Below are 71,461 nucleotides of genomic sequence, written 5' to 3' on the forward strand. Positions count from 1 at the left end.
AGCGGTGAAACTGTGATGTAGAGATGCAATAAACATCTGGACTGAAGGAGCAGGGAGCGAGAATTCCCGAGAAGTTCCCCCAAAAACCCCGAACATCCAGGTGTTTCTCCTGAACTGATGTCTTGTTGCTCTTGTTGATCTGTGACTGAACATGAATCCTGTGGTTCCTGAGTCCAGGACGGAGTTTGAAGGTTGAACTGAAGTTCGTCCAGAGAATCCTGAGCTCACAGCTGACCACTCATTTCTTAGACCTAAGCCCGAGTCTATCCTGATGACCTCCTTCCTCCTTCCTACTCGTCTGTTTGATTAAAATAAATCCTCTGTCCATTCGCTCGATTACTTCATTTTCTTACACATAAATCAAATGAGGAGGTTTCAGGGGCAGAGTAACTTCTTCTCTGAGCTTCAAGTCCCACGTCTTTGTCTCGTTGACACATTCTGAAACGTTAACAAACCTCATTACAGCGGAGAGGTCTCATTAGCATTTACAGCCTTCCCTCTAATTAAACTGTAGTCGTGGTGCTGTCGTTTAGCAGCTAAATATTCACAGCACAAACCTGGAAAATAAATCATCATTAGAGGGCAGAGAAAGTCTGTCCTACATGTTTTCTACTTCTTCCAATAGAAGAATCTCACAGAGCTTTAGTCGGCCAGACATGGACACAACACAGTGATGGATCTATGTAACTACAAAATCCCTGATCCACATCATCTCCCATGTACCAGCTTCACGACACAGATCAGACGAGACGAGCTCCCTCTGACCGTTAGTAGAGCTTTCAGTCAGCGGATCCCGGTTCATCCTGTGCAGGCGGGTCACACGCTGCACCAACGTCACATCAAGTCACTGATCTACAGTCGGTGGCAAACATGGATGAAAAGATGCATGATTTATTGTCCCTGCAGAGGTTTGATGAGGAAAGAAAATGAATCTATTAATCTATGAATCTTAACTATTTTCCAGAATGACCAACACTAATAAATCTGTACTGTGCACCTGTTGTCTTCTTCCCGGCAGAGTCACATTCGTAGCTGTTAATATGAGATTACTGATGAAAAACAACCTTTTTATTTTTACCTTGAAATAAAAGTTTACTGCTCAAAATTCAAAATCCAATATGCACTTTTTCTTTGGATCCTCCGTCTCACAACTCTCCAGGATTTCTGCAGTAAACATGTTCTTCCGATTTATTCTTTGAATAAACTTTATTGGAAATGTCACCAGACAAAACCAGCACAGAGCTTATGCTGGTTTGGGACAATTCAAACATGTAGCACGAGTTAACACGTCATCATCATACATGAGTTTATAAAGCTTCACAACTTCTAATCTAATGGGATCAAGAAGCTCTGGGGTTGAACTCACTGTGCAACAAGAAGAAGGAAGTTTTCTACATGTTTAAAACATTAACATATATTCAACTGATTATTTGTGAAGAGGAAGCAGAAGTTGTTCAGCAACGCTGAGAATTTCCAAGATTTGAATTTGAATTTGCATCATTAACATTGAATGGAATCTTCTTTAAACTGGAAACACCTGTAAAACCAAGATGGAGAAGTTCTGGAGAAGTTCTGGAGAAGTTCTGGAGAAGTTCTGGAGAACAGACAGAAGCTGCTGTCATTTAGTAGAAGTTGATGTGCTGCTGATTGTGTTCGTATTTTAACAGTGAATCTATTCAGGTTACACTAACCCTCCACCAACAAATGTTCAAATAATGCTGTGGAGACAGTCAGACAGGTGGCCTGTCTTCCTGCAGCTGTCTCACTCTCTGCAGCTCTTCCTCGTAGAACAGCAGCTGGTCCACCTGGAACCCGACATCAGGTTTATCTTGTGGGTGGCGTAAAGCTTCCTCTGTGACAGCGTGCTCAGCGTCCCGCACCTGCCTGGCCTCCTTCAGGCTCTCATACACCTGCTGGAAGTCGTCTGAACCCAGGTGAAGACAGATGGACCTGCAGGGAGGGGGGTACACGTAAGTACATCAAAAGGCACCATCAATAAGAAGATAGACCACCGGACACTGATCTGCCCCTAAATGTAAAGTTGAATGACGTAGTGAGGTTGAATGTAACGTCAGAATGTTAGAGCGGGACGGGGGCGGGGGGGGGGGGGGGGGGGGGGGGTCATCAGCGGAGCAGTGGAAACACAGGGGGATTTCAGAGAGGTGGAGGAAAGATAGTAAGAATATAGTCAGACAGAAGACACGAGGTGAGGGGACGGCTCTCATTGTCCCCTGGTGAGAGCGTGGACACATGGGAGAGGACAGCAGCACTATCATTTAAAAAGTGATTGTGTGGCTTAGTGGGGGTGATAAACAGCAGCAACAATGGAGGGAGGGGGTCCAGACAGTGGGATAACAATAGACAGAGCAGAGAGAGCAGACAGAGCAGACAGAGCTGACAGAGCAGACAGAGCTGACAGAGCAGACAGAGCAGACAGAGCTGACAGAGCAGACAGAGCTGACAGAGCAGACAGAGCTGACAGAGCAGACAGAGCTGACAGAGCAGACAGAGCAGACAGAGCTGACAGAGCAGACAGAGCAGACGCTGACAGAGCAGACAGAGCTGACAGAGCAGACAGAGCTACAGAGCTGACAGAGCAGACAGAGCTGACAGAGCTGACAGAGCAGACAGAGCAGAGCTACAGAGCAAAGAGCAGACAGAGCTGACAGAGCATGACAAGAGCTGACAGAGCAAAGAGCAGACAGAGCTGACAGAGCAGACAGAGCAAAGAGCAGACAGAGCTGACAGAGCTGACAGAGCAGACAGAGCTGACAGAGCAGAGCAGACAGAGCAGACAGAGCAGACAGAGCAGACAGAGCTGACAGAGCAGACAGAGCAGACAGAGCTGACAGAGCTGACAGAGCAAAGAGCAGACAGAGCAGACAGAGCTGACAGAGCAGACAGAGCTGACAGAGCAAAGAGCAGACAGAGCAGACAGAGCAGACAGAGCAGACAGAGCAGACAGAGCAGACAGAGCAGACAGAGCTGACAGAGCAGACAGAGCTGACAGAGCAAAGAGCAGACAGAGCTGACAGAGCAGACAGAGCTGACAGAGCAAAGAGCAGACAGAGCAGACAGAGCAGACAGAGCAGAGAGAGCTGACAGAGCTGACAGAGCAGACAGAGCAGACAGAGCAAAGAGCAGACAGAGCAGACAGAGCTGACAGAGCTGACAGAGCAGACAGAGCTGACAGAGCAAAGAGCAGACAGAGCTGACAGAGCTGACAGAGCTGACAGAGCAAAGAGCAGACAGAGCAGACAGAGCAGACAGAGCAGACAGAGCAGACAGAGCAAAGAGCAGACAGAGCAGACAGAGCTGACAGAGCAGACAGAGCAGACAGAGCTGACAGAGCAGACAGAGCTGACAGAGCAAAGAGCAGACAGAGCTGACAGAGCAGACAGAGCTGACAGAGCAAAGAGCAGACAGAGCAGACAGAGCAGACAGAGCAGAGAGAGCAAAGAGCAGACAGAGCTGACAGAGCAGACAGAGCTGACAGAGCAAAGAGCAGACAGAGCTGACAGAGCAGACAGAGCTGACAGAGCAGACAGAGCTGACAGAGCTGACAGAGCAGACAGAGCAGACAGAGCAGACAGAGCAGAGAGAGCAAAGAGCAGACAGAGCAGACAGAGCAGACAGAGCTGACAGAGCAAAGAGCAGACAGAGCTGACAGAGCAGACAGAGCAAAGAGCAGACAGAGCAGACAGAGCTGACAGAGCAGACAGAGCTGACAGAGCTGACAGAGCTGACAGAGCAAAGAGCAGACAGAGCTGACAGAGCAGACAGAGCAGACAGAGCTGACAGAGCAGACAGAGCAGACAGAGCAGACAGAGCTGACAGAGCAAAGAGCAGACAGAGCAGACAGAGCAAAGAGCAGACAGAGCAGACAGAGCTGACAGAGCTGACAGAGCAGACAGAGCAGACAGAGCAGACAGAGCTGACAGAGCAGACAGAGCAGACAGAGCTGACAGAGCTGACAGAGCTGACAGAGCAGACAGAGCAGACAGAGCAGACAGAGCTGACAGAGCTGACAGAGCTGACAGAGCAGACAGAGCAAAGAGCAGACAGAGCAAAGAGCAGACAGAGCAGACAGAGCAGACAGAGCAAAGAGCAGACAGAGCAGACAGAGCAGACAGAGCAGACAGAGCAGACAGAGCTGACAGAGCAGACAGAGCTGACAGAGCTGACAGAGCTGACAGAGCAGACAGAGCTGACAGAGCAAAGAGCAGACAGAGCAGACAGAGCAAAGAGCAGACAGAGCAGACAGAGCAAAGAGCAGACAGAGCAGACAGAGCTGACAGAGCTGACAGAGCAGACAGAGCTGACAGAGCAAAGAGCAGACAGAGCTGACAGAGCAGACAGAGCAGACAGAGCAGACAGAGCAGACAGAGCTGACAGAGCAGACAGAGCTGACAGAGCTGACAGAGCAGACAGAGCTGACAGAGCAGACAGAGCAGACAGAGCAGACAGAGCAGACAGAGCAGACAGAGCAGACAGAGCAAAGAGCAGACAGAGCAGACAGAGCAGACAGAGCAAAGAGCAGACAGAGCTGACAGAGCAGACAGAGCTGACAGAGCTGACAGAGCTGACAGAGCAGACAGAGCAAAGAGCAGACAGAGCTGACAGAGCTGACAGAGCTGACAGAGCTGACAGAGCAAAGAGCAGACAGAGCAGACAGAGCAGACAGAGCTGACAGAGCAGACAGAGCAGACAGAGCAGACAGAGCAGACAGAGCTGACAGAGCTGACAGAGCTGACAGAGCAGACAGAGCTGACAGAGCAAAGAGCAGACAGAGCAGACAGAGCAAAGAGCAGACAGAGCAGACAGAGCAAAGAGCAGACAGAGCAGACAGAGCTGACAGAGCTGACAGAGCAGACAGAGCTGACAGAGCAGACAGAGCAGACAGAGCAGACAGAGCTGACAGAGCAGACAGAGCTGACAGAGCTGACAGAGCAGACAGAGCTGACAGAGCAGACAGAGCAAAGAGCAGACAGAGCAGACAGAGCAGACAGAGCAGACAGAGCAGACAGAGCAGACAGAGCAAAGAGCTGACAGAGCAGACAGTCGTTAGTGTGATTCAGAGTCATCAAACATTTCACTACAGTCCACACTGAAATACTCCTCCTCCTCCCCCTGCCCTTCCTCCTCCTCCTCCCCCTGCCCTTCTCCTCCTCCTCCTCCTCCTCCCCTGCCCTTCCTCTCCTCCTCCTTCCTCCTCCCCCTGCCCTTCCCTCCTCCTCCTCCCCCTGCCCTTCCTCCTCCTCCTCCTCCCCCTGCCCTTCCTCCCTCCTCCTCCCCCTGCCCTTCCTCCTCCTCCTCCTCCTCCCCCTGCCCTTCCTCCTCCTCCTCCTCCTCCCCCTGCCCTTCCTCCTCCTCCTCCTCCTCCCCCTGCCCTATCTCCTCCTCCTCCCCCTGCCCTTCCTCCTCCTCCTCCCCTGCCCTTCCTCCTCCCTCCTCCTCTCCTCCCCTGCCCTTCCTCCTCCTCCTCCTCCCCCTGCCCTTCCTCTCCTCCTCCTCCTCCCCCTGCCCTTCCTCCTCCTCCTCCTCCTCCCCTGCCCTTCCTCCTCCTCCTCCTCCTCCCCCTGCCCTATCTCCTCCTCCTCCCCCTGCCCTTCCTCCTCCTCCTCCCCCTGCCCTTCCTCCTCCTCCTCCTCCTCCTCCCCCTGCCCTTCCTCCTCCTCCTCCTCCCCCTGCCCCTTCCTCCCTCCTCCTCCTCCCCTCTTCTCCTCCTCCTCCTCTCCCCCTGCCCTCCTCTCTCCTCCTCCTCCCTGACATCTCCTCACCACCTGCCCTATCTCCTCCTCCTCCTCCTCCTCCCCTATCTCCTCCTCCTCCTCCTCCTCCTCCTCCTCCTCCTCCTCCACCTGTAATTTACACTTGATGTCTCCTCAGGTCAATTCACCAAACTTTCTGGTAAAGTTAAACTTCAAAGGAGAGAAAATTAGCCATCGAGCATAAATCAAACTTTCTATATTCACACCATCGGAACAGAAACTGATGATTTATGGATTTCTGCACATTCTTCATTTCTTCTCACAAATGTTTCTGCTCTGATGGGATTTCATCCTCAGAACAAACTGAGCAGCAGCAGGAGGATTAATGTCAGAGCTGCAGCTCCAGGGAACAAACTGATAGCAAACACTCAGCTGAATATTAGATAATAAGAAAGAATACAAACTGATTCGAAGCTTAATGTTGATCATTTTTTTGTTGACAGGTGTCATGAGTTTAACAAGAATAATGTTGAGCTCCTTCAAATGAACCCGGCTAAAGGAAACCATGCTCACAGGTGTGCTGTGCAGGTAAAGTCAGTTTAAAAAATCTTCCCCCACCTTCACCTAATGCTAATCTAACATAGAAACAAGTGTCATTTTCCATCACACACAACCATATATATTTTCAACATGTTTCCAAATTAAGATTACGAATCTGCCCAAACAGGTCGTCAGAGCCACAGTCGACCTGCGGCACATTGAATGAACTGAACATAGCTGAGGAAGGCACACACCTGTTAATGTAAGGTCCTACAGGTCCCCCTCCCTGTGGACCTCCACCATGACGGTTTGTTCTGGTGAATCTGAGATTTGAGTTGGTTTTGAACGAATTTACCAGGATTTCTAAAACATGTTTCCATATTGTTAGAATGGGTCAATGTGTGTAGACTGAAGGGTTAAAGAACAGTTTAAATAACTAAGTACTGATCCAGGTGAAGCTCGGGGGGGTCAGTCGTTCAACATTTACATCTTCATGTCAAACGTCTTAGAGATAAAATGTATAAAATCAACCAACATCTCTATGTATGTGACCAAACCTCCAAAACCAGAATCAACAAGAACGTCTCAGAGTTATTATTCGTACAACGGTCGTGGGAGGTGAAATATATTATTTCAATATTAGTAGAATTTCTTTTTTCTGTCTTTCTTTTATTTGTTCCCTCTGCTCCTGTAAACACGGGAATTTCCCCATAAATGAATAAAAGTCTGCCTTATCTTATTTAATTTTATTCTGTGTTTAAATTCTGCAGCAACATGAGATAAAAGTTTTTAACTTAATATAAAATCATTTTTAATCTTGTGCCAACAAAATAACCAGAGCGCACAAGTAAAAAAAATAACTTCATGTTCAGGTGCTGTGTAACTTTCTTTATCAGGACACCAGAGAACGCTTTACCGCTCTCAGACCGTCGTCAGGAAGCAAACACGCAGCACTGACACCAACGGGTGTTTTAGGAGGAGCTCTGTGGAAGCTGACGCCTCTAATTCTCCACAAACAGCGGCTGTGTGAGCATTGGTGAGTCTCTGATGTTGTTGCCATAGTGATGGGCCGACCCTAATCGAAGTGGGACTGCTCTGCTATCTGACCAATAAAATGACCCCACCTGCCACCGTCGGCCAATCAGGCGAGACATTTAGACTCAGCAGTGAAACAAAGTGTGTCCAGGAGTGAGCTTTAGATTTTCATGTGTTCAATGGTGACGTAATGCATCTCCACAGATCAACAGGTGGCGCTAACGTGCCAAAATATTCTACAGTGTGACAATAGCAGAGAAGAAGAAAACTCCGTCAACAAAGACGGAGGACACTGAACACACCACCTGCTGGTGCTCTACCTGTGGGGATGAACCGATGTCACACCGTGAACCTTCTCTGTTGGGACATTTATTATTTCGATCTGATGGAGGCGAGTGGCAGCGTGTTTGCTGGGTTTAGTTTCTGTGTCGACTCCACACTTGTTCACTTTCACAGTTCCTACATTTGATTCCAATTTTCCAAATGTTTGCGGTGATGTTAAATTGTCTGGTTTCTGGAGCACAGACCTTTGTTCTGTATCATTGTCTCTGCTCCATGTTTGTTTGCTCTGCTTTCCTTCACTCTAATCTGCACAAACAAACTGAATCGGGTTCATATCACTGATCCACACAGCGACACGCTGCAGCTTCAGGCAGCGTGTTTGTCTGGAATAATTGGATTATTTTAAATTCAACTTTCACAGAGGCAACAGAGACGGAGCTGATACTAAAAACGCAGAGGGAGACGTAGCGTCATTTACAGAAGACTGTAGCTCTCCATACACGAACCCTGAAGTTAACATCTCCCATACATCAGATGTGCATTCAACTTAAAAAATGTAAAGAGAGAAATGTGTGACAGCAGCTTCTGCTCTGACAAACGGCTGTAAACAGCAAACTTTTCACAAAGGCTTCATTCATCTCAACATCAGACAAAGAGCAAAAATATCCGGAGGGCGACACTTTCAGTTAACTAAAAATAAACGGAGATCGGAGGGATGCCGTCTTTCTGGATGACAGGATTTGACAACATCAGTGTTATTTCAGGATGCTGCCTGATAAATTCCTCAGGTAATCTCTCAGTAAGTGTGTCTATTTTATTTTAACAAACCACAGTCTGTGCATGTATCTGCTGTGTCACAGCTTCAAGATCTTTGTTCACAGTGTGTTGAATGATTACTGTTCTATTACTTTAATAAACTTCGAACTAACAAACTGAACTTAAACACTGAACTTAGGACATTGGACAGATATGTACAACTACATCTACATATACTGAATATTAATATATACTCATTTAAGAAGTTATGGTGTGTTCAGGTCCCACTAACATCATCAGGTATATGGTTGCCTTAGCAAAACGTGAAGCTGCAGGCTGCATAATTAACTCATTAAACTCATTGCACATTAAGACCTGAGGCTGTTTTCATCCAGAGTGAATATTCTCAGAGTGCAGAGTAGGCAGCACGTCAGATAAACCAAAGATTGGGTCATTACGTCAGACTCACTCTCTCAGGTTTTGGATCCTGGTCTCCAGCAGGCTGCTGTTGATCGTTGAGGGACCCTGGGGGCTCTGAGGGGCCTCTGGTTCTGCTGGGTCTCCTGATTGAAGGACAGAAAAGACAAAGAATAGCAAGAAATACCTGGAGAATGGTGCAGACGCAATATGAAATATCAGCACGTGTGACATTTTATTGAAATCCTTGTTTTCTATTCACGTTGTCTCTGCAGGAGCAGCTCTGACTCCATTAAGAAAAGCAGTAAAGTCCACAGAGGTGATCTAATGGGATTATAAAAGCAGGATATCTGCTGCTGCCAGACTCTGAACACATTTCTCCATCTGCCTTGTGCCAAACTGCTAGAAAATAAAATCTGGCTCCAAGAGAACTGAAACATGAACAGACTGAAAAAACATTAAAGTAAAAATCTTCAGATGTGACATTGATAATTCAACAGGTTTAACAATCTTTGAATCTTAACGAGCTCAGAGCCTTAACGAGGCTCCTAATTGTAATGAACTCTGAGATTCATATCTAAATGAATAATTCAACGTACTGTCCCTGCTGAACCCAAAGCTGATGGACATCACATGGAGCTACAATTCTTCAGCACACTTCCTTTTTCACGACACTTGAACTCCTTTCATTTATTTCATCTCCTTGGACAATTAAAGCCACTTTTTTTTTTACAGTATGTGAAAAAGGCTCATGATGCAACTCAGCTAACTAACTAACGTACTAACGTCCAAGTTACCGTCTCCGTCTCCTGCTGTTATGTCCGGTTCACTGCTTCGGTCTGGGTTCTCTCCACCCTTCACTCTTTTCACATTTCTAACCCTTCCATTTTTTTCCAGATGATGTTTCTATTGCTTTCATCTTTTGAACTCATGTTTCGTCTGCTCCCCGACTGACAGTTCTAGATCTCTGACTTCATTCAGCTGACTTCTCACCTCTTCTTATCTCTTCACCTGACAGTTTCAGCACTTTGTCATTTTTTTAAAGCAGGTAAACTATGCTTCAAAGTCTAAAATGAACTGAATTGAATGAAGCAGTAATGCAGATACTGGAAACACCTGCTGTTTAACATCTAATGACTGGACAGTAAATCAGGGTAATAGTCTCTGCTTCGGGTCTTTTGTCCATTTACTAGAAGCTACATATCAGGATTTAGTGGCTGTTTGCTGAGGCTTCTGTGTCACCGTGGTTCCTCAGGGGACAGATGTGCTGTAGAGCTCTCAGCATGTTCTACATTTTACCCTGAAACAACCATTTTCATCAAACCAGAAGGAGGAAGTGGAGGTGTTTCCCTACGTATACTTTTAACCCTTTCTTAACTGAATTGTTTTTCCTCTCCACTGTCTCCTGGTGCCGCTCAGTGGGGTTGTTGGGTTTTCTATATAATTCTGGATACAGTTCTATTTTGTAAGACCTTTAGTGCTATAAAATATGATTGAATTGAACTGAATTGAATAGAAACCCTCTTCCACAAAAGAGTGGACAGGTATGTAAGGTATGCTCACCGGGGAAGTTCTGCTGACTTGTTTTAACACATAACTGTCGTATGTGTGAGGGTCTATTAAAGCTTCCAGGTAAAACATCTGGATTGTGCTGTGGAACAATGAACTCTGCAGACCAGAAAAGATGAAAACAGAGTAAACACGCTGAGTGACCGCTGAGGCATCTTCAGTGAATCCGGTCGTAACGATTGCAACCAGCAGCACACGTGACCACTACAGCTGGTGCACATACATGTAGAAACACACACAACACAAAACAAGAGTTTGAATAATTCTGAATCTCATGTCAGAATTTCTAAACCTGACACAGAATCGTAAAAATTGAACTAGAATAAAAAACCATGAGGTTTTCTAGTCACACAGATTTAACATGTGAACACATAATTAGTTTCCCTTCATTTAAAATCTTTCCGTTCTCAGTGAAGTCAGCTTCACCTGCAGCAGAGAACCAGACCTTCCAAATCATTTTGATGGTTCACTGACTCGTGATAAGGTGGGAAGCTGTTTCTAACACAAGAGCACTTCTCACCAGTTCACTGTCCTAGTGTGTTATTCACCTACATCAGCTGGCTGCAGAGGAAGGAGGCAAAGTGAGACGTGTATTAATAACAGTGGAGTACCAAACGCTGCCTCTAGGTCTGTAATCCTCTTCTAGTTAGAACCCTTCCAGTCTGAACCTGCTGTTGATATGAAGTTCCTACTCCTCTGTTCACCTGTTGTACTGATAAATTCAGTTTAATGTCCAACAGTCGCATCATACTCGCACTTTCTCCAGTTAACAGCTGAACTCTATTTTTAACCCCTTTAACTTTGCAGTTCTTTCAAATGTCCTTCCTACACATTAGTGACATTACAGCAGTGATTTTCACTGTACTCAGTAGATATACTGTCAGTATAACTATAGTACAGTATATTTTATTAGTGACTAGTCAGTCGATATCATCACACTCTGATATCGGCCTGGAAAAGATGAAATAAAGACAAAAATAGAATAAGTAGAAGTCCCCAAATGTCAGACTGTGTCTGCCAGTCGTTCATGAGAATTATATTATTTGGAAAATTCAGAGGATTAAGAAGCAGGAGGAGAAGTCAGTGCTTTGTCACACAAACTGTTTCCTCTGACAGGAGGTGAGAAGGAGCAGAGGCTCATCTTCAGGTGAACTGTTCAGGTGTTATTTTCTCCGAGGTCCGTGGAGCGAGACCAGCAGAGATTGTGACTGAACCAGGCCAACAGGAACCAAAGAGCCGAGAGGGGGGAGGGGAGTCACGATGGCGTGGAGAAGGTGAAAAGGAGAAAGACGAAGGAATGAAAGTGAAGGAGGGGAGACAGAGAGGCCTGCAGGGACAAACATCCAGTCGCTACCAGTTTAACACCACTGTGCTGCTGCTGCAGAGTCTGAGTCCAGCTGATTTAAGCTCTGTTAATGCTGATGCATCAAGTCAACATCCACCAACCATTTTCTATCCCGAGTCATTGTGTAGCAGCAAGAGGCACGAAGCAGCTGAAATGACGCTGATCGTCAGCTAACTTGGTGTTGCTTGGATGACCTACCCTCGGTGCTGTTCCTGAACACAGCACATCACACTCCTCTATAGACGGAGAGTTACCTTCTAAATGTAATGTGATGTAAAGCCTGCACACAGTGGTCTCTGATTCACAACCATTACACCTCAGAACCCATCGTCCCAGAGAGCTACACCCGCCCACTCCGACATCAAATGAGATTCATGTCATCAGATTTCATGATTTTAAAAGGAAAGAAATCAAGCTCAACATAATATTATCTGTGTTTGGATTCTAACCCTAATCTACAGTGTGGACCACACACGGTGTGGTACTGGAACAAACCTGGAGGATAGATCTGAGGTCTCCTACCAACTTTCTAAAAGGTTTCAAAGGTTTCAACCTTCACGTTCACACACTTGACTTACTGCAGAATTTAAATGAAACAGAAGCAAAATATATCTGGTGTAGAACAGCACCACTGATGAATAAAGCTCCCCTGTGACTGTACGGGGGCGGCACGGTGGTGTAGTAGACAGCACTGTCTCCTCACAAGAAGGACCCTGGTTTGAATCCATGGCTCGGCAGGGAGCCTTCCTGTGTCTGCGTGGGTTCTCCAGCTTCATCCAAACACATGCGTGTTAGGTTCATTGGTGACTCTAATTCCCCCGTAGGAGTGAATGTGAGTGTGAAAGGTCGTCTGTCTGCCCTTCGATGGACTGGTGACCTGTCCAGGTGTACCTGTCATCTCGCACAGTGATGGCTGGGATAGGTTCCAGCACTCCCGTGACCCTTGAGTGGACAAGCGGTAAAGAAATTGGATGAATATAACTCTACGTAGCCAAAGATTGTTTGCGAAGAAGAAGATGCTTCACTCTGACACTGCTTCACACCGTGTAACATTAGAGTAGTTCTAGAAAAGTGAAACATCCCATCATGCCCATTTCAGAATGACACACACATAAACTTCATATTTATGAACCAGAACCTCCAGAACTTGAAAAAACAAGCTGCGACAAACAAGATCTGTTAAATGCAGTGTGATCCAGCTGTCACATCAGTGTCTGGAGGTAAATACAGAAATATTATGACACTGAACCCTGAGACTTCAGAATTCAGCCACAGGACTGAACGTAAATGCTCGTGAACATGAGCCGAGTAGATTTTCCTTGTGATCACAAACCTGAGATATGTTCACAAGAACCGACAACCTGAAAACACGCTGCCTCCGGCTGCGGCGATCCGGTGCAGAGACATAAAAACATGCAGCAACACCTTGTTCTCCAAAGGTCAGTTCACAGAGAGATGACATTACAGGTTACACATTGTGACATCATTTCACAGGTTTTACTACGTTTCTTAAACTGGTCTCAACCTCAGTGAGGTTTTGTTGGCTGCTCTCCTCCAGATCCCACGTCAGTCTCACTACAAACATCACTGTTGTTACTGTGTGTGAGTTCCGTAGCAGAACATAAACGTTACTGAGGGTAAAAGGCTGCAGAGGCTGTGATAGAGCCGATCGACCCAATGGAAACACGCCGTCAGCCTGTTTCACACTAAACGTGTTGATTCCTGGTGATAAAAGGAGCTCATTTCTCACACAGAGCATCAGAAAGCTGCAGCATGATGTCAGTCAGAGGGTTCATTGGAAAGATGTTCTTGAATTCCTCATGTTCGCATCATGTCTGGAGTTGTGCTATAGGATGAACACTTTGAATTAAAGGTTCACTGCACATATAGAAATCATCTCTTCTACTTTGTTGCTTTGCATCAGTCCTGAACATCAGCTGTTCTAATTAAAGAGTTTGAGTATTGTGTACCTGAATATATTCTATGTACTGTAGACAAGCTGTACTGCACTATTCAGTATGTACTCACCACTCAGCTCCTCTTCCAGAACTTTCTGCATGTGCTTCATCATGGCCTCCAGCTCACTTATCTGTGGGCAGCAAGAACCAAAACATAAAAAAATAAAACATGGCTTTCCTCTTTGTAAAGAAGAAGAAGAGCAGAACCCTCCCCAGACCTCATCTGGGAGCGACTGAGACTGAGAGCAGGTCAAACATTGAACTAGCAGGGTGTCACCACGTGACACCATGAAGGAAGCTGCTGCTAACTACAAAGAACATGACTGCACACCTGAAGTTTGCCAAAGAGCACATTGACACTGCACAGCAGTACTGGCAAAATGTTTGTGGACTGATGAAACTATATTGAACTATTTGGAAAGAACACACAGAACTACATCTGGTGTAAAAAGGGCACTGCACATACGTAAAGTATCGTATTAACAATCATGATGCTTCGCTGCGTCGGGGCCTGACCAACATGTAGTGACTGAGGGGAAGATCAAAAACGTCTTCAGGATAATGAAGTGCGTCAAGGTTTTCTCGTGAAGACAGACACAGTTTAATGTTCTCTCATGCTGCTCACTCCACTTTCACTCTGCTGATATTTACTTTAGTGGATCAGCCCCCGTGCACATGATTCAGAAATGTGGCAGTTTTATTTCAGGCATGACTTTTTAAAAGCAACAGAGCATTGATGGTGGGAAGCTAAAGCAGTTTCACTTGATTCACAGCTCAATTAAAATGAAGTTAAACATTTAAACTGCAGCCAAACACTCATTAAGATGCTGCTTCAGAGTAAGTGATGAAGAAAAAGAAGTTTAGGGAATAAAGACGCGCTCAGCGTTCCTGTTTTATCTGAGACTTTATCCTCTCACACTCATCTTTACACAGTGTTTCTGCCTCCTGAGCATCAACAGAAACTAGGACACTAACCCTCTCTATATGTCAGGATTACAGTTTGTGGACATACGGATATGAGCCATTAAAAAAAAGCTGGGGGTGGTTCGGTAGACAGGTCCTTAGTCTATAGAAACCCAGCTCTACTGGTGTTCCACTGGTCCTCAATGCTTCTGCCTGTTGCATGGGCACTGACAACCAGTGAAGCTGCGGATTACGTCTGTGCAGACTCATTCCAAATTCCTGAATGAGTTCAAGTGGAGCCTTCTGCCTGATGTGATGAATCGGGACAAGGTCACTCCAAAAAACAGGGGGAGTGAAATTAAGCAAAATAACTCGACTGGTTAAACTGTGTCACCAAGAACCTGACCCCCTTCTTCTGCTGCCTTCATCCTAGTCCCAGAGGCACTTCAGGTCCTCTACACAGTGAAGCCCCCGTCTCTGACAGAGGAGGGTTACCCTGACCCTGACAGTGACCGGTTTATCAATTAACGGATATATCCTGATGCACACTGAACGCAGTGGAGACTCAGTGGAGACTCATATGGTCCCACATCATCAGCAGCAGTGTCGGTCTTCAGGGGTTTAGGGTGGAGGAGGAGTGATGGAGGTATTCACTCTGCTGCTGCTGCTCTGTTCACCTGATTACACTGAGAGATGCAGCTGCTCCCACTGAGACTCAACCGGATCTCTGTATCACTCTGCTGCTAATCAACCAGAAATATTATTTGTCATTACCTAGGACAATACGCCGTCGCCATTGTAACCACTGCTTCTCCAGACAGCAATAACTGAGAGCGAAGTGCTGCTGTTCCAGATTCAGGCACATTCATGGTTTTCATTTGGCCGGATATGAAAAACCGACACATCACAATAACTGAACCAACACAACATTAAAACATTAACAGCTCAACGAGCACAGAAAGATGCAAATGAAAAGAAAAAACCCTAAACCTTCACGAACAGACACATAAAAACGGGGAGGAGGAGGATTCATGATGCTTTTCTTTGAGCTGCAGTAAAGACACAGAAACTAGAGGAAGTAGTAGTAATATCACAGTGTAGAAATACTCTCATCTGTGAGGTCAAATGATGTCGACATTTGAAATCTTCACCATATGCTGGGAATCCATTAAAGAACGAGCCGAGCCTCTTGTGCTTCCTCATATCATGATAACATACGATGCTCAGTTTAAATCTGCAGAAATTAAACATTCTCTCATAACCGATTCATGCGTCACGCAGCACACGGTCCGAGCTAGTTCTGCAGAGCGTACCACAGCTTCATGGTCTTCAAGGCCGTTAGTAAATACACGGTAAATACTGTCATAAAGCAGCAGCAGCCTGAAGGACAACGTCAGGGAACAAATTCCCCTTCGCTTAATGGAGGTGGATGAAATAGATGAGTATAATTAAAACACTAATGGTTAACTAATCTGCCACTTAGCTACACACATGAAAACAATGCACCAAAGCCCATTATTAAACTAAACCGTACCCCCCGCTCAGGACAAACTTCCAGCCACTAATTTCTCCCAGTGATTATTCTTCACACTCTGAAGTAGAATTACTACTGACTACTGCAAGTACCACAGGTGTGGGTGACACAGTATGTGAGCCGCTTCACACTGACCAGCTCTGGGTGTCTGAGGACTCAGAGACAGGGGTGTTAGGGTTAGGCCTCATCTCTTACAGCTGACAATTAATTAGTTTGCCAGGATGATGAGAAAAGACTTTAAAGACGAAGACTCCTCTTGGATTGATGGAATCTCAATTTACTACAAACCAATTAGCCCCAGAGTCAGTGAGGTTCCTTAGAACCGTACTCCATTACTCTTTACACACATTAGTTACTGACATATTTCTGAATGAACTCTACAGTTTAATTAACTAAAAGCAGACGGTCCAGATGTTAAGAGAGCTGCAGTGCTCATCGAACTCCTCGAAAGCCTCGTGTTCACGTTCTAAACTAAATCGGTCTATTTAAAGTAGAACAGTTCTGCAGGAACTAAAGCAAAATCTTAATGTGTTACTAAGGTGGTTCGTTGTTGGGGGGATCTGGTCAAGAACGGCCTCAGCATCTCAAACCTCCTGCTGAGACCAAACAGGAAAGTGAAATTGGAGCCAGCAGAACAAACACAGCTACTCAGCCTGACAGCACATTAGGCAGCAGATCAGCAGAAGGTGAGCAGAACAGGTGTGTTCACTGTGTATTAAAACAGTGTGTTCTATTAAATTGGAAAATTGTGTCATTATCTGGTTTTGCATTGATCAGACTGGTGGTTGTGTCACCACCAGGCACAGATGTCAACAATTCTTCAATAAAATCCAGATCAGAGCAGTAAGAGCGTCCTCAGCTGGTTCAGCTCCTGCTCCGTCTCAGCTCCACTAATTATCCTGCTCCACAATCTCCAGTTTCGCTCCATTTCTTCTCTTCTCTCCTCTTTTTCTGCTGTCATCACTATCAGCAGTGACAAATAGGTTTAATCTCTCTCAGCCTCCTATTTTCTCTGAACCCCGACCACAAATTGGCTGCAGCCTTCAAAGCCCCCCCGCCCTCCTCTCTGTGGACAGTTCATTTGACTTGTCCTTCGAGTCCTGTGTTAGAAAGTGGCTGTAATGGTCCCGGGATGCAGAGCTGCTGTTTACTGAAAAATTGGATCTGACTCGTCCTTTAGCTACAGGCTTGTGTGTGTGCATGCTGGGGGGGTTATCCATCACTAATGGTTGGCTAAATTCGGGCCCACACAATCTTCTGCCTGACAAAGTCAAAAGCATTTCTTGTTTGGCGCCGTTCAAATGTGCAGATATAAAATAGTAAGAATATCACCCTCACATCTGTACAGGAAACATGACGCTGCAAGCAGCAGCTGATTAGCTTGACGGAGTGAGTCTGGCTCCACCAGCTCCTCTAAAGGCAGATTCACACTTTGTTCTTGGACGGACACGTACTCACATTATTTATACTGCGACCGTGGACACGTTACTTACACGTGCACAAAAAAAAAAAAAAAAACACCTCTGAATGAAGAAGAAGAAGCAGCTTCTTAGTTTGTGACTCACAGAACGTCATGAAAAGGTGAATATAAAACTGTGCATGTTTAAGTTTCAGGTGCACGTTGTCTGGTACTGTGGACATGAACAGGATTAAAGTTTGCTCAATGGGAGACCGTAGGACAGGGTTTATGTGGTAAACTAGTTCTCAGCTCAGTGTAGTGAGGAGCGTATGGTCAGAAGAAAACACTATATAGTGACACTGGAACTGTGGTGAAGAAAAAACACTGAAATTAATAAGGAAGAAAATGAAATGTATTTAATCTGTGTCTGCTAAGTCTGAATTAATGACACTGTTTTAAAACAAGACTTGGTGATGAAGACTGAATTAAACATACAGACTCACACAGAGCTCAGGTACATTTAAATGGATTTAGTTTATTTGTGTATAAAGTGTAGAGATGTAATTCTAAAGAGATTATCTCTAAACCTTTCCTGTTCTTATTGTGCTATAAGATGCTGCTGGGCTTTACTATCTGAGTCTTCGTTGTGTTTAATGTCTGAATAGTTCCTGAAAATATTCTGCGCTGACCTTCCTTTTTGTCACAAGTTAAATGTTTTTGCTAATGTTCGCTGCTCCAACATCTGCACATCTCACATTACTCACCGCGACTCAACAGACACAATTTGGACCGACCACTGGAGTCTGTCGGGCCAATGACTTTCAATTTAAACATGGAGCCCATTAAAGCCCAGAAGACTCTGAAGTGGTCCGATTGGTTTGTGCATCATTTTTGCATTTATCAAGTTATTTATCCGACGTAATGCTCGTGACCCGATATAAGAAGAGCTGAAATGAGGCAAAACTCAAACACAGAGGAGGTTCAGTGTGAAGCAGCCTGTCAGTGAAACTACACCAAACACAGGAAATAAGAGGAGGGTCTGTAGGAGTAAACTAATCAGGGAACACAGATCTGAATTCATGCAACACTGTTCTTCCAGCTTGTTCTCGCTCCAAGAATGTCACATACTGACACTTTATCATGTCCTTCGGCATCACGTAACACTCAAGGATACTGAAATGACAGTGTGGAACATCGTATGTTGTATTATGCTGTTTTATTTTTTAACTAAACTGTTTTTCCTTACAGTAAGTTGTAGACCTGCATTATTAGTTTGATCTGCTGAGAGGCCGAATGAGAAACTTTAGTTAGAAAAACACTCCAGGACTGTATAAATTAAATTCCTAATAGTCAGCTGAAGAAAATGCACAAACACACTTTTGGAATTATTTTTGTTCCCAGTAAATAAGCTGCTAATAACATGCATCTTAGTTCACTGCTGGTCAGGACGCCCCGTCCTTGTGTGTGTGTGTGTCTAATTAGAGGTTTTACTGGGCTCAGCTCAGTGTGAGAATCAGGATAATTTGAGCTGAAACACAAACGGAGCTCTCGACACATTAAACGAATTAAACCAGCAGCTGAATTCAAAGCTCCTCCACAGCCTCCACCTACAAACCCTCCTCATCTGCTCCATGTTAATCCATGCTAATACACACATTATACTCTGCTGTTCTAATTAGTGAGCTGAACATGATATTTTTATTCAACACTGAATAATGAAGATGAGCTGATGGCAAACAAACATCTTTCTCTGGTCAATCCACCTTACGCATCTTTTGTGTGTGTATTGATTTGAATAAGTGAAAAAGTGGAGGATGGACTAATAAAAGTGTTCTTACGACTGACGCTGTAAAACGTATGTATGTAAGTCAGGAGGAAAAAATGATTTCCACAAAAGAAAATGTGCATCCAGTAAATAGGAGGAAGAGGCGAGAAGGGGACGAGAAAAGACAGAGGGTGAAAAGAAGGAAGTGGTAAAAATACGGCGGATTTTATTTTGGAAGTCTTCAGCACTCGAGTCCTGCCTGTTCAGGGACCTCACTCATACCTAGGTGCTTTTATTTTGAAAATCTGCCTTTTTAAGAATGAGCATGATTAATAAAATCAGACCTGCTCAATTCCTCCAAACTGTAGATGAACACTAGTTTCCAGTTCAATGGTCCAACATCATCAGGCTGCTTTAATGAAGTCTCTGTGATGGACAAACACATTTGATAAATGCTGGAAACCATGGATTCAGCTAATCAAACACATGTTCCTATTAAAACTGATTGTTCTCTGCAAAACCGTTTGAGTAAAAATGTGATTTTTATTGTTTCTGATTCCCAATAAGAAAAGTTCCAGTTCACAGTTGAACAAAGACACGAATGTGTTTTAACACAGCTGCTGATACTGTGGCTAATGACGTGCGAGGCTGTGTCACGGCCTCATTTAGTCCACAGGTGAGAATTTATCAAACTGTGAGAGACACAGAGTCAGACTCACCTGTGGGTCAGACAGGTAAAGTGTCTCTGCAGGTGTTTCTGTGTCCTCGTCCTCTGAACACGAGTCAAATCCGTCCTGGTTGTAATAAACCTCGGCAGCCTGAGGGTCCTCTGGGATACCTGCACACAGGTGAACAGGTTAGTGACAGTTCTCTGCAGGTTCAACCGGCTGCTGCAGAGCGAATCACATCAGATTTAGAAAAGTAATCTCAGAGAAAAATAAATAATGTGATCAACGGAGGAAAATAGGACTGAAAAAGATTTTAAATTCCAACACCAGTAGGTTCATTGGTGCAATGGTACAAAAGTGAAAGTACAAACACGAAGAAGAACGACAAACTGCTGCAAATCTCTATACTGGTCCTGTTCCAGGTCGATGGTCTGTTGTAGCATTGAAGAAAATTAATATTTAGTTTAATAAACATAACTAGAAATACTTGTTGTATGTTGACAGTAGTGGTAATACTCTGTTTGTAGTAGTTTTAGTGGGCGATAGACCAGGAGATGTGAACTAGTCAAGTGTATTTCACACACAAAGGGAAATGAGTGACGTTCACGGAAAAATACCAAATATTTAGACTGACGTTGGTCTAATTTTGGTTTTTGTACATGCTTAATGTCATTCAGACACTGAACCCAGTAAAAAGTCGATAAACAGAAGCCCCGACTTTAATTTGTCACTTAACCACCGCTGTCTGGATAATTATTCCTGCTAACGAGCTCAGAGTTTTAAAGAGGAAGATGTTTAATTCATGTGCGTCTCTGAGGTCCGACTGTCTCCTTTTCTCCCATCAGCCAATCACACGAGCAGGATCAGACACAGGGCGGGACTCTGGGAGCGGACGTGACATGAATTCACACAAACAAAAAGACACTTTAAAATTTTTTCATCTCTCAATTAAAACACAGAAAAGGAAATTTAACATTTACAGGAAGGCCTGAAACTAAATGACAAACCAGAGACCACCCACACACCGACCTGTTATTACTCCACTAGTAAGAATGTTTGGGCTCATTGCTGTTAAGTGAAGTTCTCCTCGGTCAGGATGGCATGTCTCTTCATTGTGGAATGGTTTCCAGGCTGACTGAGGACACCTTACACCGGATCCAGATCATCACGTTTCCACCCCCACACTTCACTGATGGTGTTAAACAGACATCATCATCTTTTTATGAGTTTGTTCTCCACTGTCCTACTCAGTCTCAAGTGACGTCGTCGCACGTCCTGTTCTGTCAGATCAATGGGCCGAGAGTCTGAACCAAACTATTTCAACTTTTGTTCCAAACTGTAGTTTTTAAAACAATCCCTCATTGTTTAGACTGGATCGGTGTTGGAGAAGTGGAGGCTCCACTAACGCGTCGTACTTCACATTGAGACTCAGCTGTTTCAGCTGAAGCTGAAAATATTTAGTGAGACCACTGAGGCTTCTAAACCAGAGTAAACTCAGGTGTTTGTGTCTCTGAGGAGTTTCCCTTCTGTTTGTCGAGTGTCGACTCGGAGCTCTCCGACCCTTTAATGAGCTTTTGGGTGATGGAAACAGTTTGAGGAGCAGAAAGCTGGAAAGCTCCTGAGTGTCTGATAGCTGAGACCTAAAATAAGACGCTCACTGTTTGAGGAAGGTGATGACTCCTGTGATGAAAATAAATGATGTTTGTTCTGTTCGGAACAGACTGATTCTACGTCAGATGATGTTCAAAAAAGAAGAATTGAATTATCTCTAGTTGTTTCCATGATGAATATTTTGTCTGTATTGAAAACACAGTTTTTTTATTTCACGTGCATTCAAAGAAATGACCAGAAGTATTTTATTTTTGGATTCTCTGCAGAACAGGCTCAAATCTAATGTCTCACTCTCACAGAATCAAACTCACGATCAGGCTGGTTACGTCACAGTGGTTCTTACTCTGGGATCCAGGGACTTCAAGGGGCCTCCAGGGAACTCCAGGAGCCTCCACGGTTCCAGACGATTCCCTGTGAAACGTGAAGGGCTCATTTAATTTCCAGCTGTGCTGCAGACAGGAAAGAGTTTGGGCATCAAAGTGAAATCTTTTATCCATTGATTCTCTCAGGAAGAGGAGAGTTCAGGTCTGTGTGTTCACCTGTAACAGTGCAGAACACCTGTCCAACCCTGCAGCCAATCCCAGTGATGTCAAACCAGACTAGATTTATACAGTGTAGCTGTGGTCAGGATGTGATTACCTGTTATTACTGTCCATATAGGTGATCCAAAGGGGTCCAAAGGGGTCCCAATGTAATCCCAGCAGCTCATAATGTGACTCAGAAGTGGGTGTGGCCTCCATATGCCTGTTTGTACTGGTCCTGATGAGACGGCAGATGGTGTCCTGGGGATCTCCGCCCAGATTGGAAAGGGGGGTGGTTTGGATGCACAGAAAGATGTCCCACAGTCCCACGGTGCTCAGTCGGATTGTGAGGGTCAGTCAGTGGCATCAATGCCTTCATCATCCAGGAACTGGTTACACAGACTGGCCTTCCCGGACCAGGAGGAACCCGGGGCCCACTGCACCAGTCTAAGGTCTGACAGTTGATTTATTCCATCCTGGTACCTCACAGCAGTCAGAGTCCCAGTGGTTCATCTGTGATGAAACTGATCATCAGTGATGTTACAGGTGGAACAACGTTTGGCAGCGACTTCAGATCCTGTCACATGTGATCAGTGCGATAACAGGACACCAGGGGTGGACCTGCCAAGTCTGGTAAGCTGCACGGTGCTGGGTTGTGAGCACAGGTCATGACCCCCTCACGGGGTCTTTGACAGTCGGTTCTGAAACATGCACATCAGGAGCCTGCTGGAGGTCAGGTTGGGCTGCTGCAGTTCTCCTGTTCCTCTGTGCACAAACACCTGTTGTTTACTGACTTGGTGTTTTACTGTGATGCTTCAGCGTTCACTTAATTTTTCTAACAGTGCATTTACACGTTCACCACAGCTCTTCTTCTGCTCTGACCTTCGCTCATTTCAAATATAAAGTGAAAAAAAAAAACCCAGTGAGGATGGCAGATTAAATGAGAACAAACATTATTGGAGATCTCTCGGTGACCTGGACCATCTGTCAGAAGTGACACTAATTTTAATGAGATTTATAACACGTGGCCTTTTTCATACCCGGCGGTTCCTGAAGGATTTTCTAGATAAACACATGATTAAGTTGCTCGAACGTGGGAATCTCCTGAGAGCTTTTCTGCCTCACATCATCTGTAAATTTCATTAGTTTGGACTCGCTGACTGCTCCGTTTATTTCTGCACTGACAGAACATGGCAAACAGTATTAATCCAAAGACAAATGACCTGCAGACTGATATATACAGTAGAGAACATATTTAAATCTGGTCCATGACATACAGCTACTGTAATTTAGCTTCAGGAGCAGGAAGGATTTCATTCACAAACTTTACAACAGCTGATAAACCAAACCCTCCATTAGCACAGATCTGGACACTGATGAGAAGTTTTTGGATTTCACGGAGCAGCACCTCAAAGTTTTTACTGAATCATTTAAATATTCCTACATTTACTGATGAACTCAGGATAAACGTCACACCTCAGACGGAGGACGGAGATACGGTGAACTAGTAACTCTGTGTCTGACAGATGAAGTGAAGCTGATGTGATGAAGAGTTTTTGCTCACCCTGCAGCTCTGGTTCTGTCTCAACCTGCTTCCTGATTGGCTGCGGCCCTCCTGCGGAGTTGTGATTCTTGATGCTGATTGGAAGACTCTGACAGGCTCTGTCGTCTCTGGCCTCCTATTGGTTAATGGAAAGATTTAATTAACTCACTTTAAGGAGAACCCAGTGGAGTTCAGCCGATGTCAAACATCCACAGACTGAGTTAATTAACCTGTAAGAGGATTAAGTCAACATTAATCCATAGAGGAAACATTTTCTTACACTCAGAACGTCCACGCTGATGTTTTCAAAGTGACGGCTCCTCAGCTCTCTCCTGCGGGTGTGGACTTCTTCATATTTCTCTTCAGCCAGTTTTCTGTAGGGACACAAATTAAAATGTGCCCTTTGAGCAAGGCACCATGGGGGGAACCCTCACAGGGGTTTATACTGAAGTTCTACTGAGATGGGAACTACAGAGGTCCAGACTTTCAACCGTTCATCTAGGTGAACTTCCTACATTTGTCTGAATCTAGGATCTAGTCTACTTTTCACCACTGGTTGCTGATCTTGTTTCCTCTAATGTTTGGAACCAGATCGTTTTGTCCTCCACAATATACGTTTGCAGGAATAAAGAAAACTGTGAAAATCCAGTTTTATTTAAGGGTTATTTATCTTTAATGTAGTCAAACAGAGACGGAGCCAAAAGACCAGCATCCTGTGCAGGACGTCAGACCTAATGTATTTCCAGGCGTTAGAAGCTCTTCTCTGCTGCCTCATTTCGGCTCAGAGAACCAACGTTACAATGCAGCTGCTTGTCACATCCCCTGCTGCTCCGACAGCTCAGTAGAGCTGTGCTCAGTGTGGGAGCCTCAGTCCTGCAGCATCAGGTGTTTCCCTTTTTTTAACTAATTATTTCTACACACGATGGGACAGCTGAGATGCTGTGCGTCACAGAAACTGACGTAGCCAGTAATTCTCTCAAAATAGTGCTGACAGGCTGTTCTGTTTGATGAATTACCTGTCCCTGTTGGGAAGAGCTGGGATAGAGAAAAGGTTCTGTTTGTTTGCAGTCTCTTTCAGCCAACGACCAACATCTGTGTTTAACCTGCTGGAATCGGTCAGACTGCACGTTTGAACAAACCCCTGCTGTCGTCTCCATCCTCCAACATGGTCAACGTCTGATTCAATCAGTTCTGTATTTAGACCTGATGAGTCTCTGTCAGCCGTGCGTCAGAGTCCATCCAGAGTGCGACCCACAGAGCGACGGGAACTCACGTTAACAGACACTCGTGGTGATGAAACTCGATTAACACGATGGCTCAGAGGAAGGAAACCAGAGTGCGATCCAATCTGGACCATCTCATTACTGTCACACTTCAGTGAGACATCCTGCAGGTCTGAGAGCTGCACAAATGTCCAAATGACGCTTCAGTGACAGCTCATTGACAAAACGCTTGAGAAAAGATTATTTTTTAAAACCAGGTGCTTCAGAAAGTACTCAGCACACTCTGTTGTACTAAAATTACATCAATTGAATAAACTTCCATGTTTCCATCAGTCTACACTATTTTTTCACAATAAAAAACTGAAATCTGTCATTTCTAAAAATATTCACACCCCTGAGCTCGGGACTGGTAGAATCTTCTCTGACACCAATTACACTTGAAGTCTTCTTTGGCAAATCTCTACAAGCATCTGCACGTGGACAGTTTATCCCGTTCTCCCTCACAGATCCTCTCAGGCTCCATCAGATTTGAGGGATCTGGTCTGTCTCTCCACAGATGTTCTGAGCTGTAGGTGGACCACTTGAGGACAGAGACCTGTCCAGTGATGTCTTGGCCTTTCGCTTCAGGCCACTGTTGTGCTGAAACATGAACCATCACCCCGTCTCAGATCTCCGGCACTCATCCTCACTGAGGTCACTGTGCTCCTGGGAGCAGTCAGAGCCTTAGAGATGGTTTTATACCCTTGTTCTGATCTGTGCTTTCCACATGTCAAAAAGATATTTCCTTGTAGGCTACTGATCAATACAAAATAAAGTGAAGAAATACTGTGGCGACAAAACTACTTTCATTTGTTTTCTGTGTAAAATGTAGTAAAATAAAGTGTGAACCTTAAACTCTGATCATCGACTGAGTGGCTGCAGTATTTCTACTGAGCAGCACTGTGTCTGTCTGACATATTGTTCAACTAGAAAGAGAATCGCTGATTGATAAACTACTGAATAAGAATAGTGAATGTGTGGGTCAGCCTGAAAACAAGCTGTGACTTTGTGTTTGAATTGTGTGTGTGTGGCTGAACAGAAGCTCTCTGCTGTTCTTCATCTTTAATCCATAGATCAGAATTGTGACCACATTACGCGTCTTTTGTTGGTTGAAGAACTTCGATGTTCATGCTGGAGATGCAGCAACTGTCTAAATCCTGTCCTCTGACAGACACATCACCTAGAAAACTTCAGACAAGTCGTCATCTCTGCTTTCATCGAGAAATCACCCAGAACCCGCAGGTCTTTAAAATAAAGACCATCAACATGGTCCCTGCTGGATCATCAGAGCGCTCTGCCTCTGCAGGAGTCAAGTCAAGAAGCTTTATTGTCATTCCAACCACATATAGCTGAAGCAGTACATAGTGAAATGAGACAACGTTTCTCCAGAACCATGGTGCTACATAAAACGGCAACAAGACAAACATGGGGCTGAGGACTGCTAAGTTGTCCTAGCAAAACACATAAAGTGCATCCTGTGCAACCTAGTGCAAACAGTGCAAGAACACAAAGAAAAAGTGCAGACAGACGTCAGAAGACAGTGCAAAAACAGAACACAAAACACAAAACAGCAGCGACCAGTAGCGGAAATGAATACAATTTACAACTGAAGGATGGAAACATGTCGAATCTAGCGAGTGTGTGTGCTCAGTTCAGTTTGTTGTGTGTGTGTTGAGGAGCCTGATGGCTTGGGGGAAGAAACTGTTCAAAAGTCTGGTTGTGAGGGCCCGAATGCTCCGGAACCTCTTCCCTGATGGCAGAAGTGTGAAGATTGGGTGTGAGGGGTGGGTGGGGTCGTCCACAATGCAGGTAGCCTTGCGGATGCAGCGTGTGGTGTAAATGTCCGTGATGGAGGGGAGGACCTGATTCATTGGCTCCACTTTAACATTTAAATGCTGCTTTTCCTTAGAGCACAGCGACAGAAATGACGGGCCTTGGTGGCTGAATTCGGCAGATTACAGTAATTCCTACTTTAATGAGCTCCTTCACACTTCACTGAAACCTCTCATTTAGACTAATATTCACACCCTTAACTCAGGACTTTGTCGAAACCCTTCTGACAGCAATTACACTTTCGGTCTTCTCGGTTAAGACTGTGCAGATCCTCACACCTGGATCTGTGCAGTTTATCCTGACAGACGCTCTCCGGCTCACACAGACCTGTCTCACTGCTGTTTTGTCACGGAGAGTTCCTTGGACTTCGTGGCTGTTTGTTCTCGTTTCGTCCTGACATGCAGGGTGAATTTTAAACGCGTTTGTGCTTTTACTAACACCGCCTTTAGCATTTTGTGTCCTAAATAACGGCTGGAGCTCTTTTTGTTCTTCTCTCGCTCAGACATGCAAACTGTTCTGTGTGTGTACTGTACATATGTTCACTTAACGTGCACAGTACAAATCTTCTACCTGCTGCTGCAACACTTTACTTTCCCCTGTAGGATCAGTAAACTTTCTGATCTTGTTACCTGAGTCTCTTCGCCTTCTCGTCGGCTGCCTGCAGTTTGCGGAGCCTCATTCTCTCTCTGGGTGTCATCTTCTCCACCTCCGACCACTCTCTCAGTGTCTGCAGGTGAACTTTAGTTTGCCTGGAGACAACCACACACACAATCATCTGTCCAAGAGAAATCCATTTCTATATATCAACTCCTGGATTCTGCTAAACACTGTCAAACAGCAGCACCACTCAGCTGTCTGAACGCTTTTCTATTTTCTCACCTCACAACATCACGGTGCTTTAACAGACAGACGTGTGGGGTGTTCTCATCATTACAGGAATAACAGACATACGCATTTCAATGCACACAGTTTGCACAGAAAAAAAAAAGGTTGGGTTACATCCCTGTTTATCCTAGAATGATGCTTCCCTGTGTACCTTTAGCTTTAGAGGTAAGGTTCAGTGGAAATATAGAGGTAAAACTATTCTGTGACAGACAAATATACATTCGACCCATCTCCTGGTTTCTTGTTTAATCAGTGGAGGACCTGCAGGTGAGAGAGACCGATCTGATTGGCTGTTCAGCTCAGCGAATCACTGCAAGAGAAGGGAAATGGATCCCAGCGCCAACTTATGAGACACATTCTCAATCAGAAATATTTATGAACTGTGGTGAGAAACGCTGCCAAATACTGGTTTTATAGTAAAGGTGCAGGTTAGGTTTGAATGACAAGTACAAACTACTGCCACCTGCTGGTACAGTTTTTTCCTTTTCTATGGACTCATTAGTCAAACAGTTAAGACCCAGATCCTGTTACTTGACACCTGAATCCTTCAAACAGAACATCTCACTTACGGTCAAGCATGGAGGTGGCGGTGGGGTTTTCTGTGGTTGAGGTGAATATTAACATTACGCTCTACCAGAGAATCCAAATGTTGTTTCTAGAGTCACTTGGCTTTGTAATAACTTCTGATTTATTATTCCTAGGTATCAGTTCACAACCCTGTAGTGTCATTTGAACATAAAGCCATGCGCAGTTCGTTTGAGGCAGAATATTCACATTATTGTGAATTCAAACACATGCTGCTCTGTTTCTGAGCCACCTGCAGTTTTTCTATCACATTCAAGTGAAACTTTGGGGGCTTTGGCTTCTGGCAAGAGTTTATTCATTTATACAGTCAGTGTGGTTCAGGAGCTATGACTGTTTTAATTAGAGTGTGTCGTTTTAGCTCCAACATAGTGGTGGAGTGGTTAAAGAGGTTAAAAACAAACTGTCTGCTCACGACACACCGTTCACTGTCAGATAATCCATCCTCACCACTGTAACATGGTCAACACAGCTCGGAGCTCGCGGCTCTAATTATAGAAGCTACTCGCTCCTGTGTTTGAGAAGGCTGAGGCAAAGGAGCATAACGAAGGAGAGGAAGAAGTATAAGGAAGGAAAGGGGGGGGGGCTGGAAAGTACAAAGCGAGGGAGGAAGAGGAGGAGGAGGCAGCAGATAGGAAACAGGAGGCGAAACAGAAGGAAATGAAGGAATGAAAAGAGACAAAACAAGGAACATGGAAAAACAGGAATAAAGCACAGGAGGAATAAGATGAGGTGGGGGAGAAACCGGGGGTAATGGAAGGAAATAAATAAGATGAAGACCAACAGCAGAGACCAAAGAAAAGACACGAGAAGGAGGAAGAAGGTGGAGGTAGAGAAAGAGCAGAGAAATTAAAATGGGGGGAGGAGAAAGACAAGTACAAGGAGAAAAGTGAAATAAGTGGAGGAGGAGAAGCTCCACTGTTCTCTACAGACGCTCAGGGCTGTGGGTTTCCATCCACATGTACTGAAAATATTAACCAACAGAAAGCTGATTAATGCACATTTCTACCTACGACTATTATATGGAAATGAGTGCAGACAGCTGGTGCAGCTCATTCTCCAGAAGACGATAATGAGATGAGCTCCAGTTAAAGCTCAAATGACGCAAAACATGGAAATGAGACATTTCTGCTTCATTTCCTAATATGATGTTACAGTTTCCTTAGCGCTGCACATCTGCTTTTTTCTCCTTTTTGCTTGTTTTATTTCCAGTATCCCATCAGTTGGAAAACAGCGCAGAAAACCTCCACTAAAAGGTTGTTGTAAATCACTTTGGACAAAATCTCTGGCCAAATTAATGTAAACAGGAGGTGAGGAAGAGGAGAAAAGAGGAAGACAGATGAGATAATCTGCAAACCCAACACACAGAAGAAGGAGGAACATTATAAAAAAAGGAGATATGAGAAGGAAGAGAGGACATGCAGCTGATGGAGGATGAAAAGTAACGGCGGTTTAAAAGTCAAGAGGAGGAGAAAGACGAGGTGTCTTACATCTTCTTGGCGATGAGTTCGACATCTTTGTCTCCTCCTGAAGACACTAAGTCAAACCTGTCCTTCATCTTCTGGAAAATAAAAAAGGTAGTGTGAGGAGCACGAAGTTCTTACATCCTGATTATGGGTCATTAACAGAAGTCATGTGGTTACAAATGTCCTGCTGATACTGTGTCAGCTGCAGGATCTAACAAAGCTGATGAACACAGAGCTCTACAGGAGATGAACAAGTTTCACTATGTGGTTCAAGTGTTGAGTTACATCATCATCATATCACAATCAAATTTCCCCTGCACTGACCCTTAATGAACATATGGAATTACAAAGTCATCTTTCATGTATATGTTTTCAAATACAGCATCAACGTGCGATGACTGGGATCAGATCTTAACCGACACACAGGTTGTCTTCCTGCTCCCACAGAGGACCTTTGTGGTGTCTTTATGTTTTCAGCTGAAACCTCTCCCCTCTGTAATATCCCACGGTGCCAGGATGCAGTGAGGAAACCCATATGCATAATGATATTTCAGTGGAAACCATGGCCACCGAGACCATAAGAACCCTAATGCGTTATCTGTCGTCAGGTGCCCTGCACGGCCGCACAGGAAGAGCATCGAGCCTGCAGCTGTGATTTATGAGACACTGTATGAAAATAATATTCTGCTCACTGCCTCTCACACACACACACACACACACACACACACACACACACACACACACACACTCTCCGATACCATGTGTTAATAGGAGAAATGTTATACCACAGTTTATTGGGTAATGGCGTGTGTATGTGTGTGGCAGGAAGTAGGTCAGCACACAAGCACCATGAATATGTTCACGCATGTAAATGTGAAGTACACACACACACACACACACACGCTCATACACACACACACGCACACGTGTGCCAGAAACTCACTACTCACACTGGTCATAATGGCTGAAGGTTGATGCTTGGAGTTTCTGTGCCTGAATACCTGCATGTTTTCTTCCATGAACTTGGTCTTCAGAATCTCTGCGGCCGACGGTCTGGATGACGGTTGTTTCTGCAGCATCCTGGTTCAGACGGAACAGATTAAATAAATCAGCAGTTAACTTTGACTTTGTTTCGTGTTGAACAAGTTCGGTTTCGACTCCTCCTTACCTCTGCATGACAGAGTTCAGGTCTGAAGAGTATGACGGGGGAAGCATCGGGGTTTCTCCCTCCACGATCTTAATCACCACAGACAGGAAGTTTGGCCCCTGGAAGGCGTGAGTCAGACAGCACATCTCATAGAGGAGGCAGCCCAGAGCCCTGCACACACCACACAGCAGCACAGGTACATCAGATTTAATCATCAGGAGTTCAGATCAGCTTTATTTGCCCATGTCGGTGGTTATTGGTGGAAAACTTCCAGGGTGCAGCTCATGGCCACGTGCTTTTTCTGTCTGGATATCAACCAGAAAGAGTCTGTGAACCATCCAGAGTCATGACTCAATAAACACAACTAACACAGCGACTGTCTGTGTTTTACTTCAACTTCTAACCTGCACATTCTAATAATTCACTACATTACACATCGTGCAGCCTGAACTGAAACACAAGGAAACCGACAGTATTTTAAGTATCATTCAATCTACTTTTGTGAATTATTCTTTTGTGGATTAGTGAACCAGGAGAGCAGGTTTTCATGCTCTCAGACCGAGGAGCTACTGTCATCACCAACATGCTCTGTGATGAAACTACACAGGAGGCAGAGAGCTGTGTTGTTACTGTACCGGTGAAACAATAAGATCCTCGATGTTCAGCTGGAGCCGTTTAAAGCTCATTAGATGCCAGAACACAGCAGAACCACGGCGTTCACGTTAATAACTAATCCATGCAGCGTCGTGCTCGATGACATGTTGTGTTGTAAAAACGTTGAACCAGATCCAAGCTGCATCATTTTGTCGGAGCCTGCTGTGGTACCGGTCCCCACTGCGTTAAACACTCTCCTCTTCTGAAGTTAATAGAAGCACTGAGTCCCCCCCCCCCCCCCCGTCCTGCTGATTTATTTATGAGGGTGATTTTATCTCACAGATTCAGTGTTTGAAAAACTGCAGCTGAGTCACTCTATGCAAATCCGACAGGTAAGAGCTTTTCCAGCAGAGAGACCGAGCCGAAAGGTCGGAGGTCGTTCTAATCAGGCTCCTTAACGAGGGAGGAGTCCACCTTTGTTAACACGGAGCGCAGACAGCAGTCACGGGTCGCTGTTGTAATTAGCAAAGACCAGATCAGAGGAGGATGAGGAGTTAATTAGGAGCAGAGAGTGATGAAGGCTTCTTTACTTTCACTCACTTGAAGTTTTACATGGAGGCTGCTACAGGAAACCTCATTAAGGTGCAGGTTTTAGCAGTGTTTACAGCAACATCAGTCCATTTCTGAAATAACTGAAATCTTTATTCCTTCAGAAACAGCACATCTCCACACAGAGCTGCTTCACAGCAACAAGTTTAATGCGAGGGCTGTTTGGGTCGGGTTCAATCTTGCTTCTGTTTTATCTTAGTTTTTGGTCTCCACCAGCTCTTGAGGGAAATCTCTGCTCTTTAGCTGCTAAATTCTCCACTACGTTCACCGGCTGCTCTCAGACTCATGTCTGCTGCAGTGGAAATGTGGATTTTAAAGCCTTTACTTTTAAGGACAGCTGCTTCCTGCTGTGACTGAAAACAATAATATGAGAAAGAGAAAATTGTGCTTCAGACACTAAATGCACTGAAAGTCACTAGGGAGCTGCAGATTCAGTCATCAATTCTCATACAATTCTCATTCTATATGCACTTGCATATGATAGATACTGCAATTCCAAACCTTAAACAGGTGCAGTTCTACAGTAATATCCCACCTGGAATTCCAACTATCTCCTTACCTACTTTAAGTAAGGGTCTAAACTGTAATTAACATCTGAACCATACAAAACAGAAAACCGGTCGAGGCAGATGGCCGCCCACTCTGATCCTGGTTCTGTTGGAGGTTTCTTCCTCTAAAGGGAGTTTTTCCTCTCCACTGTCTCCTGGTGCTGCTCAGTGGGGTTGTTACAGTTCTATTTGTAAGGTCTTAAACCTTAAACACTGTAAAGAGTCTTCAGATCACTTCTGTTGGGATTTAGTGCTGTACAAATAAATTGAATTGAAATGTTTGTGTTTGACTTCTCAGGACCTGAAGTAAGTCGAGTAGATGTGTGAATATTAATAAACTGACTGATGCATATGATGGTTGAACAGCAGACAGATGTAGTTAATTAGTTACTGTTTGTTCATGTAAATAATGAGTAACACCAACTGTAGCTGATGTGATGATGTTGGTCTGTGTGTAATTAAAGAGGAGATGGCACAAAGTGGAACAGGAAGTTAATTAGCTAAACCAACTGAAGACAGAACAAGAGCAAACTGAGAAACGACCTCTGTGATGATTTTCTTTTTCTCAAGAACATTTCCTCAGTCACTGCTGACGCTGAATAAAACCAATCTTTAAATACAGTTCCACCGTGAGAAGGACTGTTGATGCAAACACAGTTTAAACTGTTTCTTCCAGTCGACCCATTGCTTTTATTTGTTTGTACAGTAAATGCAGGAACAGCAGCGCAGGAGGCTGGAAACAGGACTGAGAGATCCGGCTCTGAACCACACTCGGGTACAAACTCTCCCGTCTCCAGTGTGACTGAGTGTTGGGCTGAGAGCCGCTCTGCAGGCTGCGAGGTTTCATATCTCCACTTTAAGAACTTATTTCTGAGCCAAACCTGCACATCATCTCCTCAGACGGCAACACATTCAAATGTGAGTCTCAGAGGTAAAACATGAGGCTGCTCTGCAGGTGAACTGATCTGACAGACTGCCCCGAAGAGAATATTTCATTTCATGCTAATTTGTAGTGTATCACACGTCTGCACACATAAACTCTCTCAGAATAGAATGAATCACAAGACAAGTTTTGAGAAGCCACCACGCACCTTTCGAGCAGAACGGAAATGTCTGAATCACTTCTGCACAAATATCTCAACCACCAATTTAATCTGTTCTCATGACATGTGGTTCAGATACTACTCCTCAAGATGATTTGTGAACTTTTCTGAGGCTTCGATTTCCCCTTTTCCATCATAAGCACCAGGTCCAACACTAGTTTCTGACAAATACCTGCAACACACATGGTAGCGTGTCCTCTGTACACTGTGCTAACTGCTAATGAGCTCGTGTTAGCATCATAACTCAGGGAAAATTATTAGAGATGTTATAATGAACAGGTTAGCAAGCTAATGTCAGTTCGTTTTCTTTCAGTTTTCTTCAATTTTAAGGAGGTTTCACACATGAATTAAAGTCAACGGAAAAAAACCCCATCAACATCTACTTTAGGTTAATGAGGTCATGGTTTATGAGGTCATGGTTTATGAGGTCATGGTGGGGGCTGCGTCTTTAGTATTAAGAGGTGATGACAAGCTCCGTTTAGGAGATTCCTGCTGAATTTGGAATTTGATTTACAGATTTTGACAGTTGTTGTTTCAGGGGTCGATGTTTAAATGATGCATGCGCACAAAAACTATCTGTGACCACAGAGAAAGAGGTTTGTTACCTGATGGTGTCATTTTTAACACAATAGCTAAGTATTGATTTAATGAGATACTGGAACAATCGAATGAAGCTTGATGGTTTGCTTAATTAGCAATTTCTGTTGCTTCTTTAGCGAAACCTGACAGTGACTGATCCTGAATCGCTTCATTAGTGAAACTAACTAAACCAGGAGTGATTAAACAGGTGTAGAGTCTTTGAAGAAATTCACCTGACTCCAAGTGATTTTCTTCTTTCTGCAGCAACAAAAACTAAATGAATTGTTCTTCACCTGCAGGAGTCCATCCATCCTTCCCACAATGCACCTGTACAGCCTCCAGCTCCTACCCAATCACAGCAGAGAAAAACAAAGCTGTACAGGCTCTTTGTAAATGTGGTGGTTTGAGTTCAGCTTGAAATTCACTTTGAGTTCTTTGTGTTGAACTCTGGCGTCTTCTTACCTGGTTGGAATGCTGCAAAATGAACAGGATGACGTGTGGGAAATAAGCACAAAGAGTCGGGTACAACATCCACAGACCCAAGACGACAAAAGTTCAGTTCAGGACCATGATGTGAAATTCACTGATATTCAGCGTTAATCTGTGACAGTTTGTGCGTTTGATCTCTCCAGCCGGCTGAAGAGCCCTGCAGCATAAAGTCTGCAGTGTTCACTGGAAAAAATCTTCCTGTCACAGAACTAATGATTTTCTACAGGAGATCTTCTACTTCCTCAAAGTGAAACTACAACTTGATTCGACTGTGGAAATGATGGCAGAGAGCGAATTGCACTGAGCAACATAAACAGCCCCATTTGGAAACTTTGGTGACTAAACAACCTCGAGACAACATCACGAACAGGCTGATGTTCTATAAAGTCCAGTCAGCCACCATCACAGTACCAACGGGGAGCATCCAGAAGATAATTCAATCATCATTTCTTGTTTCACATTGATCACAGCACAGCCCTGAACGTGTCTTCTTCACACACCATAACCTAATTATTATTTAGAAGTGTCGTCTGCTCTTTTATGTACATGTATCTTTGATATTCAATAGTTTGATTTGATGTGTTTTATTTAGATCAAGTACTCAAATCATGTTTGGCCAGTTTTGACAGACTCCCTCCCACAGTCACCGTTCGGCTGCCACAAACACTAGAGACCAAATGTGGATTAATCTGTTGTTGGAATATTTTCCAACAACAGAACAGAAGACAAAGTTCAGACCAACAGACAAGAGACGAGACGTCAGAAATGAGTGCGACACACTGCTGCCGTTTACTTTGTACTTTACCAGATATCGGACTTGGAGTCGTAGCCCTGGTGGTTCAGAACCTCCGGACTCATGTAGTACGGCGTCCCTGTAAAGGTGGTGGCCAGGTCACAGGATCCCATCAGCAGGCAGGAGACCCCAAAGTCACCTGGAAATAGATGAGGAATAATAGGAACAGACAAGGAGTCATTGAAGGTCTGATGGTCCAGAGAACAGTAACGGATGAAGGACCTGTTGGACCTGTTGGACAACAGAAACGACCTTTAAACCTGCTCCTGATGATGTGTTAATATGTCATTGTTACAGTACATTAGAAGCTTTGAAGAACTGAACTCATCGTGGAACATAGACAAGTTAGTGAGTCAAAACTATCAGGATTCATCCACTGAGCACAGGAATCCACGGGAAACGTCCCAGTGAGTCCATGTGGACTGAAACAAATATTCATTTTAGTTCCCCAGACACTTTACCAACTTCTAGTGTTGTCTCCCTGCTCTGTGGTCTGTGTGTGCAGCTGGTGATTAGTAAACTACAATCTGCCACCGCACGGTTTTGGTTCACGGCTCGAACTGCAGACGACAGCAGCGGCAACAATCTGCTGAGTTTACAGGCTGAGAGGAAATCCACTCTCTCCTGCTGTTACACGACTGGTAATTAACTGGAGCCGTGGTTTTGTTCACGATCAGGCTTGTAGAGGTTTGTTGTTGTTGTCAGTGAGAAGAGTCTTTGTTCATTAAGATCAAACCAAAAAAAAACTACTCACCGATTTTAACAAGGTTTCGCTTCAGGAAGACGTTCTTGGCCTTGAGATCTCGGTGCAGGATTCGCCTGCAGAAAACAGAGCAGCAGGATTTATCGTTTGGTCGTTTGGCATCCGGAGACGACCTTTGACACCAAGGATCCTAAAAGTGTAAAACCTGCACAGAAGGTGGGATGCACTTGAAGAGGGGGTGGGAGTGAGGGGGAGGATGCAGAGCAGGAAAGCACATTGCCATGGCGACCCCCTACCTGTCGTGCACGTAGTGAAGGCCGAGCAGCAGCTGGATGAGCCAATCGAGGACCTGGATTTCAGGGAGACTCCTTCCTGCTTGCCTCACCTCCCCCAGCTTCCAGTCCAGATCCCGATCCTGATGGGGAAGGGGGGGGGGTAAAATCAGCTGCTGCAGCACAAATACAGCCTCCAAAATATTCCCACAGTTGTCATGACGTCCAAACTGTGGTGTGGGGCCAAACCCGACAGCACTCTGGAAAATCCCTTTACCCCCCCCCCCCTTACAGAACTTCTCCCCGTGCTCTTTTCTGCTTTGCTGTTATTTTCTCCATGATAATCGTCCTCTGACTGTTCTGTTCAGTCTAATAACCTCCAGTGAAACCTCCACAGCTCTGCAGGGAGTTCTGGGTAATGGTCTGACTAGAAATAATGGCTCCGAGGGTCAGAGTTCACGGTGGTTTGATTGGACTCCGAATTTTGTTTTTATCCAGGAGTGGTTTCAAACGACGTCACTACCAGATGATGCGTACGAACAGAAAACACCAAGTGAGGGAGGGAGGGAGAAACATGAGGGTGGAGAAGACAGAGAGAGGAGCTGCACCTGCAGAAACAAATACGAAGGAGGAAGACGGGGGTGGGGTGGGGGGATTATTGCGTCATGTGCTCTTTTTGTCACATATTGAAAACAGAAGCATCAGATGTTCTGCTCGGCCTCTTTTAGCTCCTGGTCCTGGTTTGTAACAGAGCTGACGGGGACTGAAGGAGGGGCTGTGGATCAGTTGACCCGGCAGCTGTCCGTGAACCGCAGGGACACGTTACCTGGCAGTACTCCGTGATGATGCAGAACACGTCTTTCTCCAGGAAGCTGTGGTAGAAGGTGAGGATGGCCGGGTGGTGCAGCTGAGACAGCAGCTGAGCTTCCTGTGTAGCTCGGACCGTCTCGTCGGGTCGAAGGTCGCCCAGAGGGATCTGCTTCAACACCTTCCTGCAAGACAGAGGTCAGAGGTGAACGAGGCACACCAGACCAGCCTGCGGAGCAGTTACTGAATGCAGTGTCTTCACTGTCTCACTTCACTAGACAACATAGACCCGATCTATGTTGTTCAGAGGATCTTCTGTGTTCATACTGCAGGAACCTGCTTACTGTAAATACATATAATAATAATAATAATAATAATAATAATAATAATGTTAGAATAACAGAATTTGTGTAATAAGTAATCAGATTACTCCCTCAGAGCAGATGAACAGAACAGAGAGAGAACGTCACCATATCCACCAGGTCTGAACAGACCTCTTGACAGATCTGCCACTGTTGGAAATAACGTCCAGGCTGCTAATATTAGCCTAGTGCTAGAAGAACGGAGCAGCGTGAGCTCCTGGGGGAGGTAATCAGCTGCTCCTCTCTCAGCACACCCCCCCCCCTTTCTCTGTGCTCTTGTTAAATTGCTGAGCGGGTCGGCAGGTGAAATGGAGGTTCTGGTGTTTTAGCACAGTTACCTGTCACTGCTCTGAGAACCAGTACATGTGGAAACATCTCTGTTTTATTAACCAGTTTAACTTAATGTGTTGCTGGTAGCAGCAGAGAGTTCTCTACATGAGAGTACTGAAGTACCTCTAAGAACTGTCTCTGCAGTACACGCAGCACTGCAGTAAATGCAGTTTGGTCGTCTCAGTACAAAGAGACTCCAACACCACAGCCACCAAATGACTTCAGCTCCTCTTAGATTTAGTAAGAGGATGTAGAGCTGAACATTAATACATCAAGTTAACGTCACACTTCAACAGAACGTTAAATACCTACGACTTCAGCTGTCAAATGGTTTTTAATGCAGATTAAACCACTGTGAGGCACCGACGCCTGTTTCCACCCCAGAACAAAAAACCCAGTTTGGTCACACTCACCTGTGCTGTAGGTGTTCAGGAGAAAGGTTCTCCAGGTGTATGAGCACCAATTTAAAGGTTCTGGGAGAAACCAAGTGGTGGAACGGTGAGGGGGGGGTGATTATTTCTGATTTAGTTTCTACAGCAGCATCAGTTCACTTACACACGTGCACCGTAATGTTCTCTTTAACGTATTTATTGTTGCTGTAAAGGTAAAATCAGGGTTTCACTCCCCTGTGTGCTGTTGTGCGGTCCAGGTGATTGTACTGCAGTTTACTTTTCTAAAACTGCAGTAATTTATCAGGTCACATTTCCATTTTCTTTTTCCACACAAAAAGATAAATAATTAAAAACCAAAGAAAGATAAAAATGATCAATGAGCGGCATGTGGGTCACACTCAGCATGGTTTGATTTCAATCGTTCTAATTATCCACAGTCAAACATCCTCGTTCTAACTGTACTTCTAAACGTATTAGAAGTACAGTTTCAGATACTTCAGGTACTTCCCATGTGTCCATTTCAAGCTACTTAGGACACTTTGACATTCTGGGTTAAACCAGTGGTGAGGATTTTACATTTCAAAGATCTGTGAGCAGTATGAAGTTCACCAAGAGACGTCTTCTCCAAACATCTCACGTTGTTTTAATACTGAGTGGAGAAACGATCCAGAACATGACTTCAAAAACAATTCATGTACAAACTGATGATTCATCAGGTTACAACTACTTTTACTGCTGACACTTCAAGTATGTTTTGCTGATAACGGAGCAGCTGTGAAAGAGGTTCTTCTCTTCTGCTTTGGACGAACTTGTTTCTTTTACGTGTTGAATCTTATTGGTACTTTTGTTACACACACTGTCACTGATGTGATCAAAGAAAAGCGTTTGTTCCCTTCGTCACTCCGTGTTCACAGACTCACACACGGCCTCGGCGAACACGATGATGTTTTAAAGTGTGAAACCTCGATTCAGATTTATTTGTACCTGCTCTGCCCCTTCAGATACCTTCTCCTGAATTCAGGGTTTGAATGATGCTTAGCAAACCTGCAGCTGTTGTTGGGTTGGTAATTCAGCCGTCAGTACGTATTCGACCGTCTCCTCACAAACGATTTCACCTGTAAGTCACTTTGCATAAAAGCTTGTGTCAGTGACTAAATGTAAATGTAAATTTATGTGTTTTTATGTGTTTTGAAGGTCGCAAATCTCTGCAACACAGTTCAACAACCTGCCAGCAGCACAGCCGTCACCTGCTTTGATTCTTTCTTGGAGTCGAGACTCTGCAGGAAAATCTAATTTACAGCCTGAATTTATGATCTGCTGCAACAGAAATCATTTCATTCAGTCCATTCACTCCTCACTGTGATCTGCTCCGAGTGCGGTTTTCTATTTTCTGTAACTTTCCGGTGTGAAGCTCTTTACAGAGCGGCCGGGAGCGCCGGCTCTCTGTTGCTACGCAACCACAGGGAAAGTGTGACTCTGTGATTAAAGCTGAGATGTTTGTGAGTTTCTCTGTCTCCAGCGCTGAGAGCAGAAAAACACAAACAGCTGCGAGTCTGAAGGTGAGGCTTCACGTCCAACAGTCGGAAGGATTTCTACAATAAGATTATTAAGACACAGCTGATGGACGACACCGAGGAGACGGGGGAAACAGGACTGACCCAGAAGAATGAAGTGACCCCCCCATCCTTAGCCTGGATAGACTTTAGCATTAAAGTGGAGAAAGTTAATCAAAAAACATCTGAGCAACTAGTGAGACAGGAAAAGTACGTGCTGGTGCTGGTGCTGGTGCTGGTGCTGGTGCTGGTGCTGGTGCTGGTGCTGGTGCTCGTGCCGGTCAAACGTCTGGACCGGGACTTTTCACACACGACGATTGTTCCTTCACAGCACTGATCCAGAAGTGTCAGACAACTTTAATGTAGTATTCCCCCCCCCCCCCGTTTTAACAACACAATTAGAGAATAACGGGGGTGAGGGGGTGGGGGTGATGATGGAGGGGGAGGTGTCCTCCAGGCTCTGCAGCTCAGCAGTGAGATGGATTCCTGTGGCTGGGTACAACTTGTGTGTGGGAGTCAGTGGGGAGTGGGGGGGTGAGGGGAAGCAGTTTCAGAGCTTTGAGAGCGTTGATGGATCCCTCAGCAGCAGATCACTCAGCAGCAGATCACTCAGCAGCAGATCACTCAGCAGCAGATCCCTCAGCAGATCACTCAGCAGCAGATCACTCAGCAGCAGATCCCTCAGCAGATCACTCAGCAGCAGATCACTCAGCAGCAGATCCCTCAGCAGATCCCTCAGCAGCAGATCACTCAGCAGCAGATCACTCAGCAGCAGATCACTCAGCAGCAGATCACTCAGCAGCAGATCACTCAGCAGCAGATCACTCAGCAGCAGATCCCTCAGCAGCAGATCACTCAGCAGCAGATCCCTCAGCAGCAGATCACTCAGCAGCAGATCACTCAGCAGCAGATCACTCAGCAGCAGATCACTCAGCAGCGCGCCGACAGACGACACTCACATTTTAGAAAGGATGCAGAAATGGGGGGGTGGGGGGGGGGGGGGGGTTCTCATCAGACATGTTGATTGTGTCAGCAGAAGAAAGTTCACAGTCAGCGCAGCAACAAAAGACTTGAAGTTCAATAGCCTTCTGCTGGTTCCTGGTAAAAACACAGTGAGCAGGTGAATATTCGAATGGGATGGGGTCCTGCTGGGGGGGCACATCTTAATCCAACTTCTCTCTGGTAGAAACATGTCGAGTCTTTTTTTTTCGTGTATTTCATGAAGACTAAATAACGAGCACCGCCGAGTCCTCGCTGTCAGAGTTAGACGTCAAACAGCCCTCGTCCCACAGGACCCTTTACGCCCCCCCATCAGGACAAACACTCACACCAGCTGCTGGTAACAGACTGACGAGCTACGTGTCTCTGAGTGTCTGTTCCATGTTTGTTGTGGTACGTGCACCTTGAATCAGGTCAAAGACAAATCACCACGGTAACAATACAGGTTTTCTGGTTCTGATGTTCCAACAGTCGATAATCTCGTGATCAGCTTCATCCACAGCTACAGCAAGAACCTCAACCACACATTAAATCATGTTTCACTTACTTTTTGTTTGTTTGATAAAGACTCTTTGTGTTTGATCAGCTGAGAACCTGCCTTCCTTCACACACAGGGTCAGAAGCCTCATCGTCAGCGAGAGCCGGCTTTGCTGCACGACAGGGAAACTGGACCCCCCCCCCCTCCCCCAACACAGGTATCCTATGAGGAAGAATCAACCAAACAGGGGACAGCGGATCACTGAGATCTCTGTGATCCAGTGTTTCCCTGTTTATTTATGAAGAGTTACATAAGTTCAGAGGGCAGAAAAAACAAGAAGGACTTAAACCAGCTGCTGCTTTGTAGCTGGAGCTCAACACGTGAATAACATGGAAATAACATGTTCACTACAGCTTCACCACAGCTCAGCTGCTGACAACTTTTCCATGTGTGAATTTAAAGGCGGCAGCAGCAGAAACACAGAAACGCTCCAGCTGTCCTGCAGCTCTGGATGTGGCAGGTTGTCAGCCTCCCCCTGAGTCTTCTCTTTGTGTTTCTTAGAAAACCTCCATCACATTTTCAGGATCCAGACTAAAAGTCCTGTTTGGTCTCACTCAGAACAGCACTCGCTGACTGAAGCGGAACCTCAACTTTATGCTAATGAAACAGTTCCGTCCCAGTAGGCTTTGCAGCAGCCGCAGTCAGCAGCTGAAAACAGAAGCTTCAGGTGCAAACAGAGACGACAGGTCGACTGGAAGATCAAACAGCTGCTCCAAGACACGGCAAACCTCCGAGGAATCACTTCAGTTCACGCGTCTTTGTGCAGAACTCAACAACAGCCAGCGTTGTGACCTTTGTTCGTAGGGGTTAACGTGCTGCTACAAACAAATCTGTTCTGTATTATTATTTATTATTGTAATGACACGTGTTGGAAAAACATCTGTCATCAATTTCATGAAAGAATGATAATAAGACAATACTGCCGGAGTTCCTCTGTGGTAATTATCACTTCAAACCTCCATTCGATTGTGGTAGTGACACACGCTCATGAAGATCTGCTCATTTGAAACGAATGCAGCAACAAACAGAGTTGGGACCGAGACAACCAAACATCAGACTCCAGAGAAACGTCTGAATGGTTCGTGCCCCCGAGGCGGAAAACAGACGTGATGCTCCGGAGGGTTCAGTGTGGACTCAGAGGAACCTCAGTGTTTCCTCTCTGAGGGTCTGTGGACAGTTCCTGTTAAAATCCTCACAGAGCTCTGTCCGACAGTTTCTCTGACAAACTCAGACGTGAAAGCCGGCAACAGTCGGCGGGCGCTGCTCTCCTGTTGCCATGGATACCGCATCCTGACAGACAGTCGAGGTCACGGCTCTTGAGAAACCTCCTAAATACAGATGTGCAGCTGATGTTTGTTTTGTTCTGATCAGTCTGAAGCTGCTTCATGTCAACTGTTGGATGAGACACACACTAAAAAGAAAAGCAGTGAGATTTATAGCAGGCACTGACACACTGATCAGGGCCACGTGTCTAAATGTGGCAGGGGAGCAGGACAGGGGGGTGGGACCTGTCAGGTGGTGAAAGGGCAGAGATGAAGACTCCAAACTCCGACTCACCATCTGGTTTCTGACAACACAAAGAGTGCTCGCTCCTCCTGAGCGTCGTCCTGCAGCAGACAGTTGCACAGCGTCCTGACTCGCTGCCCTGTAGCAGAACTCTGCAGCTCTTCCTGCTGCTGACGTTCACTGAAGGGAAAACGACGTCAGGATTGTAAATCACAAATCGAACCTCTGGCTGAGAGCAGGAGACAGATTGGAGGCTTTAGCCAGAGGTACGATCAGAGAGACTCTGAAACAAGAAGAGAAACCCAGGCCCACATCAAAGTGCAGCCGGTAGAACACTGTGTGTTCCAGGGGATCAGCCCCAGTAAGGTAAGTTAGGACTAGTCACAGAGTTTAAACAAGTCAGGTTTGAAAACTGGTGATTGATGAATTGATGGCTGGTTACAGAAAACTATTTGTTTGGGAGATCAGCACCAGTGAAAAGCAGTACATGCACTGCATTCATCACGTCTCTGGCTCCTCAACACACGAACTGTCAGCTCTAAGTTGAGGCTTCGGCATTCAGTAAATCTGCTGCTGTCGACTCTCAGCCGAAGTCAGACAGCCGAAACACACCGACACCACCGCGTGTGTGTGTGTGTGTGTGTGTGTGTGTGTGTGTGTGTGTGTGTGTGTGTGTGTGTGTGTGTGTGTGTGTGTGTGAAACAGCAGACCATGACAGAAAGGAGCTGGGAGAGAGAAGTGGTGTGTTTGTCAGACACTCAGAGTCCAGTCTTTCCTGTGGTTTACAGTTGTACAGCGTACACACACACACAAACACGCACACACACTTAAACACACACACACAGTTTAGGTTTGTTCCTAAAGATAAAATTTCATTGATGCCGTCAAGAACACAGCTTGTTCCTTACAAATATCCTAAATCCAATGAGTTCATTTTCATGAAACAGACACAAATGGACTAAAAGAGAAAGAAAACCAAGAAACTCTGTGGTGTCGATCCACGTTTGTCTCTGTAAACTCAAACCAAACAGCTGCGTCATGTGCAGGTTTCATCCAGATGTGGATTCAGGACAGGTAGATACTGGACCACAGAGCTCAGAGCTGCTGTCGGCTCTTTGTCTGTTGACGTCTGACAGTCTGTGTCAGAACAGTCCCTGATCTGTTGATCTGTGTTTCAGTTCAGTGTGAATGTGACGAGGTTTCTCTCTGACGCTGCTTCACTGAACCCAGATCAGCTCTCACAGCTTTAATTACACACACACACATTCCTGAGCGCACTGTTCAGGAATGTGTGTGTGACTGTGTTTGCAGGTCAATGCTGCCATCTGGTGACAGCTGTTGATGTTTCTCTGTTTTATTCTGTTTTATTCTTGTTTTCTGCTTCATTCAGTCTGTAAAAAACTGTGAATGACGTGAACCAACTGTTCCTCGCAAAGGCAGTCTGACTCTGGTTAATGATATTACACAAATAAAAAGGGAGGGAAAACTGTCACACATGCACCTGAACGCATCATTAGGTACAATTCTCCAACATCATCAGTGAATCTACTCACAGCTGCTCCCCGTCCGCAGCTTTGTTGTCCTGAACCAGATAAACGGAACCAAAGCTCCCTCGACCCAGACTCTGCAGGATGCTGTATCGCTTAGCAACCAGAGCCTGGCCTGACTCCGCCTCCTGATACCTGGGCATCCTGCCTGCTCACCTGTGGACTGAGGACAGGTTCAGAGTGAGCTCGGATTCAAACGCTATATATAACGCTTCTATTGAGCCAGTGTGATAATATTAATGCAGCCTCATTACTGAATCATTTTGTTTTGTGTGAGAATCAAAATCTGCATCTGATTTTGACACCAAACAGGAATCAACCAGAAGATGCAGAAATGACCTCCGATACAGAGATGTGCTAATGAAATCATCAGAACTGGACCTGCTCTTGTTGAGCCACCAACACACAGAATCTGCTCATGTGCCCGACGTGTGGAGGAACAGCTTGACATGAAGCTTTCACGCTGAAACATGGAAACATGGCTTCTAAATTCAGATTGTGCTTTTAAAGATTTAATAAGAACTCGACATTGAATAATCTAATAAAGCAGAGAGAATAAGATAAAAGTTTGAATATTCAGACACTAAAGACGTAATATTTTAAAATATATAAACATAAATAAATGATCTGATGGTGGCTTAGTGCCACAAACTAAAAATAAAAATACAAAAATCTGACAATGAAGTCAGAGAAAACAAAGTAATGCTTGTAACTTAGTACTTTTAAATGAAGTACTTAATTATCAATTAATGAATTAACCCAACTTAATTATCCTCCGTTATATAATACAAGGCTATAATCTTATCAACTATATTTCAGGATAACAAGCTTTTCTTGACTGTAGCTTCTAAATGTCACATTTTTAATACTGCAAACCATCAGGGGCACTTTATTTTGAAAACCCTTCTTCAAGCAAAAAGGCTTTTATTTTGCAGGAACTAGTGGATGATAACGTTTAATTTGAACAAACTGGACACTGATATTGAAATAGAATAGAATTATAAGAATGTCAGATTAGTTTATTTTAACTGTTCTTTAAAAGAAGAAGGTGACGGGAACCAAACCGGAAGTTTAGCAGCTCGTAATTCTCCGTAAAGGAAAACATGGACTAATGGTAACATGGAATAATAATAATAATAATAATAATAATAATAAGAAGAAGAATAAGAAGAAGAATACCGGACGCCTCGTGTCTGAGTGAATTTCATCAGTTAGATAAGAACAAACTCCAGGTGAGATGAGTTGTTTACCTGCGCAGCACTGGATGGACCACTTCCGTGTTTGACCTCGTTTCCATGGAGACACGCCTCATCCCGGGCTCTGACCGAGTAGTACTGATACTTGCAGTACTCCTTTAGTGGTACTTGTACTTTTAGTGGAGTATCGTTTACTTCTGCCTCCTAATCTAATGTTAGCTGCGGGATTTTCCACAACCTGGCAACACGTCGATCGTTCATTAAACAAGGAAAAATAACTTGAATGTGAACAAACAAACACTTTTCATGTTTATTCTTAAACTCTGGAGAGAAAAATGTGAGTAATGCAAATATAAGAATCTTCAAAAAGAATCTGAAACATTCATTTAATAATTAGTCTGCACATGTAATTAATGAAGAATCTGAAACATTCATTTAATAATTAGTCTTCACATGTAATTAACTAAAGAATCTGAAACATTCATTTAATAATTAGTCTGCACATGTAATTAACTAAAGAATCTGAAACATTAATTTAATAATTAGTCTTCACATGTAATTAACTAAAGAATCTGAAACATTCATTTAATAATTAGTCTGCACATGTAATTAATGAAGAATCTGAAACATTAATTTAATAATTAGTCTTCACATGTAATTAATGAAGAATCTGAAACATTAATTTAATAATTAGTCTTCACATGTAATTAATGAAGAATCTGAAACATTAATTTAATAATTAGTCTTCACATGTAATTAACTAAAGAATCTGAAACATTCATTTAATAATTAGTCTGCACATGTAATTAACTAAAGAATCTGAAACATTCATTTAATAATTAGTCTGCACATGTAATTAATGAAGAATCTGAAACATTCATTTAATAATTAGTCTTCACATGTAATTAATGAAGAATCTGAAACATTAATTTAATAATTAGTCTTCACATGTAATTAACTAAAGAATCTGAAACATTCATTTAATAATTAGTCTGCACATGTAATTAATGAAGAATCTGAAACATTAATTTAATAATTAGTCTTCACATGTAATTAATGAAGAATCTGAAACATTAATTTAATAATTAGTCTGCACATGTAATTAATGAAGAATCTGAAACATTAATTTAATAATTAGTCTGCACATGTAATTAACTAAAGAATCTGAAACATTAATTTAATAATTAGTCTTCACATGTAATTAATGAAGAATCTGAAACATTCATTTAATAATTAGTCTTCACATGTAATTAATGAAGAATCTGAAACATTAATTTAATAATTAGTCTGCACATGTAATTAACTAAAGAATCTGAAACATTAATTTAATAATTAGTCTGCACATGTAATTAACTAAAGAATCTGAAACATTCATTTAATAATTAGTCTTCACATGTAATTAATGAAGAATCTGAAACATTAATTTAATAATTAGTCTGCACATGTAATTAATGAAGAATCTGAAACATTAATTTAATAATTAGTCTGCACATGTAATTAATGAAGAATCTGAAACATTAATTTAATAATTAGTCTTCACATGTAATTAATGAAGAATCTGAAACATTAATTTAATAATTAGTCTGCACATGTAATTAACTAAAGAATCTGAAACATTAATTTAATAATTAGTCTGCACATGTAATTAACTAAAGAATCTGAAACATTAATTTAATAATTAGTCTTCACATGTAATTAACTAAAGAATCTGAAACATTAATTTAATAATTAGTCTGCACATGTAATTAACTAAAGAATCTGAAACATTAATTTAATAATTAGTCTTCACATGTAATTAACTAAAGAATCTGAAACATTAATTTAATAATTAGTCTGCACATGTAATTAACTAAAGAATCTGAAACATTCATTTAATAATTAGTCTTCACATGTAATTAACTAAAGAATCTGAAACATTCATTTAATAATTAGTCTTCACATGTAATTAAGAATCTGATATTAAACAATAGCAAACATGTGTTTCTCTTACTGGTCATCGGAGCTGGTTGCTCCAGCAGGTGGCGCTCTGCCATCACGTCACAGGTCTTCAGGCTACTTGAACTAATTTTAAATACATTTTGCACAGAGGGGAGGACTAACCCTTACCTCCCCCCCCACCACCCGCCCCATCACTTGCACAGGATTCATCTTCTCACAAAGTCAAACTACCTGTTTTGTGTGGCTGAATGAAACGTGAGGCGTGTTACAGACAGATCACCGCCCTCCAGGTGGGAGGTGACTGCTGACGTCACCTGCTGGTCTGAGGCTCAGAGCTGCAGCCAGATGATCCACATGAGGGTCAGGACTGTTTGCTTTGACCCCCCTCCTGCTGCAGAACAAGCTGATGTTGTGTTACACACTGTTTGTGGTGATGCTGAGGGTGGGGGCAGCAGCTGCTCAGTTGAGGAAATGAAACGGCCCCTGAGACGGAGCAGTGACTCACACTTCCCAGCATCAGTCAAACAGACAAACACAGTTTGCTTCTAGCCTGCAGACTGGGGGGCCGGGGCAGTTTGAGAAGTGGGTAGAACTGTTTTAGACTCTGATTCAAGTCCAGACGCATAAACAGGAACAAACTGCACATTATTAACAGTTCCACAGTTAATTCAGTGTAAGAAATAACAACCAAATACCCAGGAGGGCTCCTAACATGAGTTTACTACCAACCTGAACAAACTGGAACACTGCATAAAATATGATCTCCACAAAACGAATACTGAATATTTCAACCTCAGAGTCACTCTGACGTGCACAGTCCACAGTGTACAACACTGCTCAGTGCGTTATGAGGGTCTTGTGAGGTTTCCAATTGAACCTTCGGTGTCACGTCATCCACGTCATTCATCCTGTGTGGTTTTAACACCTGCTGAGCCAAATAAAGTTAATTTAATAAAACACGAACCAGCTGCTGTAATATTTCATCATGTGCACAGACACGTTATCTGATCAGCTCGGCCATGCCGTTCCTCAGGGATCCATCATTCTCGTTCTGATGCGAGATATAAAATGTGACTTTTCCACATATGCCGACGATTAAATGTTCTACATTTAGTTTAGACTGAACCAATTTCCTCTGCAGAAAACAGTAAGTGTAGTGAAACATACAAAACAAAGCAACAGGAACCCGTTTTTTTACTGTATGTGCCGTTATCCTACAGTACAAGCAGTACTATAATGTAGTATTCTGATGAGGTTGTGCCCTTATTCTTCTTCTGTACTGCGTTCACAACAATACCTTATATTTAATTTGACGAATCGGTTTATAGACATTTAAAAAACTTAAATGATGAAGATTTGCTGGTGCAGTTAGAGAGTATTTAGAAAAAAGGTCTGTGTTTAACTGTTTCAGGTGAGGTGTAAAACGAAATACTTCCTGTACCATATCATCCAACATCTACCATAATTGAACACTTTAATTACTTCTACTTACCTCCGACCAGCACAATAGCCTAATTTAGGCGAGTGTCACATTAACTGTGATTCTACTGTACGGTTTAAACAAGCGTGTAGTTTCACAGATCAAATCTTACATTTTGTACAAACTTAAAATCAGTGTGAGACATAAACAGTTTAACGAGCTTTTAATTGACAACATGCAACAAATCACAACTTGTCGTTTAAACACACTTTTAAAAAATTTAAAAAAACAACACAAATCATGTGAGCTCGTCGTGACGTGACATCTTATCCTCTAAAATACAATAAAAGTGCTTCATTTCTCTAGTTTACTCAGTTTCTTTCTTTCTTCACTGAAACCACGTCGGCCCGTCAGCAGGTTTCTGAACCAATCAACAGAACATTAAGGCACTTTGGAGAAAATCCTAAATGATCTAAACTACCAGGCGTCTGAGTCCACTGGGTTTCTTCTGGTTACAGAACCACAGCAGCACTTCTCACTGTTCAGTCCAGTGCTGATCCAGAACCAGGAATAGACATGTCATGGTACATAAAATCTGTGACAGGACAAAACGAACTCACTGGTTCAACACCACTGTCTGCTCACCATCACGATCCTCTACTGAATAAGAACAGCACAGTGGTGCTAAGAGGTTCTACACAGTTTGACTTTAACTGAGTCTACTGACATTTACACCAACACCTGCTTCAGGTGAGATGGTTTAGTCCGTAACTTTGGTTATTACTGAAGTTATTACTATGAATTTCATCATCATTATTATTAGTTTGAGCTCTTTAAAAAAGTCTACAAACATTTCTGAACAATAGATGATTTTGTATTTACAACATTTTTCCTGTAACTAATGATCATTTCCCTTTTTTTCCCCACATTTCTTTTTCCATGCAATATCCATTCGAGATCCTGATACAGTCTGATGATAACAAACCTCCAAACTACAGACGAGCAAAGCGCCAGTGGACAAACAGCCAGAAATCAGGTCATTTTGCATCATCGAGCATCACAACATAAAACGTGTAAACAGTCTGGTTTTATTTAGCAAAGAACCACAAGGAACCTCTCAGACTATTTACCGGAGCACAACACTATGTTTTTCTCGAAACAGCTGAGAGTTTCTATTTTCAGCAGATTTAAAATCTCCTTCTGGAAATTGACATGAAAGAGACAAATTCTGCTTGATGCAAAGATTCTTTCTGGTCCCAAGCAAAACTTCCAGGCTTCATTATAAAACCCAGCATTAGCGCCAAAAACAACGGATGCACAAATAAAAAAAACTAATCTGATACCAAAACTGCAAACTTGGTCTATCAAAAGTCCAACAACAGGAATACAAAATTGTAAAACAAAAAGCACACGCTGATTAAATCTCAAAAAGTCCTCTTCATGTTTGTCCAGTGATGCTAAACAAGTCCTTCAGCTCCTGATGATCAGTCACAACAGACTGGATCATTTAACTATGTTCTGCTGAAATGGTTTCAGCATCTAAGAGGTTTCTTCAGAGCATCTTTAATGGAAAGAAAGTTTTAATATGTCAAACGGGTCCAGACCCAACATAAAACACAGTGAAGCAGCAAATGCACAGCGTATGTGAACATGTTGGACCAGCACTAAAGTTCAAAGCATCATGTGAAAGTGAAAAGCAGCATTTGGACTCTGTACAGCTGTAGCTCTGATGAGGTGGTGCGCTGTGAAGGCCCCTGCACACCAAGCCATGTTTCACTGTCACGGGAGACAGGCTGTGACTGGTCCTAGATCACACTGACCGACACACAACAGAGACCTGATCAAAATGATTCGATTAGATTTGGGTTGGATTTGTAAAGTCCACTGCCAATCTGATCCCTGCTGTGTTTGTGCAAGTTGTCAAGTGCTACAGCACTGACCAAGGGAAGCAGACGCACGGTGTTTTATTAAAAATAACATCTACCTCTTTTTATGAATATTATTATTTTTGTCTATAAAATGGCAACAAATAAATAATGAATAAAAATTAAAAGTTTGATTAAGGTTCATGCATTTGCATTTCTGCTTTCTAACAAACATGATGAAAATAGTAGTTTTAGTTTGACTTGTACCACATTCAGGTGGTATCTGCTGTTGTCACACAGTGTGCAGGGGCCCCTGACTGGACGCTCCACAAATAAGATGATAATCTGCATCTAAGGTTTTATATTTGTCCATTAAAGCTAAACTTACAGTGAGCTTAAGTGACACATTCAGTCCCTCATTGTGTCCTCTGTGCTGCTTCACAGGAAATTTAAAGACACATTCAGTGCAAAACCTGAAGCATCACACTAAGATTTTTGGCATCTGATCAACAGTAAGGCAGTAATCTGAGGAGAACAGCTCTGACCTGAACCAGGAAATGGCAGGAAAGACCACACCAAAAGGTATCCACATTTGTTTCCACCAGCACCCAGACTTAACATCATAGCAACATCATTTTGAATTCTACAACCATCCATAGGTTAGAGAACCTGTACGACCCACACATACCTCTGGTACAACTTCAATATAAATGGTGTCAACTTCACCCTGTAAATGTCTGAAACTAGTCTTAAAGAAAGAAACGCAATCCGTCTTTCCTTTTACAGTAACTTTACAGTAAAGCTACAATTATTTAATTTTTACAGCAACATGACGAGAACATTATTATTATTATATTATTATAATTTTTATCAGAGAAAAATATACGAGAACATGATACTGGCTAACAAGTATGATGTAACTGACACGTTATCAAGTTAGGGTGGAATTAAAATAATCAACTTAATAATATTCAAAACTGTTCCAATAACAATAGATAGTGTTCTCATTCAAAGTTGATGACAGTTTACTGTGCTGTTAAGTAAAACTGGTTAAACTAGTCACCCAGCGTTGGCACCTAAATGTTAATAAGAAGTTGTATTACACAAAGTCTGACGATTAATCCTGTGGTACAACAGTTTGTGCTTTGATAAAATTCACTATTTGAGAACTGGTTGTCTGATTTAGACAGAAAACGAGTTATGACAAACTGAAGACAGGAAGAAAAGGGTTTTCCGAGGATATCCAGGTCTAATTTAGATAAACAAAACAATCAGAAACAAATACGACCCAATTCTCCATGTAGCTAACACGGTTAATGCTACAACTAAATGTTCAAACACCAAAAAACTGAAATGGAAATGTGGTGGAAATCTCTTCATACGGATTAATAAAGTGAAATCCTGAACCACAATCTCAAGTGTCCCCGTTTTTCACCAGTTACTGATATTTAAAAGAGCTGTGGTGTTACTTTAAAGCTTTTTCATAATAATCACCATTTTATTCTGACTGCTTCATGAGTCATGCTCAAATCTCAACTTACATATATGTCCTGCATCAGTTGTATTAATGTATATGTCTATTAACTCATGCATGTTTCTATTCATCCACACAAACGAATCCATGCGTACATTTAATTACTCAGAACACCTGCTTTATAATTCATGCATAAATGTTTCTAATGTTTATTTCATTAATCCATATTTTTACTGACTTGTATTGAACACTTTATTCTTCCGTGGATGTTTCCTTAACCTGTGCACATTTCATTAATCCTTTCCACGTCAGTAATTTTCTGATTCATGTCAAGTTGACTTTTTCCGTAATTTTCCACCTTGGCTGTATTCACTTTAATGCGGACACTGCCGAGCTCTTGACATCATTTCATACAGTTGCTGATGTGCTTTCTGGGTGCATGATGGAAAGAAAATTCAGACTGGTTAGCAGTTTGTTTTTAAAAGCACCAAGGACACTGACAGTTACAGTTTGTTTGTTAGGAACGATGGCTGTTCTCTAAACTCTTTGATTGTGGAGAGTTAATGTGATGCTTCACCCAGAGACACAAAGATTCAGTTCACTTGAGTAAAACTTTGTGATAATTGTACCATTAATAGCTCAGATTGCACATTCTCCTTTAACACTGATGTCTGCCATTAAGTTATATTTCACCTTGTGAACAGACTCAAACCAACGGTGCAGAATGTCCTTCCTCTCAGCTCCAAGCCCACTGGCTGATGAAGGAACATTTTAAAAACTACCCAGATGAAGCATCAGTTGTTTTGTAGAACAGATGATCTCTACTTTACTCAAACTAACTAAACTGTGCATTTTCTGCGGACTAGTCTGAGTGGTGCATTGATATTTGTTTGGAGATCATTTGGTTTGAGTCTGCTAACAACAAGGAAACATAGATAATCACCTGACATATGTCTTAATTACACAAATGCAGCACTTTTTTGTTTTTGTATCTGTTTGCACTGTTAGCATGCAAACATTTTCTTTTTCATTGTGTCAATTCATATGAATTGTTAGCATGCTACTGTTTTTAGCACACATCCTGTTAGTATTAGGCCCTGAGTAATGTTTTGGCATGCTAACAAAGACATGAACATGCAAATAAGTTTTGTGTAAAATATGAACTTGTTAATGTTTGTTAGCACACGAAAAAAGATTGATAACGAATATTTTCACATTAATATTTTAGTGTAGCATTATAGGGCTATACTTTGCATTATTTCAGTTTTGGGCATTTAAAATGGTTTTAGAAAGAGATGAATACATCTGTAGGAGTAGAAACAAAAAGTTGTCACAGATGCCAAATTTCCAACTAATTAAGCAAATGAAGCAAGATAGAGGTGACACACTCACACTGGTGAGATTCTGGAGGGACATCATCTGGATTGTTTTATGGCACACGACAGGAAGCCGTTCTTTAACAGCTACCACAGCCTAAACTATTGATTAATTCATTTCATTTATTTGATGATACTGATGATACTGAGGTGGAAATGTGTTACTGATACGTCGATGGTCAAACTGTGACACTGAGCACCTTTAACATGAGAATGTGACTTCAGACAACTAAATAAAAATTCTAATACTGTATATACTATTGTCCTTTCAGTTTTTTACCATGATAATCAGGAATATTTATGCTGAATACGACAACATTTCCTGGATCAGCACATCTGTTACTTCTGCAGTACAAGCTTATTCCAATCAGGTTGCTGATTCAGATGGTTGCTAGGCAGATTATTGACCAGGATACAGCAAACAGCCATCTGGTTTCTTCATGTTGGATAATATTTTAAACTGCTGCACCTGGAGGAAGGAGGAGGGGAAGGACACACACAACATAAGGAAAATGCCAATAACACAAAGGTTTTACCGCGTGTACCATGTGTTGTATCTGACAAGACTTAACGTTCCCTCAAGAAGTTCCTGTGACATCATGTTCACCATAGTGGGTCAAACGACAGGACATACAGTTTGTGATCTGAGTCCAAGTGCACGTCTTATGTGGACCAGGTCTCAGTAAGCAGGTAAAGGATGGGACATACCAGTCTGATGAGGTCCACAGCTCAAACTGTAAGACGTCCACAAGTTAACGGCCATCAGGAATGTCGCTATGAACCCAAACACCTGAAAACAAATGCAACAGCATCCATGTTACACTCAAATTACACATGCTTTTTCTTTATTCAACATTACTATAAAATAACACTAGATTTTCTGACTGGTAAAGAAGCACAGTCTGTGGAGATGTGAGGTTTCTGTAAAATTGACTTCAGTAGAACAACATTATTATATTAAATAAAATCAGTCCCTCTGCCCTGCCTCTTTTAGAGGCAGGAGCTTCAACTGAATGTTAATAGATCAGTTTTACGGGTGAAAGTGTTGAGACAGAGGTCTCACTTTGACTTGACAGAAACCACAGACACCAATCATGTTCGCACTGAACTTATTGTGAAAGCAACATTTGAATTTAAAAACATGTCAACTTGCTCTAATGATACGATTCATTCTGCTGACAGAGGTTTGTTGGTGCATTACCCAAATAAATGTTATGACTTCAGAAACCCCTGTAATCTGCAGCTACTCTTCAGTTACTGCTGGTTTAAACATGAGGCGAACCAGCAGATTTGATTATTGCTTGAACAGTGTCTGTGGTTGAGTTTCATTCAGAAACATGCCACAAAGACAATAAAAATCATTTTACAGTGTGCAGCTTCAGGTCCTGCTGCCAGAAATCCTGCAGACAAACTACGAGACATTCAGCAGGGTCAGTGACAGAAATCTGTGACAGAAACAGAGAAGGAACTGTACCGACGCAGCCACCAGCGCTGAAACTCCAGAGCCCTTCACAATGGCAACGATGGAGCCGATGAGGATGAGGATGGTCCCCACAGAATAATGAAAGTACTCCTGAAAACAGCAAAAACTAGATCAATGTAAGATCAGAAGAGACAGAAATGTTCTAATCAGCTTCTCAATTGTAGAATGAACAATTTAACAATGGCAAACACACTGAAACCCAGCTCCACAGAGATAACTTGTGAAATAGCAGGTAAGTTCTTGTTTTGTAACCCAGAGGGTCAAACGGAGAGATGAGAGTTGCCGAGGACAGTGAAAAAGCAGAAGTGAGATTGCGAAGAGATTAGCAGCTGTTGCTCGATACACCTGCTCATCGGGCAGCTTTGACACTAACACACACACAGATACAAGTACAACGTTTTCCTGCTCACCGTCAGCGGCCAGTTGATGCAGGGCATCTTTGCCTGCAGCCTGAACAGGTGCATGATGAGGAAGATGAGGAGGGCGATAAAGAACCACAGCGTCACTACCTCAAAGTACTGGAAAGCCGCCCAGCTGGGCCAACCGCGAACACAGTAAACACACAGGAAGGCGATGAACAGAGCAAGCTGGAAAAAAACAACACTGATGTTTCATTACTATAAATGATCAGGGGTACTCTTACCTTTACACAGAAAGTACATTTTAGAGCATGACTTACTACTTCACCTTGAGTAAATCATTTGACGTAGACATACTTGTCAGGCAAGCACTTGCACTCTTACTTAAGTACTGACCACTTCCAGTTGTAGCCTTATAAACATCACTCGCTTTGTAATGGAAGAAGTACTGTAAGTAACTAAAATACTCTGGTACAAGTAAAAGTCCCGCATTTGAAATGTTACTTCAGTAAGAGCTCAGCAGTATATGCTCAACGTATTAAAGTATCAAAAGTAAAAATCCACTTAATGCAGAATCATGTTATTGTATTAGAATTTCTGATGTTTTTAACGATGGAGCTCATTCTGCATTCAATTTCAACAACTTACAGTTCCAGCTGTTGGAGCCGTTCAGTACAAAATCAGTGTAAAGACAGAGGACAAGGAACCGTGCTGAGTGAGTGCAGAAAATGACCTCAAAACAAACCGTTACTACATTTACTAGTACAATTATAGTGAAAAACACAATTTAATATGTAATAAAACACACAGAAAGTTTCCACCATGCTTCCGGTGGTGGCTGTGGCTCAATAGGTTCAGCAGTTGTCTGCCAATCTTAAGATCGGTGGTTTGATTCCTGGCTGCCATGTCACATGGCAAAGTGTCCTTGGGCAAGATACTGAACCCCAAGTTGCCCCTGATGAGTCAGGTCAGCTGCATAGCGGCTGTTTGTGTGTGTGAATGTGTGAGTGTGTGAATGAGACGCAGTGTAAAGTGCTTTGAGTACCAGGTACGTAGAAAAGCACTAGATAAGTGCAGACATTCTTTTCAAGAATCATTTAACACCTGCAAAGTCAACGTTACCTTAAATGGGTGAGTAAGACCTAATGTTTGTAACTCCACAGACAGATGCATGCTGGGAAGTCTACTAAGTAGAAGTGTGAGAAAACACTGGTACACTTGAGTATTGTAATACTAAGTTTAAAAAAACCATTTTGATATCAAAAACTGGATTTAAAAAATCTGTATACAGCCTTGTGCACAGTATATCTATCTATCTATCTATCTATCTATCTATCTATCTATCTATATATATATATATCTATATATATATATATATATATATATATATATATATATATAGATAGAGAGAGAGATAGAGAGAGAGAGAGAGAGAGAGAGAGAGAGAGAGACAGAGGACATCAGCATCCTAAGTTGTTTTAATATGAGCTGAGTGAACTTTAATTCAACATGTTTTTTAGTTCTGACAATACAAACTAATTATATATCTAATTATCTAGCTTTAAAATCTGGAATCATGATTTTTATCTCATGTTAATGAATTCTATAACCATTCTACATGAGGGTTTAGATTAGTGCATTTCCTTGTGTATTATTTAGCAGAAATAAAGTAGAAATACCACAGAATTGTACTTTTGCAGTGTAGTTAAATTATTGTGTTAAGTTTCCATCAATGTGATTATTAAGGTTAATAATTCGTATTATTTATTGTTAAATGTTCATGATGCTTTAAAAGCAGCATTTTGACTGTTAATACATAAATAAAATAAAATAATACACACACCTCAGTTCCCCTTCACTGATTCATTAAGTCATTAATTACAACCTTAAATTAGCTGTGCGGTGGAGCTAGCAGCTAGCAGCTAGCAGCTAGCAGCTAACGGTAACGTAGCCGAACCGAGTCAGAGCTCAGACTCACGATCTGTCCGATCTTCAGCAGTCCCGGGATGGTCCGGGTGTAGCCCGCGTTCAGGACTCCGTCCCCGGACGATCTGCTCGACGTTACTGTCGTTGTCGTGATGACGGTGTGCGACATGTTGACGGTAAAAGACAAGAAATGAGAGAAATGAGACGGTAAATAACCGGTTACCGGAGATTTGACGGTTAACACGGCCAAGAGTCGCAGTAACAGCTTTTATCAGGGGGAGGGTGTGGTAACACCGGAACTACACACACTTCCGGACAGAGACTTCACAATAAAAGCTGCGGCGTCAGACTTCATAAAAGTCATGTATTAGTTAGGTAGGTAGTTAGTTAGGTAGATAGGTAGTTAGTTAGTTAGGTAGGTAGGTAGGTAGGTAGGTAGGTAGATAGGTAGGTAGTTAGTTAGGTAGTTAGATAGGTAGGTAGTTAGTTAGGTAGTTAGGTAGGTAGGTAGGTAGTTAGTTAGGTAGGTAGTTAGTTAGATAGGTAAGTAGGTAGTTAGTTAGGTAGTTAGTTAGTTAGGTAGGTAGGTAGTTAGGTAGTTAGATAGGTAGGTAGGTAGTTAGGTAGGTAGTTAGTTAAGTAGGTAAGTAGGTAGTTAGTTAGGTAGTTAGTTAGTTAGGTAGGTAGTTAGTTAGGTAGGTAGTTAGTTAGATAGGTAAGTAGGTAGTTAGTTAGGTAGTTAGTAGGTAGTTAGTAGTTAGGTAGGTAGTAGTTAGGTAGTAGGTAGGTAGGTAGGTAGATAGGTAGGTAGGTAGGTAGGTAGGTTAGTTAGGTAGTAGTTAGTTAGTTAGGTAGGTAGTTAGTTAGGTAGGTAGGTAGGTAGATAGGTAGGTAGGTAGGTAGGTAGTTAGTTAGTTAGTTAGTAGGTAGGTAGGTAGGTAGTTAGTTAGTTAGTTAGGTAGGTAGGTAGTTAGGTAGGTAGTTAGTTAGGTAGTTAGTTAGTTAGTTAGGTAGGTAGTTAGTTAGTTAGGTAGGTAGGTAGTTAGGTAGGTAGGTAGGTAGGTAGGTAGGTAGGTAGTTAGGTAGTTAGTTAGTTAGGTAGGTAGGTAGGTAGGTAGGTAGGTAGGTAGTTAGGTAGGTAGTTAGTTAGGTAGGTAGGTAGTTAGGTAGGTAGTTAGTTAGATAGTTAGTTAGTTAGTTAGATAGGTAGTTAGTTAGATAGGTAGGTAGGTAGTTAGATAGGTAGTTAGTTAGATAGTTAGTTAGTTAGTTAGATAGGTAGTTAGTTAGGTAGGTAGTTAGTTAGTTAGGTAGGTAGGTAGTTAGTTAGTTAGGTAGGTAGGTAGTTAGATAGGTAGTTAGTTAGGTAGTTAGTTAGATAGGTAGTTAGTTAGTTAGGTAGGTAGGTAGTTAGATAGGTAGTTAGTTAGTTAGTTAGTTAGTTAGTTAGTTAGGTAGGTAGTTAGTTAGTTAGGTAGGTAGGTAGTTAGGTAGGTAGTTAGTTAGTTAGGTAGGTAGGTAGTTAGATAGGTAGTTAGTTAGATAGTTAGTTAGTTAGTTAGTTAGTTAGGTAGTTAGTTAGTTAGGTAGGTAGGTAGGTAGTTAGTTAGTTAGGTAGGTAGGTAGTTAGGTAGGTAGTTAGTTAGGTAGGTAGGTAGGTAGGTAGGTAGGTAGTTAGTTAGTTAGGTAGGTAGGTAGGTAGGTAGGTAGGTAGTTAGTTAGTTAGGTAGGTAGGTAGTTAGGTAGGTAGTTAGTTAGTTAGGTAGGTAGGTAGGTAGTTAGTTAGGTAGGTAGTTAGTTAGGTAGGTAGTTAGTTAGTTAGGTAGTTAGTTAGGTAGGTAGGTAGTTAGATAGGTAGGTAGGTAGGTAGGTAGTTAGTTAGTTAGTTAGTTAGTTAGGTAGGTAGTTAGGTAGTTAGTTAGGTAGGTAGTTAGTTAGGTAGGTAGGTAGGTAGTTAGTTAGGTAGGTAGGTAGGTAGGTAGGTAGGTAGGTAGTTAGGTAGGTAGGTAGGTAGTTAGGTAGGTAGTTAGGTAGGTAGGTAGTTAGGTAGGTAGGTAGGTAGTTAGTTAGGTAGTTAGTTAGTTAGGTAGGTAGGTAGGTAGGTAGGTAGGTAGGTAGGTAGGTAGGTAGTTAGGTAGGTAGGTAGGTAGTTAGTTAGGTAGGTAGTTAGTTAGTTAGGTAGTTAGTTAGTTAGGTAGTTAGTTAGGTAGGTAGTTAGTTAGGTAGTTAGTTAGGTAGGTAGGTAGTTAGTTAGGTAGGTAGTTAGGTAGTTAGATAGGTAGGTAGTTAGTTAGGTAGGTAGTTAGATAGGTAGTTAGATAGGTAGGTAGGTAGTTAGTTAGTTAGTTAGTTAGGTAGTTAGATTAGGTAGTTCGAGTTAGATGGGTAGGTAGTAGGTATAGGAGGTAGTTCGTTAGTTAGTTGTTCGTTTAGGAGGAGGTCGTTAGTTAGGTCAGTTAGATAGTTCGTTAGTAGTTAGTTCGTTAGTTCGTTAGGTAGGTAGGTAGGTCGGTAGGTAGGTAGTTAGTTAGTTAGTTAGTTAGTTAGTTAGTTAGTTAGTTAGTTAGTTAGGTAGGTAGGTAGTTAGGTAGGTAGTTAAGTAGTTAGTTAGGTAAGTAGTTAGTTAGTTAGTTAGTTAGTTAGTTAGTTAGTTAGTTAGGTAGGTAGGTACTGAAGCTGTTGATAAATGTAGGGAGGTAAAAAGTACACTTTGTAACGGGGTCAAAGCCTTGGTATGAAATCAATAATAGCAGTTTCAAGGATTACGCATCGCTCCTGGGATTAAATGAAGAAACACAGAGACAGAGTAAATCCAGAGAACTGAAGTGTGACGACTTCTCCGAGATGCTTCATGCTTCAGCTCGTTAAACAGCTTCACGTCCTTCAGCTCCTGTGTCACATTATTAAAGTAGTAAGTAGTCAAGTCTAGTTACTTAATGAGAGTTGGAGGTGCAGGTAAACCATCCTAAACTATACAGACCACGGTGAACATCAGCCGTTTTACAACCACAACGTTCTCTGTGTCATGTGGACTCAGTGAAGGTACAGCAGCCGAGTGTTTGTGCCTTTATTTTGAAGTGGACGCCCTGTGTGCAGGATTCCTCTGGGCTCAGTGTGTGTGTTGCTCTGAGGTGTGGTCTGTCTCTGCAGCAGCAGCAGCAGCAGCACAACAGAGGGCCAGACCCTCCAGACACACTATCAGTGATGTGTGGCGACAACAGACGGCAGGCTGCTGCTGTCAGGATGCTGAACACGCCACAGACTGTTCCACCAAACCATGGAAGACACACTACTGGGTGTGTTCAGTCAGCCCGCTTCACTCTGGATCCGTTATATAAAGATCTGAGGCCAACCAACCTCTTACCACTCGTGGTCTCTCTTTATTTGTCTCTTCTCCATTTGTTTCCACTGTGTAATTTCACAGAATTGTCTCAGAGCCACAGACAGATTCTGAGCGGGCCCCTGTGAAAGCCCACCACCCACTAGGATGTCCCTCTGTGTTCTGGTGGGTTTGTGTCTCTGTGTGGTTGCTGGTCCAGACGAGCTTATCTGAAATCATGGTAACAAAACGTTCAGAGCTTAATGAAGCTACTTAGACGAGCAGTGAACAGAAAAGTCCAGATACCAGCCCCTTAGAAAGCCTGGATTCATTTTTTTAGATTCCACCTGAAAACACCCACATTTCATTAGCAATACCTGAAGGTGACAGTGTTGAAAGGGGGGTTCTTTCCTGTGCTGACTAATTTGTAAAGGTTAGAATAAGTTGAGCTGATTCACTGCACGTGGACACCCACACTGAGCCACGCTGGCTTTAAGCTACAGAGACATACTCAGTAGTCGGTGCCACATGTGTATGATGAAGTCACAGGATTAGTGTCCTATGATACCCTGTCCTATGTGATTGGTGTCCTGTGAAGGATCCATTACAGCTGAATAACATCAGCAGACTCTGAAGCAACATGTGCTGCCATCCACACAGCTTCTTTCTCAGGGATGGTCCAATTTATTTCACATGATGCCAAACCGCATTCTGTACAACTAAAAGTCCAGATGCTGAACGGGCCTGAGTGCATTCAGCAGTGAGAACACTGAGAGCATTACTAGTAAAAATATGACAAAGAAAATGACACGAATAAAGCAACTTTGTCCTCAGTTCCTGCTTTGTAAAACTCTACAAAGAGTAAAGTAAATTTCTTTATCAGTTTTTTCATTACTATGGTGATGTATCAACAGTTGCTTCACACTTTAACCACATCCTGTGACCACTACATGGTTAAACACACGCAGCGGATATGCAAACACACAGGTGCACACTCAGCAGCAGCAGCAGCAGCAGGAAGTGAAGCTAAAACCTGCAGCAGCCTCGATCACTATTGTTTGCAGTGATCTGGACTGAATCTGTGAGATCAAACTGACCCCAGGACCTGGAGGCAGTTTCAAATCCACCCACAGAGTGTGTTTAAGAGCTTTCAGCTTCACAAGTTTCAAACACTGTGAGTGGGCCACAGTGAAAGCCTCAGCTGCACCACAGGCAGCAGCCACTCTCACCAAACCACAGAGGCTTTTCTGGGTTTGAGGTTCTGTTTACGGTGCACACGAGAAATGATTCCTGGATACACAGCGCTGAGGTAGAAAACATCCGATTGGCTGACAGAAGAAAAACAAAGGAGTTTGAACTTAGAGTTTCATCTTTAATCCTGATTGTGTCAGAAGCTTAGTAAAGGTGTAGACCCAGGTGCTGATACAAAACAGTGACCTAGTATTTAAGTACAGACACAGGAGAGGAACTGTCCTCAGCAACCTGTTCACTCCGACCTAAACTATAATGCTGAGGAGAATTAGTATTAATAAGTACTTTAATACCACCAAGTACACGTTAAAGGTTTGATTAGTACGTTACTGAGTGTGCACTTAGAAATGTAATCTAAGTCATTTAAGAGACACAGTTGTTCTGAGTTCTGAGTTGCTTGACTGTTGTGTAGGCAGGTTGTTCAGGTTGTGCTGTGGTGGTCTTAGTTTTAGTTTGAGGTTAAGAACTGTACTAACTTGGTGAGACGCCATGTGGCGTCAGTGTTCCTGTTAGATCTCAGCTAATTCGAGTACCGTGCACCTTTTTTTACTCTATACTCTAGTTACAGTATTATACACACTTGCAGAGTTGTTTGTAGTAGCTGTGAAGGATGAGCAGCTCCAGGTGAGAGCATTTACTCTTACGTACATTTTTATGTCAGGTGAATCTGTGAATCTGCGGTGTGAAGCTCAACATCGCCACCAGCTGGACAGTCTGAGCTCTGCAGACATTCTTCATCGTGCTCCTGCAGTTACAGTAAGTTAACAAATGAGTTACCATGAGTGACCTGTCTCCTGCTTGCTTTAAAAGAGAAACGGGACGCGTTTCTAAATAAAAACCCAAAGTCAATGGTGAAAATCACAGCAACAGTCATCTCAAGGCAGAGACCACTGAAGTGAGGAGATAAAAATCCTATTAAACGCTAAACTTTAAAGTGATTTAAAACTAACAGTAAAACCTTTATCTCTAGCTGCCACTTTTACACACAACTTTATCACTTATCTGTCTCACACATGTCAAACGTGGCCTCGAAACTAAAACCAGTTTAAATACTGATCTCTGAGGCTTTTAGTTTCTTGAGGAAAAACAACCTGAGTGTTTCTTCAGTTTCACAGCTAATTAACATGGTTGAAGAGGAAGGGCCGTTCTGTGTTGTCATTCACTTCTTCACATTCACTGGAGATTAGAAGACATCTGAAAAGACAACAGTTAATCCATTAAAATCCATTTTCCTGTTAGTTTTCATAAAAATACTTCTCAGCAAAGTGGTAGAAATATGTAATCAAATTCAAATTTCAAACCAAAGGAAACCAGAGAATCTTCTGCACGTCACACTTTAGGCCCCGGAACCCCCCCCCCCCCCCGCCCCGGACACAGTTAACTTACCGGTCTTTCCTCGTCTGTAGCCGAGCGCTACATAACCTTCGTAATATTTCCTCCTCTTACCTTACGGGTGACTTACGTTTCTGTCATTCTCTCTCCATCTCTTTCTCTCTTTCTTTTCATCCCTGTTAAATATTTTTCATGGTGTCTCTTGAGGGTTTGTTCACTACACTTCAAACCTCCCGCTCTTTGCAGTATGTGCGCATACTCTGTGCAATAACACCACAGAGCTAATACTCTCTGCGCACTCTCTGACAATGAGAGCGCCAGCGTGAAAAGCATCACTCGAACCAAAAAGATGTGGGACCAACTCTAGCCACCAACATGCTGCTGAAGTCCGGTCTGAGTCCGGTCTGAGTACAACACAGACAGGATGTGCAGCTTCAGACTCACCTGCCTCTTCATGCTTCTCTGTGGATTCTGGGGACGTCTCCAGTTTAGCTGTAAAAGAAAAAGACACTCATTAAACTGCGACCTTGCACAGAATGAGACAGCTGCTTTGTTTAGACCATTTTACTTTGCAAAGCAAATGAGATACATCTGTCCTGAGGAGGATTACCCAGGGCAGACCTTCAGGCTGTGCAGAAAGAAAGGTCTAATGTGTAGCTGCGGTCTGTTAAATCCAGCACTAACTAACTCTGTTGGTTCTTCACCTAAAAACCAAAGGTGTTTTTAAAGACACCAAACTGCATTTACACAAAGAAAATCTGTTGTATGCACTCTTCAGCCTAACAAAGCCAAAGACAGTTTAGTTCAGAAACACACTGGAAACAGTTAACTGTGCTGCTGCTGTTTGTATTGCATATGTTCTATTTTTACAACGTGCACAATAATCCCTGTGTAATGCTGCAGTGCTGGGAGAGGAGCAGAGCGCAGACAGAAGTTTAGTCACAAATTGTTATCAATGTGTGATAACTGTGTCCTTAAAACATGAAAAACGTTACCGTATGAAGTGTAAAGGAATCTCAGCAAAATAAGAAGTGATGACGATAGTGACCATAAAGAAGCAGAAAGTGAATTTACTGTTTCATTTACTGCACGGCACCAAACTATGTAAAGTCGCTTCTAGATGAAAAGGTTTCTTCTCGAATGTACATCACAGATCACCGAAATAAGAAATGGAACATTTATCATCATATTTCAGGCTGAGTGAAGGAAAAGTGCCAGCTGCTGCTAAATGATCTTTGTCTGTGCTTTTTGAGGTCGTCAGTAGGTCCACCGGTTCACTCTCAGATGATTCTGGGTTAACAGAACTTGCGGTGCTGAACACGGCAATGCTGGAATAAGGGTGGCTCCCGAGGACCAGGTATTGGACTGTACATATGTACACAGTTTTACAGATTGTAGTATTTACTTTGCACATTTGTAACTGTTATCACCCAAACATGAAGGCAGATTCCTCCAGAGTGAAGATCTACCTATACTAATAGCCCTGTCTCTGATTATAATTTGACAGTAATAATTTCAAAATGTGGAACTTTACCTTGACAGGATAAACCAGGTAGAACCACATACCTTCTTTAGAGTTCACATATATAGGAGCAGCCTGAGCTGAAGACAAGAGACACATTAAAAAACATTCATTCAGAATTATGGGACATCCAGAGCTAGTCAGTCTCAGTCAGAGTCTATAAGAGTCAGTTAGAGTCTATAAGAGTCAGTTAGAGTCTATAAGAGTCAGTCAGAGTCTATAAGAGTCAGTTAGAGTCTATAAGAGTCAGTAAGAGTCAGTCAGAGTCAGTCAGAGTCTATAAGAGTCAGTTAGAGTCTATAAGAGTCAGTCAGAGTCTATAAGAGTCAGTCAGAGTCTATAAGAGTCAGTTAGAGTCTATAAGAGTCAGTAAAAGTCTATAAGAGTCAGTCAGAGTCTATAAGAGTCAGTAAGAGTCTATAAGAGTCAGTCAGAGTCTATAAGAGTCAGTAAGAGTCTATAAGAGTCAGTAAGAGTCTATAAGAGTCAGTAAGAGTCTATAAGAGTCAGTCAGAGTCTATAAGAGTCAGTCAGAGTCTATAAGAGTCAGTCAGAGTCTATAAGAGTCAGTAAAAGTCTATAAGAGTCAGTAAGAGTCAGTCAGAGTCTATAAGAGTCAGTAAAAGTCTATAAGAGTCAGTAAGAGTCAGTAAGAGTCTATAAGAGTCAGTAAAAGTCTATAAGAGTCAGTAAGAGTCTATAAGAGTCAGTAAAAGTCTATAAGAGTCAGTCAGAGTCTATAAGAGTCAGTAAAAGTCTATAAGAGTCAGTAAGAGTCAGTCAGAGTCTATAAGAGTAAGTAAAAGTCTATAATAGTCAGTAAGAGTCTATAAGAGTCAGTAAAAGTCTATAAGAGTCAGTAAGAGTCAGTCAGAGTCTATAAGAGTCAGTAAAAGTCTATAAGAGTCAGTAAGAGTCTATAAGAGTCAGTAAAAGTCTATAAGAGTCAGTAAGAGTCTATAAGAGTCAGTAAAAGTCTATAAGAGTCAGTAAGAGTCAGTCAGAGTCTATAAGAGTCAGTAAAAGTCTATAAGAGTCAGTCAGAGTCAGTCAGAGTCAGTCAGAGTCTATAAGAGTCAGTCAGAGTCTATAAGAGTCAGTCAGAGTCAGTCAGAGTCTATAAGAGTCAGTCAGAGTCTATAAGAGTCAGTCAGAGTCTATAAGAGTCAGTCAGAGTCAGTCAGAGTCAGTCAGAGTCTATAAGAGTCAGTCAGAGTCAGTCAGAGTCAGTCAGAGTCTATAAGAGTCAGTTAGAGTCTATAAGAGTCAGTCAGAGTCTATAAGAGTCAGTCAGAGTCTATAAGAGTCAGTCAGAGTCAGTCAGAGTCTATAAGAGTCAGTCAGAGTCAGTCAGAGTCTATAAGAGTCAGTCAGAGTCAGTCAGAGTCTATAAGAGTCAGTCAGAGTCTATAAGAGTCAGTCAGAGTCAGTCAGAGTCAGTCAGAGTCAGTCAGAGTCTATAAGAGTCAGTCAGAGTCAGTCAGAGTCTATAAGAGTCAGTCAGAGTCAGTCAGAGTCTATAAGAGTCAGTCAGAGTCAGTCAGAGTCTATAAGAGTCAGTCAGAGTCTATAAGAGTCAGTCAGAGTCAGTCAGAGTCTATAAGAGTCAGTCAGAGTCAGTCAGAGTCTATAAGAGTCAGTCAGAGTCTATAAGAGTCAGTCAGAGTCTATAAGAGTCAGTCAGAGTCTATAAGAGTCAGTCAGAGTCTATAAGAGTCAGTTAGAGTCTATAGGAGTCAGTCAGAGTCTATAAGAGTCAGTCAGAGTCTATAAGAGTCAGTCAGAGTCTATAAGAGTCAGTCAGAGTCTATAAGAGTCAGTCAGAGTCTATAAGAGTCAGTAAAAGTCTATAAGAGTCAGTCAGAGTCTATAAGAGTCAGTAAGAGTCAGTCAGAGTCTATAAGAGTCAGTCAGAGTCTATAAGAGTCAGTCAGAGTCTATAAGAGTCAGTCAGAGTCTATAGGAGTCAGTCAGAGTCTATAAGAGTCAGTCAGAGTCTATAAGAGTCAGTCAGAGTCTATAAGAGTCAGTTAGAGTCTATAAGAGTCAGTTAGAGTCTATAAGAGTCAGTCAGAGTCTATAAGAGTCAGTTAGAGTCTATAGGAGTCAGTCAGAGCCTATAAGAGTCAGTCAGAGTCTATAAGAGTCAGTAAAAGTCTATAAGAGTCAGTAAGAGTCTATAAGAGTCAGTAAAAGTCTATAAGAGTCAGTAAGAGTCAGTCAGAGTCTATAAGAGTCAGTAAAAGTCTATAAGAGTCAGTAAGAGTCTATAAGAGTCTATAAGAGTCAGTAAAAGTCTATAAGAGTCAGTCAGAGTCAGTCAGAGTCTATAAGAGTCAGTCAGAGTCTATAAGAGTCAGTCAGAGTCTATAAGAGTCAGTCAGAGTCTATAAGAGTCAGTCAGAGTCTATAAGAGTCAGTCAGAGTCTATAAGAGTCAGTCAGAGTCAGTCAGAGTCTATAAGAGTCAGTCAGAGTCAGTCAGAGTCTATAAGAGTCAGTCAGAGTCTATAAGAGTCAGTCAGAGTCTATAAGAGTCAGTCAGAGTCTATAAGAGTCAGTAAAAGTCTATAAGAGTCAGTAAGAGTCTATAAGAGTCAGTAAGAGTCTATAAGAGTCAGTAAGAGTCAGTCAGAGTCTATAAGAGTCAGTCAGAGTCAGTCAGAGTCTATAAGAGTCAGTCAGAGTCTATAAGAGTCAGTCAGAGTCAGTCAGAGTCTATAAGAGTCAGTCAGAGTCAGTCAGAGTCTATAAGAGTCAGTCAGAGTCAGTCAGAGTCTATAAGAGTCAGTCAGAGTCAGTCAGAGTCTATAAGAGTCAGTCAGAGTCTATAAGAGTCAGTCAGAGTCAGTCAGAGTCAGTCAGAGTCTATAAGAGTCAGTCAGAGTCAGTCAGAGTCTATAAGAGTCAGTCAGAGTCAGTCAGAGTCTATAAGAGTCAGTCAGAGTCAGTCAGAGTCTATAAGAGTCAGTCAGAGTCTATAAGAGTCAGTCAGAGTCTATAAGAGTCAGTCAGAGTCTATAAGAGTCAGTCAGAGTCTATAAGAGTCAGTCAGAGTCTATAAGAGTCAGTCAGAGTCTATAAGTGTCAGTTAGAGTCTATAAGAGTCAGTCAGAGTCTATAAGAGTCAGTCAGAGTCTATAAGAGTCAGTCAGAGTCTATAAGAGTCAGTCAGAGTCTATAAGAGTCAGTCAGAGTCTATAAGAGTCAGTAAAAGTCTATAAGAGTCAGTCAGAGTCTATAAGAGTCAGTCAGAGTCAGTCAGAGTCTATAAGAGTCAGTCAGAGTCTATAAGAGTCAGTCAGAGTCTATAAGAGTCAGTCAGAGTCTATAAGAGTCAGTCAGAGTCTATAGGAGTCAGTCAGAGTCTATAAGAGTCAGTCAGAGTCTATAAGAGTCAGTCAGAGTCTATAAGAGTCAGTCAGAGTCTATAAGAGTCAGTCAGAGTCTATAAGAGTCAGTCAGAGTCTATAAGAGTCAGTCAGAGTCTATAAGAGTCAGTTAGAGTCTATAGGAGTCAGTCAGAGTCTATAAGAGTCAGTCAGAGTCTATAAGAGTCAGTCAGAGTCTATAAGAGTCAGTCAGAGTCTATAAGAGTCAGTCAGAGTCTATAAGAGTCAGTCAGAGTCTATAAGAGTCAGTCAGAGTCAATAAGAGTCAGTCAGAGTCTATAAGAGTCAGTGAAAGTCTATAAGAGTCAGTCAGAGTCTATAAGAGTCAGTCAGAGTCTATAAGAGTCAGTGAAAGTCTATAAGAGTCAGTAAGAGTCAGTAAGAGTCAGTCAGAGTCTATAAGAGTCAGTAAGAGTCAGTCAGAGTCTATAAGAGTCAGTCAGAGTCTATAAGAGTCAGTCAGAGTCAGTCAGAGTCTATAAGAGTCAGTCAGAGTCTATAAGAGTCAGTCAGAGTCAGTCAGAGCAGCTTCTCATGTCAAACTGAGAAGTTGTTGGAACTCAGCATCACGTTGGAGGAATCTGTGGAAGGAAACCACCTGTTCCTGTTTTCGGGCTGTGAAAGGAGGAACAGGACCAGGAGTAGCAGGTGAAAAGGGGTTTTGTTATTTCTCGTTCTTCTCCTGTGTTTTAGTGAACGATTTTATGTGTCATGTGTATTTTAGGCCAAACTAAAATCTTTTTACTAAAGTTTTTGTGCATCTTAGTGACGTTAATCATAACTGTGAGTTTATGGCTGTGTCTATCATGACAGAGGTCTGATAGGATGGTTGGGTGGAGAAGGTGGATGAAAAGACTACGTTTTTTAAACGGTTCCTTATCAGAAAGCTTTGTCACTGCTGCATCATCTACTACTTTAACTCCACCTCACCTCTTTTTCTGCAGCTGGATACGAGGACTCCTGTTGTGACCAGCAGCAGCAGCAGCATGAGGACACACACACTCAGTTACCATCAGGGTATTGTCTGCTGGATACGTCCTCTCTGCTTCTCCCAGCTCGCTCTCCGCCCTGCAGGTCAGCACCTCCCCCTTTGGGTACGGCACAAAGCTGACCAGCCGGTACGGACCGGACTTGGAGGTGTGGCCCTGGATTTCTGTCATAAATCTGGAGGCTGACAGCCACACGATCCTGGGCAGTGGGTGACCCTCCACTTCACACTTCAGCCTGCGGGGGGCGCTGTCTGAGCCCGAGCTGGTCTCCATTACAGAAAGACTCATTATCTGAGGTTTACCTGGAAAATGATCATACATATTATTCTTTATTTTTAGCAAAGTGACTCGAGCAGCAAAGAAGAGGAGAAGCTGGGAGACAAAACCCGGTTTCAGCTGCAGACAGTTGAACCCTGGTCTCTGAGGAGGCTCGGACCTTCTACACGCAACTGGATCTCTCCTTGATTAGACCACTGTCCAGAAACCAGCTCCACGCCGCAGTAGTAGGCACCAATGTCAGTCAGCTGTGCCTTCCTGATGAGGAGTGACAGGTCCCCTCGTCGAGGATCTCAGTTCAAAGAAAATCTTGATCTGGAATCTGAACATTCATTGGGTCCTTCCATGGAGTCATTTGGAACTGAACAGCTGAAGAAAGGTTCAGCACTGGATTTTCAGCCACTTCACATGAATCATCCCTGAGTAGTGGTGCTGTCTGCTACGAGTGAAGGAGCAGCTGAGGACGGCGTCCTGTCCTCTGGAGACGAAGACCTCTGGAGAGACCACGGTGTTCCAGGAAACAGAGAAAGACCCTGAAGACAAAGACGTCAGGTGTGTTTAGTAAATGTAGGTCAGTTCGTCATTTCACTGTTCTCCCCGTTCTAGAAACCTCCACACCGGATGGTGTGATGATCCAGAGTTTTCGTTCAGTCCTCTGCCGCCTTTCAACCACCAAAGACAAGAAGTCAGACTCTTCACCTGTTGTTGTTCCTCGTTACCTGTTCCTCCGTCTAATCACACACCTGTTTCCATGTCTCCTACATATTTACAGTTTGGACCAGACCAGGTCCCTGTTCTGTGAAAAGTGGAAAGAACACACCGCTTTAGGTATGTACTGTGTACTGTGTACTGTGTACTGTGTACTGTGTACTTTGTACTGTGTACTGTGTACTGTGTACTTTGTACTGTATACTGTGTACTGTGTACTTTGTACTGTATACTGTGTACTTTGTACTGTGTACTGTGTACTGTGTACTTTGTACTGTATACTGTGTACTTTGTACTGTGTACTGTGTACTGTATACTGTGTACTGTGTACTTTGTACTGTATACTGTGTACTTTGTATTGTATACTGTGTACTTTGTACTGTATACTGTGTACTTTGTACTGTGTACTTTGTACTGTATACTGTGTACTTTGTACTGTGTACTGTGTACTTTGTACTGTATACTTTGTACTGTATACTGTGTACTGTATACTGTGTACTTTGTACTGTATACTGTGTACTTTGTACTGTATACTTTGTACTGTATACTGTGTACTTTGTACTGTATACTTTGTACTGTATACTGTGTACTGTATACTGTGTACTTTGTACTGTATACTGTGTACTTTGTACTGTGTACTTTGTACTGTATACTGTGTACTTTGTACTGTGTACTGTGTACTTTGTACTGTATACTGTGTACTTTGTACTGTATACTTTGTACTGTATACTGTGTACTTTGTACTTTGTACTGTGTACTTTGTACTGTGTCTCTGATTCACGAAGAACAGAAACGGTAGAAGAAGAAGGAGTGGACACAGGTGACTTGCAGGTGGACAGGACGGAGTCAGGTGACACAGAGCAGCAGAGGTACCGTCTCAGGATGTTTGGACTGGTTTGAGGAAATGTTGAGAAAATGAGCCACTCCTGAAGACACCACCTAACAAACAATGAAGAGTCGTACCTGTGATGAGCACAGACAGAAGAAGAAGCCAACCCAGAGTGTGCTGCTGCATCCTGAGGCTGAACAAATCAATAGAAACCAGCTAATGAGACCTTTACACCCAAACAGAGAAGTGAGGAAGTCTGAAGAAATGTGTCACATGAAACTGTTTCCTGACAGTTTGAAAGTAGAAGCAGAAGAGGAGGTTTTTAAGAGGCCCCAGGGAGGAGACCACACC

The 71,461-nt window shown here is 42.9% G+C and overlaps 2 protein-coding genes and 1 pseudogene across 5 annotated transcripts; all 3 read right to left on the bottom strand.

Annotated features, from left to right (window-relative positions):
* Positions 1-1,257: 1,257 nt before the first annotated feature.
* nek11 (NIMA-related kinase 11) lies at positions 1,258-45,747 on the bottom strand. Of its 4 annotated transcripts, none has more exons than XM_026371550.1 (17): positions 45,707-45,747; positions 44,463-44,619; positions 37,249-37,414; positions 36,447-36,565; positions 36,202-36,266; positions 35,460-35,586; positions 30,754-30,903; positions 30,587-30,665; positions 29,610-29,680; positions 27,282-27,401; positions 23,838-23,931; positions 23,579-23,693; positions 19,934-20,052; positions 13,684-13,744; positions 10,305-10,409; positions 8,794-8,887; positions 1,258-1,950 (listed from the first exon to the last, which is right to left on the bottom strand). In XM_026371550.1, the coding sequence occupies exons 2-17, from the start codon at positions 44,597-44,599 to the stop codon at positions 1,731-1,733; spliced, it is 1,842 nt and encodes a 613-aa protein (XP_026227335.1). In that variant the 5' UTR covers positions 44,600-44,619; positions 45,707-45,747; the 3' UTR covers positions 1,258-1,730. The 4 variants fall into 4 exon arrangements, with proteins under 4 accessions (XP_026227335.1, XP_026227334.1, XP_026227333.1 ...); XM_026371549.1 differs by having other exon boundaries at positions 29,610-29,677; positions 30,536-30,665; XM_026371548.1 differs by having other exon boundaries at positions 30,536-30,665.
* A 3,470-nt stretch (positions 45,748-49,217) lies between these two features.
* On the bottom strand, positions 49,218-57,775 carry cmtm7 (CKLF-like MARVEL transmembrane domain containing 7). Its single transcript, XM_026372233.1, has 5 exons — positions 57,546-57,775; positions 55,619-55,795; positions 55,200-55,298; positions 54,434-54,515; positions 49,218-54,194 (listed from the first exon to the last, which is right to left on the bottom strand). Exons 1-5 carry the CDS (start codon positions 57,660-57,662, stop codon positions 54,181-54,183), a joined length of 489 nt encoding a protein of 162 aa, XP_026228018.1. The 5' UTR covers positions 57,663-57,775; the 3' UTR covers positions 49,218-54,180.
* A 5,983-nt stretch (positions 57,776-63,758) lies between these two features.
* On the bottom strand, positions 63,759-70,128 carry LOC113168913 (annotated as a pseudogene).
* Between the last annotated feature and the right edge of the window lie 1,333 nt (positions 70,129-71,461).

Source organism: Anabas testudineus, chromosome 16 (assembly GCF_900324465.2).
Source record: "Anabas testudineus chromosome 16, fAnaTes1.2, whole genome shotgun sequence".
In the NCBI taxonomy this organism is placed as follows: Eukaryota; Metazoa; Chordata; class Actinopteri; order Anabantiformes; family Anabantidae; genus Anabas; species Anabas testudineus.

Excerpts from the sequence above, each read along its gene's own strand:
- nek11 (XM_026371548.1), bottom strand. The coding sequence starts at position 44,599 with ATGCCCAGGTATCAGGAGGCGGAGTCAGGCCAGGCTCTGGTTGCTAAG. Across the intron at positions 36,566-37,248 it reads TCATCACGGAGTACTGCCAG|GATCGGGATCTGGACTGGAA; the intron begins GTAACGTGTCCC and ends CTTCCCCATCAG. Across the intron at positions 35,587-36,201 it reads GCGAAACCTTGTTAAAATCG|GTGACTTTGGGGTCTCCTGC; the intron begins GTGAGTAGTTTT and ends ATCTATTTCCAG.
- cmtm7 (XM_026372233.1), bottom strand. The coding sequence starts at position 57,662 with ATGTCGCACACCGTCATCACGACAACGACAGTAACGTCGAGCAGATCG. Across the intron at positions 55,299-55,618 it reads GCATCAACTGGCCGCTGACG|GAGTACTTTCATTATTCTGT; the intron begins GTGAGCAGGAAA and ends TGCTGTTTTCAG. Across the intron at positions 54,516-55,199 it reads CAGCGCTGGTGGCTGCGTCG|GTGTTTGGGTTCATAGCGAC; the intron begins GTACAGTTCCTT and ends ATTTGTTTTCAG.